Consider the following 71,871-nt stretch of genomic DNA (forward strand, 5'->3'; position numbering starts at 1 on the left):
TCTTTTTTGGAAGTGGTTTTTCCACTTTTCGTATCTCATAAATATAAGGAAATTTTCGTTTTTAAATTAACAGGAACTTTAAATGCTTGTTTTGTCCCTTTATGTCACTCGACTTACTAGCCTGACGTGTGCCCATGACCGGGGCCCATGACATGATTGCCACACCCCTTGCGTTTTGATAATGCCGAAAATTGACATACGCAATTACCTTATTCTCACTAAATTTCGCGAGTACTTAATTTCGCGAAAAATCAAGAGCCATATTTCGCGAGTACTTAATTTCGCGATTTTGAGAGGAAGGTGCAATTGGAGTGTATTAACTTTCGCGATATTTGCCTATTCTTCAATATGAAGCTTCGACCTAGAAACTGTTACAACATAATTAATATGAAGGTCATCGTAAAAACGGCAAACAAAACAATATACACATAAAAAACATAAGGCATTCAACAGTCTAAATCCCTAATAAGTTCATCTACGACTGCAATAGCGAGATTTTGAGGAACTTGGCGGCAGAGAACAGTTCGAACAGTGCGACTGATAGAGTGGGAGATAACTAATGGACAAAATTAAACAAGAAACTCCTAAACATGAAGCTCAGACATGTTAGAATAACTATGATAAAACAAATCGAGTATCATTATATTTTTATATTATCAGTACGATATTAAATTTCGCGATTTTAAACTTCGCGTGTCCTATATTTCGCGGGTATTAAATTTCGCGATTTTTTTAAAATCGCGAAAATCGCGAAATTTAGTACTCGCGAAATTAAGTGAGAATAAGGTATTCAAACGCTGATTAGACTGAATAGCCAAGCTTCTACTGTGTCGAGAATAAATAATGCAAATATTCCCAAAATATTATAACTACATTAAAGCTCAGAATTATGCAATCATTAGTGAAGCAACGATAAAATTCGCTGTAAAAGAAAACCAATAGGTACTGGGAATTTATGGACACAAGATACCGCGTCTCCTTGGTGACGCACAAAACAACTTTTATGTCCGTTTTATGTACAAAGGCGGTATCAGTTGAAGTGCAGAGACAACCCCTTCTCCCACAGGCTACTCCAACTTGAAGTAAAGGGGAGGATTTAGGATTTTTGGCATTGGGGGTCCATTTTTTTTACAGTGTTTTATTGGTAGTTGAATCCCGCCGTGGAGCCTCGATTTAACGAACCTCTCTATAACAAAGTCCTCGATATAACAGACGATATTCTTCGCCCCAGTAATAGTAAAACATATGGAAAAGAACCTCGATATAACGAAACCTCGTTATAGCGAAAATACGTAGGGTTTTGGTTTTGCCAGTCCCTTGGCCCTTCGTTATATGGACTTATATCGAGGTTCCACTGTAACTCGAACCCTCAATAACTCGAACCTCCCGCTAACTCGAACCTTTTTCGATTCCCCTCCAGGTCGTTTTCTTACTAATTTCACCCTCGATAACTCGAACCTTTTTCAATTTCCCTTGAAGGTTTGAGTTATCGGGATTCAACTGTATGCTTATAAACCTTGCACATGTAGATGAAGCGAAAGTATTTGTGTACCTAGGCGCATTTTTGGACAAAGTAGGCGGAACGAGTAAGGGAAGGTCCTGGAGGGGGGGGGGGGGGTGCAAGTGATGGGATCAGACGTCGAAGATGGAACTGGATTGGACACTATAACGAGGAAGGCTTACTTGGGGTGGAGACCAGAGGGGAGAATAAAACAGGTCAACTAAAAACGACGTGGAGAAGAATGATAGAGGACGAAAGGCGAACAGTCAACAAATCGGAATGGATGGAAGGAGAATGTCAAATCCTTATGTGCCTTATGACATCAAGAGATATAGGATCGGGACGGATAGGATAGGGTGGGATGGGATGGGATAGGGGTTATGCTAAGCTTTTTTTTCAACATTTTAAGTTTTATAAAGGGCATTATTAATTGATTAGTAGATTATTAATTGTAATAGTTAATAGTTGTATTAATAAATTATAGATTTAAGTTTTTAAGTTTTTTTTTTTAGTCAGGTGTCCACAATTAGTAGAGGGACTTTTCCCCTCAGCTAAACATTTTAGACACAGTAATAAAGTTATTCATTCATTCATTCATTCATTCATTCATTCATTCATTCATTCATTCATTCATTCATTCATTCATAGGACTTTTTGGTCTACATGCACGTTTAGCCCATCAGACACATCTACTCACACGACTCTGTCATGTTGAGGTCCACTTTCGGCCACATAGACACAATTGTGTATTGAAGGGTTAAGCAGAAAAACCGTGTCGTTCAACCAATTCGACAAATCAATATTAAATAGACCTGTGATAGTAACAAACGTCGTGAACATACTAAGCAAACGAAATTGCGCATTTTTAAAATATGGGATAAAACTTGTTGATCCTGTGCTTGGCCTAGTTTCCTCCGTTGCTATGGGAACACAATTATGATATGTGCCGCGGGATAGAATATGATATTACCATTTTTGTCTCTTCCCAATGTGATCCTCAAGTCAGGAGTAAACATGAATGCTATTTTTGCCCTACACTCCTTGCATTCTGTTCAGTTTTCTCGGAATCACAAAGGGAGTGCGGAGCTAAGTGCGTAGCCTGCGAGCAGGCTCTCTATCGGGAGCAACGTGAATATTGAACTCTTTGAGCGCCAAGGGCGCGATCCCGCGAGTGAAGCGAGCCCGCGACCAAAATTGACGCTTCGCCTACGCACTCGCGGGATCGCGCCTTTGGCGCTCGAAGATTCAATAATAATATATTTACGTTGCCCCCGAATAGAGAGCCTGCTCGCAGGCTACTAAGTGCGGAGCAAGGGTTTTTAAAAGCCGCGCCAAGACTCAAGAGGGATTGGGGCGAGACTCTTGTCTCGCCCCAAGCCCTTTCTCGTTCAGGCGCATTTTTGCGCTGCGTTCTCCTCCCGTTCTACGGGCGATATAAAACCGCGCGCTCGTCGGGTCGGACCCTAAGGGACGGACCATTATTTATTTAGAGGGGGGTATGAAAAATAGTTAAAAAAAAGTTGTTTGCAGGGCCTAGAAAGACAAAATAAATTGTTTGCAAACACGATATGTATAACAAAACAAAGCTGGAATTTCGAAAAAATGTTTGCAAAGGTGCATTAAACTAAAAAAAAATAATAGAGGAAAATTTTTCATACCGCTCCCACCTACAAGAAAATAATGGTCCGTCCCTAAGAGAAAAGACCGACCTCAAGAAGTCTTTGTCAAAGGATATGCAAAATCAAGAGAAATAAGAAATATTGAGAATTTGAGTTGTTTAAAAAATTAGTATTTGAAGTTAAAAAAAATTAGTAGATGGACACCAAAACAGCCTCCTGACTGAAGGGTGCTCTTGCGTGAGGGTCAACTGTCGGGTGGTGTTCCAAAAATATTTTTCTTTTCTTCTACCCCTCTTTAGGGACGGACCATTATTTTCTTGGAGGGGGGGATGAAAAATTTTCCTCTGCAAACTTTTTTTTTAGTTTATGCGCCTCTGCAAACATTTTTTTCGAAATTCTAACTATTTTTTGTTATACATATGGTGCTTGCAAACAATTTATTTTGTCTTTCTAGGCCCTTCAAACAAATATTTTTCATCCCCCCCTCCAAAAAAATAATGGTCCGTCGGCCGTCCCTTAAGCCCCTTAATTTATTCACATACACGTTTAACCCCGCCTTAATTGCATTAGCATTAGATTAAATTACCCTTAAATGGGGTATTATTTTTTGGGTTCAATTTTTGATTTTCCATCCTTAAAGAACCTTTGCGGCTCAATCCTATCCTAAATTACCCACGCCCACAAAACAAAATTGTGGTATTTAGCAGTTTTAAGGCCTGGCTAAACTAAAAATCATTGTTGCGGAAGCATTGTTTCTTGTGTCGATTCCTAGGTGGCTAAATTAGCGGGAAGCAGGGAAAATGTTTTGCTGCCCGAGTGGCTTAACGAGGAAACAATGTTCCGGGAACAAAGTGTCACGCATGCCCATAAACTAGTCAACATTGCTTGCATGGTGGCTAAACTAGGCAACATATGTTTCGGAAGCAAAATCTGTGTCCGGGAAGCAAAAAAATTAATGTTTTTGACCTGAGACAGAATCATATTTGTTTCCGAAAAGTAAAATTTGTGTCTCCTGTGTGGCTAAACTGGGAAGCATTTGTGTCCACAACAATGTTTCCTAGTTTAGCCAGGTCGGCTTACGACAGATTAAAGCAGTGTTTAATTTATCAAGAAAACCAGTCACTATATTTAAATGTCAAAAATTTATTGACTTCTTAAATCTACATAAACAAGATTTCAAGGATAATTTAACAAAGAATAACTTAATAATAATAACAATAATTTTTATACAACTATCACACATCTTGATAAAAACATATCCTGGACATCTCTTTAAATTGGTTATTAAACAATTAAGGTACCTTTAACCTTCAATGAATTAGAAATACTTTTCCTAGGTCTGGAGAATAATACAAAATAATTATCAGGCAAATTTGACTGAGAATTCAAGCTCGAAGGACCCACAGTAGCTGTATTTTTTTTTCATCGTGTAGCAACCGTAACTGTATTCCCTTTGAAGTGCCAAGTAAACAGAAACAAACAAGATTATCTGGTTTTTTTTTACATAACCTATCTGTCGTCAATGCCCAGATAGACAATAATTTGATGTCTTCAGGGAACACTTTTAAGAATGCAGTTTAACAGATTTTGCAGTTCCAGAAAATACTCATATCTACTCCAAGGAAGGTTGGATAAGTATTAAACTAAACTTCTAACTGTAAAGTATGAAGCTAAACTAAGTTTCCAGAGCCAGGGTGGGAAAAGTTGACACCAAAACCTTTTCTGGGAGGGGTATGGATATTTTCTGGAACAACATATTGAAATACATGATGACCGGAGGAAAAGCATCACGGCTTAAAACCATAGAGAATATTACTATTTGTATGAAAATGATATGGGAACCTTTTTTCTACTGATACTAGTACTACAAATAAGTAACATTCACACTACAAAAATATTTGATCCTTGAGAATTTAATTTGTTAAATTAGTACCGGTATATGGTATTTCTAATTTGTCATGTATTGTCGCATTACTTTCTGACGCATGGGACAGGACATGATAATAAGCCTTCACGTACCAAGAGTATAAAGTTCAAAAACAAAACAATAATCGCAAATCCAAAATTTCATTTTGCAACTTGGTGAAAAATAAATAGCTTTCATTCGCATGGCTACACAGTTGGATTTAATCCAGACTCAACAAACACATTAATAAACTTTAAATCTTGGGAGGGAAAAAGCAAGGGGAGTTTCACTTCTTGTGCTCTGCGAGCAATTTATCATACACCATCCTTCCGCCAGGTTTCATGTGTTGTGTGACACACTGTGTGACAGAATGCAGTCATGTAACTACCAAGTGGTAGGCACAGAAACAGTGGGGAGGGGAGGCTAATAAGTGCAAAGCATGAGGAAAGGGGTGGGGTGTGAAAAACCAGAAACATCCCCCCCTCCTTGCTTCTGCTTTCTGTACCTTCCACACAAGTTTTCCTTAATGCACAAGCATGTTGCTCACCCCTAAAGTCCTAGGTAATAGTTAGGCAGATATATTTTTGTAATTGAGCATCACTCTAAAACTAGCTAAATTAGATTGGTACAAAACTATTGTGAACAAGATCTGGAAACAATATGATGTGTACATAAAAAATCAGTATAGGGGTTTTTTGTATTTGAAGTCGAGAAACAACCTTAACATGCATGTCTGTAGAAAGCAGATGCATTAAAACAAGGAAATTCTTTATTAAGCAGTTTCCAGCCAAAAGTTCACAGATGGTTCCAGGGTACTAATCAAAACATGTTCAGCCAATAAAGGTCATTGCTCATTGCAACATTGAGGCAAATAAAATCAAAAGGACACAGATTGAGCTTTCTTGGATAAATAGTCTCCAAAATAAAATAGTACCTCGCAGAAATTACTTTTGAAAACTAAATTCCCACTAACCATGTAATCTTCAATTTCCAATGCTTTACACAGGCTTTTTTCTCTGCTTCTTAGTTTTGTTAAACTGACTATTAAATATTTTCAGGTTGCTTTCTGGTGTGATAAACATTTCCTAGTCCTTTAATCCTAACAACTCATCCAAAGGTTCCTCATCATTTTCGAAGTAACAAATTAAACTCCAGAAAATTGCAGGTTCAATCAATAGCGTTAATAGATTGCCGACAATCCCATGCCACAAAAAGTACAAAATCAAGTTTAAGGACAAGGCAAAAATTTTCGATAGGTATAAACTTATTCTCTCCCATACATGACTTTCATGAATAATGAGACAATGATTTCCTAAAAATGGCCAAATATTATGATTTCGTAAGTGTCAATTAAGAGGGGGACTCTGAGGGGTGCTAAATATGGAATTATTGCAAAAGTGTTTAGCAAACACCACAATACTGAGTAAAACTTCAGAAAATACTGCAATGTTATGGCAAGCCTGCAAAGCTGCTAGTTTTGTTATCATGAAGGCAAAAAGAGAGGTAAACAACAAGCAGTGGGACTGTAAGAACAATGGCATGAATTTTAACTGGTCAAACTACTTACAATCATTATTTTATTACAATGTTACAAGTTAACTCGTGTGACAGAATTATGCTATTTAAGCTTATTTCCGAAACCACCAGAAACCTGAAAAGAATTATTGAAGAAAATGGTCGGAAAACTAAAGAAAGAAAAACTGTACTGAATGTTGTTGCCTGAAACGCTAAGAAAATAATTATATCCCACAGGTTTGGAGAATACTGCAACAATACCACAAATCAGGATTAAAAATAACTGAAATACTGCATGAAAAACTGGCCAATACCGCAAACCCCAATTACCCCCCTCAATAGAGAAAATAATGAAGAAACTGGTCAATATTTTGGTGTCTTGTTGCACTACCAAATTACCAGCATACCTATTGTATGTCTGGTGTAACCTATTAATTTTTCGTTTAGAGTTAGATTTCCTAGGTTAACTGTGAAGGGAAGGAAATACCTTTTGCAATTTTTGCACACAAATTGTTTAGCAATGACACAGCAGCCTTACAAGTGTTATGTGGCAAGGTCATAAAATAAATACCAAATGAATAATTTAACTTATTATTTATGACTTACATTATAAATTTCTACAAAACTGTCAACACAAAAATACCAAGTGCACAAGTGTCCCAACAACAAAATTAATTAAAATACAAAAAATATTAGGACCTTGTACAAATCTACAATGAAATGAGCTTTCAATTTATTAACAAAGTCAAATTCAATTTTAGGCTTTCAAATAATGATATCTAATCTAAATAAGCCATTTATGGAAAAAAGCAGAACAAAACTTATAAATATGACTTGGCATTATCTTTCAATTTTACTCTCTCTCTCTGACCATAATTTAATGTTCAGTCTACATACAGTTTATTAAATACCTTTAAATCTCATTTCTGTATCATTAAATTTTCACCAATCAAACATATTGGTGTCATTCTACAGAGGCGGCAATAAGGCCTCTAACTCATCTGCAGAGCGGTACAGGAATGCCGCAGATTCTCTGTAACCTGCTATCAGCTGTCGGATGGCTTGAATCTCCGTGGCACTAATCTGACACTGGGTAAGCACTTTGGGCTTGGGAAGTGTAGGGCCACCATTTTCTGAAAACATAACATATTATATATTTATATATATTTTATAAAGCGAACATTATGGACATAACATATTATGTTAGTAAAAGCATGGGAGACACCTCAGCATAATGGTACCATATTTACTTGAACAAGCGCCGGCCCCGAATAAGCGCCGCATTTCGGAAAAATAAGTTAATAAGCGCCGCCCCTGAATAAGCGCCGCAGTCCGGATGAAGCAAACTACATGTACCAGTGTTAAGACACTAACACCTCAGTGGTAAGGTTGGAAAAGCCTTTAGCCAAGTGGCCCACACTTGCTGGAGATTATCCCGGTTTCTGTAACATAAAGTGGTTAGGAGTATTTCTACTCCCCCTTGGATGGGATGCTAGTCCATAGCAGGGTTACACCCAGCAGTAAATTTGGGTGGAGAAATTAGGCACGATGAAAGCAAAGTGTCTTGCCCGAGAACACAACACAGCGACCCCAGCCAGGGCTCAAACCCATTTGATCCGGAGTCCAGCACCCTGACCATTAGGCCACCACGCTCCCAAACATCTCAGTACATCTTCTTAACCTTTGTACACTCACCTGTTGGCCTGTCAATACTTCTTGTGTGTGCAGTGCTATTATGTGGTATGTGAGATGACGCAGGGGATGACGTGGCAGAAGGCAGAGCACCTGTACTTCCTGGCATGTCACTGTCAGCACCGCCGTGTATTGCATTCTCTGCCTCATTAGCACAAGCTGATGCTAATATGTTCTGCAAGGTAAAGGATAAAAAACAAAGTATAATTTGTAATTTCAGAAAATGAACTGTAGTACAATGCTACACAATGCTTTACCACAAAAATTTTACATTGGCACATCACAAGATATAGTATCATGGTAAAATTCCAGGTTTGACAATAAAATTATTAGTTTTCTTTGATTTGAGACTTTCAAAGACAATTTGAAAGTGATAGTTTTTTTTACTATGGTGCCTTTTTATACTTGATAACAGGTTCCAATAGGCTTCTTTCAATATATTAAAATTCAACTTGGTAGCGAGGCACAGAGGACACAAACAAAAGAAATTTTAAAAGCAAGTTTATTCATTTCTTTTGTTTGCATCCTCTAGGCCTCGCTACCAAGCTGAATTTTAATATACCGAAAGAAGCCTATTGGCCTTAAAAAGGCTTTTGAATATATTGAACTCCTACCCACAGCCGCCCTGAAATTTTATGCAATGGCACTCCCCCCCCCCCCCCCTCCCAACTGTACTCAAAGAATCCCTTCACAGATACCATATATATTCGATTAAGCACCCTGGGCGCTTATTAAATTTGTGGACCTTGAGAGTGGGCGCTTATTGGAGGCTGGGCATTTATCAAATTTTCACCATTTTTAGCAAGTAGTACACTTATTTTGCAAGAAAATAACATATAATAACAAAACATGAAGATGTACCAAAACTGAATTTTAACTGTTCATTGAAAGTTTCCATAAAATACTAAGAAAACCCGGTCTTCGGGGTAGTCTCTTGGTAGTACTAAGCCAATTTCAATCTCAATTTCAAATATAATCAATACTCCTGTTGTGCACTGTTGTGGGGGTGGGCGCTTTTCAAGGCTGGGCGCTTATTAACTTTATAATAAGACAATAAGACTTTTCCTACCAACAGGATGGGAGCTTATTCGAGGTTGGGCGCTTAATCGAATAAATACGGTAATCAGCTACAGTGGAAATGATTGGTCTGTCTTGAAATGCATAGGAAGCCAAACCCCAAGAGAAGGCAGAGAATTTCGCCCCTTGAAATTCCATGTTGACACCTTGCTTTAAAACTTATTTGTGGTAAAGGAACAAAACAACATACAAATGACAATGCAGCAAACTTACATTCACTTCAGCCATCTGAGCTGCTGACATGTTGGGATTGGAGCTCTAAAGGAACAACCAAGAAATAAAAGTACATGAAGCACAGTGACTCGATTGGATGTAACTTGGGGGAGGGGAGGTACCCTGGAGATTTTTGGGTGGGGATGTGCCACTGGGACTCTGAAACCTTTGCCCCATTCTAGACCATGGATAGCAGCATTTTGCAACCCTGTCCTAGACTAGCTTCCAAAAATCCAACTCAAGGCTGGCACTGAATGAAATGTAAGGTGACCAGTATAGAGAATTGAGACTTGAAGGGTTAACAAATGATTTTAAAAGTGATTGGATTTAAAAGAAGCAAGTGTATCCATGGTCAAACAAAATAAATAAAAAAATTATGTTCATTATGAATTCAAAGTGTTCCCCCTTTCTCCTCCCCTTACATTCTTCTTTTTCTGTTTCAAAAAAAAATTCTTCCCTGACAAGTACACATACTCCTAAACCACAAAAAAAAAAAAAAATATATATATATATATACTGCACTAATGAGGCCCAGAAGGCCGAAACAGTACTGTCTGCAGTTATTGCATTCGACGAAGGAGAACGCTGCCTAATTCCGTTTTTATTTGAGTTTTTTGGGCTATCTTTGTATGGTCATCAATTTGGCCGCCCCAGAAATTTTTTCAGGGGCGAATGACGTCATCTCCATGCCATGTGCCATGTGCTTTCAATATGGCGTCCATTTTGGATTCGCACAAACCTGTTTTGCTCGAAACGTATCCGAAGTTAAAATAATACCGAAAATGACATGGAAAGCATAACAGAGTTTTATCCAGAGAAGTATAGTTTTATTCCGCCACCGAACGTCGTTAAAATAGTGGCCGTTCGTGAAAAATTATATGAGTTTCTTCGCAGATCTTCGCAGCGACGCGACGGGAAATGGTAAGTTTATTTTTGTTTCTCGCAAAAACGCAACAACAGCGATGAAAGAATAACAGGCTCAGAGCTGGCAATCCTTGTACTTTCGAATGTGCTTTCGTGCGTGCTTTCTTCGTTCTTTCCTTCGCATATTTCGAATATTTTTCGCAGTTTTCTCCAACGTAGGCGTGAAGTTGTACCCGCGGGAGTTGTATCAATATTATTCAGAGCATCAGTGGCAAATCTTTCTTGGAAACAGACGCTGCGATTCGCCCCCGGTGATAACACCGAGTTGTGATGTGTCAACTCAGCTGCTTACCTCAACCGATTCAACTTCTCCTTGTGTACAGACTTGTGAGACTCTATAATATACCAATATATTCCCTTCGGCCACTATTAAAGCATTGACAAGCTGAATGCAGACTGTTCGAAGTTGTTGAGCCATTTTATATTTAAACTCTATTGTATTTTATGATTGTAAGGAAACAAAAAGTTGTTACTAATGGACTGGTATCCGAAAATGTTTGGAATGTCTACATTTCAGTTCAGTAGCCTTTTGTTACTGTTAGTATATATTACAAATATTAAACTATACGAACATTTTCCAGGGTAATATACATTGTACTTTATTTGGATTCATTAAAGACCTTTAGCGACTTCGCTTGGCACAAATATCAGAAGGCTTTAAATTCTTCTCTTATGGTTTAGAAAGATGGGTTGGTACAAGCAGATCAGTTTTCATCAGCTTGGCAATGTCACCTTTTCTGCATGGACTTTTCATTGTAGTTTGCACATGACAAAGAGACCTCAAATATTAAGAAAATATGAAAATATAATATTCTACTTCCCACCCCTTGCCTCCAGCTTTCCCTGCCCCCCTCCCCTATCACCCCACGCTACCGAACGCACTCCCCTAATTGCCAATTACTACTAGTATATATATACATGTATATTGCTGAACAATTTCCAGTTTTTATTGACCAAGCAGTGACAACACAAGAGCGGCAACATGTTGCCATGGATATAGACCAGAAGTTTATCGAGCACCCGAGCCTCCCTAGCAGCAATGGCAGGTTTGAAGTATGTACAAGTAACAGCACTTGTTCTGTCAGCCTGACAGCTGTTTTTCTGCCATATATGTACTGGAAGAAGGGATGATCAGAAAACTATTTAAAGGGAAACTCCACTCTTATGACAAGTTGACATTTAAGTGTTTGAAATAATGCCTAAATTCAAATTTTACAGGATAAGGAAGAAATAACATTTACCGTATTTTCTCGGTTATAAGGCGCACAGTTTTTTCAAGGAAAATCTGTTTTATCTTGGGAAGTGTTTGCCAAAATTGGGGTGCGTCTTATAGCCGAGTATTTTCGCCCAGCAAAATCTCATGGCCACCATTTTTTCGGAACTTACAGTTAAAATAAGAAAAAGGAAAACTCTTAGTGTTGGTCATTGACTTTTATAACACCTCTAGTACAAGAGTACAGCAAGTTTCAACGTGAAGTTTATTATCCGGTTTTGACGAGTTGACAAGTTTTGATAACAACTGTTTATGTCAGCATTTTGTTGAAACAGACAAAGAAAATCAAGCATACTGATATTAAACAAACCTTTTTTATCGTGGAAAGTTGTTAAATGGCTTTAGAAGACAAGAAAAACACCAAAAAAAGCCTGAGACTCGTTGAAAACCACTCGATAAACAAAGTGCGAAGCGATACGAAGGGCTTGAGAACTTAGTAACCAAGCTACAAACGCAGTGGTCACTGGTAACTACACATCTGCCAGGTTACTAAGCAGCCAAGATCGAAGCATGAACGATGGAAAGATGTTTACTTCGAGTGAATTTACGTCTTCCTTGGCAAGAAATCTTACCTCTTTACTTGAAAATTGTGCCAAGGTGTTTGAGCAACATTCAAACATTCAAATTATGTAAGGAAAGCTTTCCTTAAATTGATGAATTCATCTTTTTAACTCCCCAACTCATGGTGCGTCTTATAACCGAGTGTTTTCAGAAAATTTTCAGTTGAGAAACTTAGCATGACAAAGTTGCCAAGTTTGGGGTGCGTCTTATAACCGAGTGCGCCTTATAACCGAGAAATTGTAATAAAAAAGGGGGAAAATATGGCTTTTAAATTTCCGGTGTGCGTCGCCATTTTGGATTTTATGACATGTAATGGTTGCTCAGTTGTTTCAAATGACCCTCTGCTTCCAAACAACAGCGGCAACCATTACATGTCATAAAATCCAAAATGGTGGCACGCAGGAATTTAAAAGTGAAAATCTTTTGTTGCTACTACATGGTTTTTTTCATGACTATTAAATTTTATTTTTTCCTTGTCTCATAAAATTTGGAATTTAAACATTATTCCAAATAATTCAACATCAACTTGTTGAAAGAGTGGCGTTTCCTTTAAAATTTTGCACTTTTCACCTACCATCTGATCTGCTGCACGCTTGAGAGGTTCCTTTAGTTTCTTCAGTCGCCGACATGACTTCAGGTAGGTTCTTATTCGTTTCCTTGCTCTGTCTCTGAACTCTGGGAACTGTCTATTACATGACTGGATTATGGCTAAGATTTTCTCTTTGGGTTGCTTGGAGATTGGGACAAGTCTGTCAAGGTTTTCATCCACAAACAATCTTACGAACATCTGCAAGGCACATAGAAAAATTAAATGAGCAATTGTTTTCCAACAAAGATGTAAACTTTGCTGTTACAATGATTCTACTTAGAGCCAGGGGTGCTACCGGTAATTCTAATTTGGGACCTTAAGAGGTAAGGGGACACCAGGGCTGTAAATAACAGTCGGTCATCGGACATTGGCCGATCAAAATTTGCTCATGTCCGACTAAATCCCAAGTGTGGTTGGACATAATGTCCGGACAGTTTTTTGATCATAAATCATTTTATGGCAACGATGAATAAAAATCTGTTCATCCAGAATTTCGTTTTGTCTCAGTGACCACAATGGTGGCTTAGTAGGACATGTGTCCTTTCAAGTGAAAATTTATTTTTGCAGCCCTGGGACACTTACAGATGGGGTCAAGCAACAAAATGCTTTTTAACCCCTTGCCTACCAAGGACGTATATACCGTAGTTATTCGGTTATAAGGCGCACGGTTTTTTCGAGAAAAATCTGTTTTTCTGTGGGAAGTTCATGCCAAAATTGGGGTGCGTCTTATAGCCGAGTATTTTCGCCCAACAAAATCTTATGACCACCATTTTACCGAAACTTACAGTTAAAACAAGAGAAATGAAACCACTTAATGTTGGTTATTGTCTTTTACAGTATTAAAGATATAAGAAACATTAACTTTAAACGCAAAGTTTATTATCGCGTATATAAAACGAGTTTCAGTAACACCTGTATATGCCAGCATTTTGTTGAAATTAGACAAAGAAAATCAAGCATACTCATTTGAAACAAACCTTTCTAAGCGTGGAAAGTGGAAAATGACTTTAGAAGACAAGGAAAACACCAAAAAAGCTTGAGAATCTTTCAAAACCACTCGATAAACAAAGCACGAAGCGATACGAAGCGTGCTTGAGAGCTTGGTAACCAAGCAACAAACTCAGTGGTCACTGGAAACTACACATCTGCCAGGTTACTAAGCAGCTAAGTTCGAAGCATGAACGATGGAAAGATGTTTTGCTCAAGTGGATTTACGTCTTTTTTAGCAGGAAATGTTAGCTTTTTACTGGACGATTGTGCCAAGGAGTATGAACAACATTCAAACATTCAAATTTTGTAAGAAAAAACTGTCCTTAAATTGATCACTACATCTTTTCAACTCTCCAACTCATGGTGCGTCTTATAACCGAGTGTTTTTGGAGAATTTTCAGTTTGTAAACTTAGCATAACAATGTTGCCAAGTTTGGGGTGCGTCTTATAACCGAGTGCGCCTTATAACCGAATAACTACGGTATATGTTGCAGTTAATTTTTGATCTCAGTTAATTTTAAATTTTACCTAGATAATTTTTTTCTAACTAGTTAATTTTTTATACAAGGTAAATAATAGGATTAGGGTATGGGTTGCAGTCATATATTTTTAAAAAATAGTGGTTCATCCAACATTTCCTACGTGGCAAAGTGGTAAGGGGTTGGACAGCAAATCCAGAGGACAAGAGTTCAAATCCAGTGCAGGTTAGTAAAAAGAAAAAAAAAATAGACGATAGTACTTAGAGGAGGGGGATAATATTAATAGCAGATAGTAAGGGGGGTGTTAGTAAAGATGGGGGGTGGGGTAATGAGACATCAAGGGAGGGGAGGTGTATTACTTTTTCTACTGATTAACCTAGAATATAAAAAAACTAGTTAGAAAAAAATACTAACTAGTTAAAAAAAAATTAACTGAGATCAAAAATTAACTGCAACATATACGTCCCCTCTGTTGTCACGCAACGACCGAGGACGTATATATACGTCCTCAACCAAAGGGCATCACTGAAAGCCTGGTTGTTCGCAATGCCTTGAATAAGTCATCCCCAGTTGTTGAGAAAAGTCTGGCACTACTTTTGAAACGCCGCTGACCCAATAAAATTGCTTTTTGCTCGGAAAGTTTACAAAATGGCGGCTTGTCTGCGTGAAGGCAGAAATGACATAGATAAAGCTTTTGCTGAAATCTTTGCCAATAGCGACTCTGATGTAAGCGATTTAAGTCACATCGAATTTAAGCCAAGTGATTCTGAAGACTCTGAACAAAAAGAAGAAGAAGGTGAAGAAGAAGAAGCCTCGATCGATCAAAGAAATTGAACCTCCAAATGCATATAGTCAAGGAGTTCGCCAGAGAGCTGTACGAGTCAACCGTACAGTTAGAGAATGCGGAAAAGGGAGAGGAGTTCATTTTAAATGCTTACCTGGGTGTACTTTAATATTTTAGCTGAAATGATGCCATTGCTTAGCCAAATTTAGAATCTCATTGAAAATTCAATATGGCCACTGGTTGCTTAGTGTGTTTGGCTCTGGTAGGCAAGGGGTTAAGGATATTTAACAATTATTCCATGAGTCCGCGTTGGATACGAGACAAGGGCGAATGGAATAATTGTTTTATTAAATTCTTCTCAAGTTCACTGAACTTGAAAATCGAATGGACATTTCATTTTGATGTAAACGAAGTGATAGTATGAGGAGGCGCGAAAATTTCTGGCGCGGTGTTCACTTCTTGAGTTGAATGAAACATACGAGGAAAGCGAGCAAGAGAGTTTTCTTCAGAAGATTTTCCTCAAACAATCCCCTCTAAAGTCGTCTAAATATCATGGAAATTGTGACAACAGTTAAGATTTACGAGAAGATCCGAAGCAAAACCTTTTCTGGAAACTACAAGTCTTGTGCAAGTCGAACGAGGCAAGTGTTTAATTTGTACTTCTTTACGGCTCCACGGCTGTCATCAAGACTGCTATATTATTTGAAGCGAAATTGAGCTCAAAGTGGAACAGGTTTACTAAAGTATGAAAGGACAAAACCAAGATTGAAAGGTAACAAACTTTACTGAAGTACTGAGCCTAGTTTTATGACGTACACTGAATGAAACTGTGTCAGTTTGCCGTTCTTTCGTAAATTATTTGCTGCTTTTATACTTTATTCACTCGCTCTTGCTGTGCGTTCAGTTTAAAAGTATTATTAATTACACTTTTCGCATCTATCCTTTTGTTTTGCGTAGTTTAATTTACTATGGCATTTCTTTGGTTTTTGTAGGCACCGCTAATTATTTCTTGTTCATAAAGCTCGCCAAATTTGCTGTTCAAAACCATTTTGATGGAACTGTCGCTTCCCGCAGAAAAATTTTAGTTTGGCAACAGTAACGCAATCATTTTCCAAATAAGGTCAAACTAAGGTATACGAGCTGACAACCGGGATTGAGTGAACCAATCAGAATGCTAGAAATGCAATATCCGTGGCTGAAAATTTAATAATGTACTTTATTCTTTTGCGACCTGTGTTTTATGCACACAAAAAAAAACAGGTTGCAAAGTGGTTTTAAGAATAGAATAAAACTGATCACTGCTGGAAAGTTTCTTACATTGAAAGCTTTAAGTCTCTCTGGGTTGACATTAGCAGGATCAGCTTTCTCTACATCACCATCACCATCTTCTCCTTCGCCATCATCATCATCATCATCCTTCAATCCCAGCGACGCAGGTGAACTGGCATTTTGCATTGGCTTCATCATTTCACACAGGTTTGGTGGCTCCTGCACAATAATGAAATAAACACAAAAATACGCTTACCGTATTTTCTCAATTAAACGCCCCCGGCGTTTATTTCAAACTTGGCTCCGTGGATCCGGCGTTTATTTGAATGGTGCAGTTTATTTGAGCAAAATGTTTATTAAACAAGGGTTTTTAATCAAATTTGTGACATGAATGTATCTTGTCATCATACCTTAAGCATATTGCACCTCAAATAAATGCCTAAAAGGCTTAATTACCACTCTACCTTGGAGACCCGGCGTCTATTCGGGGCCCGGCGTTTAATCGAGAAAATACGGTACATGCTAGAAAATACAGATTTGTCTCAGAGGTATCAAGAAAAAAAACATTTTTTAGTTTATAATTATAGAGGACTCTGAGACATTCACATTAGTGGGACAATGCTGTGACACTTGGGGAAAGAGGGTGTTTAAAGATTACCTATCCCATGAAATAATAACATTCACAATCCTTTATTTGCGGGTAGAACCACCTCCACCCCACTAAACACACACTTGTCCCAACCTCACTTCTTTGCAGTCAAGTACTGATTGGGGCTTTCACATGGGTCAGGGACAAAAAAAAATTAAAACAACCTTCACAAAGTATGAGCCAGGCATATGTATCACAAAAGCAATGATTGGGCAAGGAAGGCTATGCCCAGAAGCAGATTACGAAGCTAGCAACAACAAAAAAAAAAAAAAGAAAAAGAGGGCAGGCGTTTTCCATTGACCTCTGCTACATGAGGAGTAGCAGGGAATAAGTCAGTAAGTCACAAAGCATGAACCAAGCACATGTACCACAAGAAAGTAATGATTGGCTGCTTTTATTCAAATGCTTATAATGTGGTCAAAGTACACTTTTGGAAAAAAGAGTAAAAAACATAGGCTGTAAAGCTGATTTACGCTCGTCTCATCTTACCCTTATAACTTGATGAGTAGAAGGAACTGTGTTCTCTAGCAGAGCTGGTGACCTAGCATCATAGAGCTCACCATCCTCCTCACTCTTTCCACTGTCGCTACGAGTGTCTTCACTTGTCACACTACGTCCATCAGTTGCTCGTGGACTGTTTGCTCCATGGTTTAGTACTCCAGCGCTGCCTATGGATGCAACTGGGACAACATAGGAAATTGGAATGGCCTCTGCAAAAAATTCACAAATCCACAGCTTGTTAGACAGCTCATACAGAAAATAGACAAATTCTATAATAAAAGCAGAGCAAAGTTCACTTCATACTAGACTATCCAACCTTCCAAGTTTCTTTTTCATTAGTGGCCACTTGGCAACCAACTTCTCAAGTTTGGTTGCCAGTGAAAAATTTTAGTCGCCAAATTAAGCTCACGCTTTCAATCCTTCTTCTCAATTTTGGTCGCTAGTCTGAGGACTTTAGTTCCAAGTCAGTCGCCACCTCCACAATAATTATTATAGTCACCATGGCGACTAAAATAGTCTTAACTTGGAGGGTCGCTATCTTAATTTTAGAGACATTTTATATCATTTTATGTTTAGGCAATGAGCCTTTTTTAGGTCTATTTTGTCACCCTAATTCAAACGTTTATTCTCTGGGACTCACTGCAACAGAATATTCTAACTTTGCACAAAGTAAAAGAAGGGTAAAGGAGCTTTAAAAGTCACTTCTCAGTAGAAAAAAAATTGTCAAAATACACCCACCACTTGGATTCTGTGAGGACATTTTAGTTGCAATCGTCAAATTGTGCCGTGCAAGGAACTTCTCTACCCATCCACTCGAAGCTTTAAATTCAGGACATTCATCACGGACAAGCAATCTGGCTTGCGCCTGGATTGCGTCCCTGGTAACAGGTGTTCCTTTCTCCTGTTGCCTGAGCACCCATTGTAAAAGTTTCTCATCAGTTTCATTAGAGTAGCTCAGACGACGTCCGCCCCCTCCTGGGGAACGTTTCTCTTTTTTTGTTGGCGGACCATGTTTGCACCAGACTTGGACAGTCGAACGTGGTACATTATACTTGCGAGAGGCTTCACGCACTGTGGTTTCCTTAGCATAATTGACAACCTCTTGTTTTTGATCTGTGGAATACGTCTGGTAACCTGGTAACAATCCTTTTGCAGCCAAACTTTCATCACTTTGACACATAGCAGCTGTTGACGAATTAACAGATTAAGACAAAATAAGTACTCTTGATTATGTGTATAGTTACTACATAACACCATATATAATTTACAATTTCAGTCGGTTAAGATAAGTTTGCAGCAGCATGCTAGTTTGTTGAACTGTTTTAAAATTACTTCTTTCATAAATTCAAAAAAAAAAACTTTACAGTGAAGAATAAGGCAATTCCGATATATTAAAAATCTAACTTGGCTCCGCGGCTTGGGGGAATAAAACAAGAGAAATGATTTATTCATCACTGAACCTCGACATGATATCTTTTGTTTTATTCCCCCTAGCCTCGGAGCCAAGTTAGAATTTTACATGTAATATATCGGAAATGGTCTATTCAAATGGCACAAAAGTCACCATCACATGATCTGTTGGTATTTTTTTAATTCAGGGTCAGAAAAAAGGCATTTCAACAGATATCTAAAATCAAGAGTAAATTTGGTAATCAAAAGCACTAACCATCTCTGGGTAAATCATTGCTGTGACCCCCATTGAGTGCCGTGTCCATCATGTCATGTTCGATTACTGGCGAGCCCATTCCATTTCTATTACCATTTTCTTCAAACACATCCTCAGCAATGTCCCTTTTAAACCTCTTTGCACCATATGTAGCGCCCTCTTCATCTGAGTCGTGGCTGGAGAATGATGCTTCTACATCTGATTCCTGTTTGGGAATAACAAACAACTTAATAAACAAAGGTTGTTTTACAAACAAACATCAGGGTTTTGTTATAAAGTAGGGTTTAGGGAATGATGTACAGTGTTGGTTACACTGTGCTCCATTGCTTGGTTATGCCTACAATGTTACATTTTGCCGATGTTCAAGAAAGTCATGATTTATGCCTGGAAAAATTTGGCATGATGGCCAACAGTGGCAAAATCTGGGACATGTTGGTAAAATATTAAGCTAAACATTTTTTTATCTATGTTCCTATTAATCTCAAACTATCCCTGACAACTGGGAACATCTCTATTGTTGCATACAGGTCTGTAAAAAATTTTATTTGTGTCTGGGATGGTCAGGAACCAACAAAATCCCTGCTCGCCTGGCATTTCCTGACATATGTGTATGAAAACATTACATCGACAACAAATGATCGAAATATGAACAGGATGTCAAAAATTTTAGATCCGATTCAGATCTCCCATCAATCATTTCCAAGGTGATCCAATTTTGGTGTAATAGATAAAACTACAGCATGTTAATTTAAATATAAATTGATTTGTTTGATAATGGTGCAGGTTTAAAATTGTGTTTTATAAGGCGAAATTTGGTTCAATGCAATTTATTAATGAATTTGTGGTCAAAGTTTTGCTGGAAATGGCACAAATGTGCTGCTATAAATTTAGTTCTTTATTTTTGGAAAAAATTGTACATTTGGGAAAATATTAGCTGAGATAACAACGGATCCTAAATAAATTTTGTTCTAAAAAAAACTAGCAAAACTTCATCCCTGAAACAAAAAGTTATAATAAACACTATAATCATGGTTAAGAACTGCAACTTACGCTTCTGTTTTTTTTTATTATTATTATTATATTTTGTGTTTCTAAATTCAGTGCAGCCATTTGAAGTGTCTGAGCGTACCACAAATTTAAGTGCATTACATTTTCAATCCAATATTCAAGGCTAAAACTCCATGGTTAAAGCTTTTTAGTCAAAGGAATTCTATGAATTTTCTCCATCTTTTCAGGCCATTGGGTACCAACCCAAAAGTGGATTTCTCATTATTACACCTTCTAAATCAAAAGGTCTATTGAGCTGGATAATCCAATGAAAAACTTTCACTCATTTGAAATAACAATAGAAGGCCGGCCAGATGTTAGGACGACATGGGATATACAATCTTTTAAAGCAGCTAGGCCACGGATTTGATCGAGCGAGACCATCCACTCTACAGTCTACATGCACCCTTTCACACCCAAATTCTTGAACACGCAATATTCTGGGCTATAATCAGTGCTTCCGAGACCAAATACACACGCTAGATTGTCCCGCTACCGCACAAACAAGAGAGAACCATCTGCCTCGACCGACATTAAAATCTACTGTTTATTCGGGGTGTCTGGGAGCCGCTATGCTCCTTCTCCAAACAATTAATATGCTGAAAATCTAATGTGACAACAACTTCCCCCCTCGCACAAGCTTCGCTTACGTGATATAGCCCACAACGGTTCAATATCACGAATCACAGGAAAAGACGAGGAAAGTTGGAGAGATCTTTTCAAATAGGATAGCAGAAATGTCTGCAGCACCGCGATAAGACAGGACTTGGCTAATTACCTCACTTTTGCAATATTTCGGGTATGAATATTTCATGTCGAGGGAGAAAACAGGCCAAATATAACGCTTCCTTCTACGGATCACGCGTAGAAAAATTCTTAACGGCGAAAATTTCCAGCGAGAAGCCTTAATTCCGGGCTAAACTTGCCTTACATCAAAACTGCGTAAAAAGCGGAGGCCATCTGGCCGGCAAATTAGAACGTGGGCCTCTCATTGTTTTCTCTTCGCCGATTCAAAGGACAAGGGGTGTCATCTGCCGAAAAATCGCAAACGCAATCTAACTGGCCCTTCCTGGATGAAACGATCTTCTTGTGCATGAAACACTACAAAACTTATTTTCGTTTTCTGATCCGCAAATAAATCCAGCGAGGTCTGGAGCTAAAAGCTTTCGAACCTCTTGCCTTCAAGGAAGTCGAAGGGACGCTCATTTGTGTTCCCCCTTACCTTCGAACAACAAAGCCGGCGCGGCGATGGTCGATTTCCTTTCGCTTTGATCCGAGCGACAGAATGCTCCGAGAAGACGACAAAACTAGAATTATTTTAACACAAACCTAACAGACGACCTCATTTGCTACGTTACCTTTAGAATATGCTCCGACTTGACCTTCGCAATGGCTGCAAGAGCTTTGGTCGACATCTTCAATGGACTAGACAACGCCACAGAGAGACGAGGGGTACAAACAAGCCTTTAACTTTCGCCGCACCCAAGCGCTTCTAAGCTATTCGTACTATCGAAAGCTCGACAATCCTTGAAATTCTTCTCCCGTCGAAATCGCCTCTGATGGGTTTTGACGGAACCCGTCTACAATCGTATGGTGAAACGCCAAAATCGCCGAAGCTAAACCAGGAGGCACCGGGAAATAATGGGCCAGAATTTTGACTCAAATTTTTGGCCTTTGTTGTCAGGCTCAGCAGCTGATAGCGTAAGCTGATCACGTGGGACAACCAAAGCATGGCGGTCTGCACGCGTGCTCTCAAAGGTTACCGCTGACTACCAAACACGAGGTTTCCTTTTACTTTTGTTTTTTGAGCGGCTAAAAAATAACAAAATGTACCGGAAAACTCCATATCGCTTAGATTTTTCGTGTTTGAGCTACAAAAATTTGGAATATTTTTTAAAACAATGCAAACCACTTTTTTTCTTTGTTTTGCATTTATATGTACATATCCTCGCGTCCAGAAAAATAGATATGACAGTGAAGTCTTCGAAACGACTGAAAACCCAATGCCTTAGACAGACGAAAATTCTTACCGGGATCAGGAAAAAAAAACCCACTTCTTTCATATATAAAGTATTATTTTAATACATAGCCTCTTACAAAAACCTGAAAAAAACTAAAATTTTTACCGAGGCAAAACTACGGCCCTGAAACCAGAATTCCCGCTAGGCAAAATATTCGATAATTTGTTGCATGTCTAAAAGAATTCACCATGTTCACGTATCCGCTGTGTTAAATGTGATTATAATTATTTATTCTTTTACTTTTATTGTCGAGCTAAATTTTCAAAATCAACATTGTTTAGTTGTCTTCGCTTTAATTTCAGATTAGAGATCACTAACAAAGTTAGCCACCACCTGAAAAGATGTATCGTATACTGTATCAGTCACCAGCAACTTATAGACCTATTCCTAGTTGAATTTTGTTCGATTAGAGTAAATTATTCTCCGCACGCAATATTGACTGACATTGTGTACCTAATATTGATTAATTAATGCCGCCGGGTTTCTTTGAGAAGCTCAGTAGATTCTTAACTTTCACCAGCACGTTCCTAAGAAGCGAGACAATTAGCAATTCTAATATTACGCTGAAATGATCTGAAAACCAATATCTGCCGCGAGCAGGACCCGCGGCGTTAACAAATAGAGAAAAAAGCCTCGGGACCCTGGCCTCGGGGTCATTGAATTCTGGACACGTGACATACCAAGCTACAAAGAGCCTGAGACCTAGGCTCGGAACTAAAAGCTTTCGATCCTCGTGCCGTTCTTGTTTAATCACGCAATGCTACCCGAAATTAGGCCTACACGAGAATGCATATGATAATGCGAGGGCCGTAACTAGCAAGAGGCAAAACGAGGGACTTGCCTCCTCTAGATTTTAACTAAAACTTGAAAATAAAATATGTTTACCGTAATGATTCGATTTAGCGCCGGGGCACTTATTTACTTTTGGCACCTCAAGGGAGGGCGTTTATTCGAGACAGGGTGCTTATTTGAGACAGGGCGCTCATTTAATTCTTTGAGAAACAACCAAATGTTCAAAACAAAACTTTAATAAATATTAAAATAACTAACAATAACAGAAACTGAAACAGTAACAAATTGTTGAAAGTTCAGCAAAAATATACATGTACGGTACGGTGAATGTTCATGAGTTTATCTATTCGACGTCGATGACTTCAGTCGGAGCAGTTATCCACAAAAAAAGGCGCTTATTTGAATAGGGGCGCTTATAAGAACGGGGGCGCTTATTAGAATGGGGGCGCTTATTGGAATAGGGGCGCTTATTAACAAAAACACATTCGAAGGGGGGCGCTTATTCGGAAGGGAGCACTTATTGGAAGGAGGGCGCTAAATCGAATCATTACGGTAGTTAAGGAAAATAATCCCCAGTTGAACAAAGTTTTTTTTTTTTTTTTTCAAGAACTACCTTTATATGAAAAATATTTAAGAAAGAGTTTCAGAGCTCCTAGATTTCCAAATTTTCTGGAAGTATGCCCCCAGAACCTCCTAGCAAGATCTTGCTCGTCTGTGCCAAAGGTCTGGTTACGGCCCTGAATGCGCTTTTCAATCTCCAAAATTGTTTCCTTTACCTTATTCAAAGTTTTTTTAAAATGGTTTTACTTTCCAATGGGTAAAACGCGCGCGATCGTGTCAGGTTCTACCGCGAAAGCAGCGAATCACGGTATGAAAAGCGTACAACTGTTTTCGTTAAACAATAGAGCAACTCAACCATTTCACTGCGGCCGCATTATGCGTCCCAAGGTGCAACTGCGGAGGTGAGGACTGCATGATGATGATGTTACCATTTCACTTCGAACAAAGTGGTATTACCTCCTCAGCCCAACGATAAGTGAACGAACTCAGTCAGAGTCTCATACTAGCCATTTAAATTTAATAATCTGCCTTGTGTACCTTCATGCAGGGGCCAGCCTTCTAGGTTCTACTGACTTCAATGTTTGTTCGTCTAAAACTTAAAGAACGTTAACTTGGAACATACTTGTACCGTTAATCTGAATGGGCTAACTGATAAAATAATCTGTAACAGTTCCGTAAGATTCGAGAAAATACCGTCCATTTCCCCTTGTAGGGAAGCTATGGTTACTCTGTGTTCGTTTCCAGCTCGCAAGAAAATGCCGAGTGAACAGTAAACGCACGCGCGCACCGTAAGTGGTTTGGGTACTGAGCTGGTTTTTTCCTTTTGTTGGGGGCCCGCCAGGTCTCACATGAATGGCTCTCTAGTCTTCAAGAGAACAACCGAACAAACAACAGGAACAATGCCCCTAGACCCAAAGCCAATACCAACTGCTACCCAGGGGGGGGGGGGGTGTTTTTATTTAAAAGGGGGGGGGGGGGGGGGGTTTGTTGGGAAAAAAAAAAAAGGAAAAAAAAAAAAAAAAAAATTCCCCTTTTTTTTTTTTATAATATTTTATTAAATATAAAAAATAAAAAAAAAATTTCAAAAATAAAAAAAAAAAAAAATATAAATATTCTAAAAAAAAAAAAAAAAAAAAAACCCCCCCACATACCCCACCAACAACCCCAACTGCTACATTAGAGGATCGACCAGTAGAATTACAAGCCTACAAGAGCTGCTAGTGTCAAGAATATATGGAAGATCAAGTGATTATGCACGCGCGCACGAAAGATTATCAAGCTTCCCGAACTGGATTCGACGAAGGCGGAACACCTGGGTGCCTTCGACACAAAAAAACCGCAACAGCATTTTATACTTGTTCAAGCGAACTGTCTAATATGTCGAAATGCATGGTGTCCGGAAAATATGAACTTATTTGTGCAGTTGTCAGATAAATGTGCTTCATTTTCGCCAACCTTGTTCTCAGGGTCTCTTGCATTTTCACCTACAATCTGGTCGAACTAAAAACCGAAATACTCCCCCCCCCCCACCCAGAATAAAACGCGCCATTTTTTTATCACTGAACTAGCTAGGGAAAATGGATTTTAATTGTTCATTTAAATTGTCCAAGATTGTAAGTTAAGCTCTGAAGTAGCGAGAACTAAGGGCAGGGATAGCAGGAAGGTTTATAGTGCACGTCCAAAATATTCGTAAGCCTGCACTAAGTCGTCCTGTTTCCAACCAGACGGTTTTGTTCACAAAGAGATGTTTGAATTTATCGAGCCTTTTTCATTTTACCGTTTGAATTGTGATGACATTTAAAGAATTTTTCAGTCAAATTCACAGTATGTAGTTTCGTGCATATTCTAATGTTAATGTCACATCCAACATTTATCAATTTCAGCTTAAATACTCACTAGATCAGATGTAGGAGATTCCCGATCCTGCAAACAAAACCAAGTAGAACTGATTTTCAAAGATTTTCAGAAATTCAACAAACCAAACAGAAATAAAGAAAAACAATACAAAATGAAAGCAACAAAGAAACTTAAAAAAAAAATCAATTGGTTCAACGTAAGAAACGATTCTAAATCTTAATTCGCTGGGTTTCTATGGAAATCATACTTAACTTACCAAGTCAGACACAGGTGACAGCGGTCTGCCATGTTTCAAGAGAATTGAATTAAACCGCTGGATTCTTTGTTTGCAGGTACTGCAGCTCATCAGATAGTACGACACTGCCTCACGGGGGAGGAATGCGTAGGTGTTTGCAACCTAAAACAAGAAACCATCAGCACATAATAATCACGTACCTTACAAACAGAAATGTATCTCTTCCCCGAAGAACTCCAAGTTTTGTACAATTATCCGCACTAGTTGCAGCATTTCTTTTGATTTTAGTTCTGAGAAATTGATGGCAATTAGCACAGTTTCGCCCATTTGATGATTTCCTTTATTCTCGTCACTTTTCAACTTGACAATGTATTGGTATCGTTAGGAGAAACTAGGCTTTGACCAGCCCACAGCTGTCTGCATTCCAGTGCAAAGGTTCAGGGAAACAGAACTTGCAAAATGTGGAAATCGAATCTACAAATTTACGGTTGGTAAATTCTGGGCAATGTAGGTTGAGGACATTTAATACGGATATAACGGAGGGAGATTTTCACAGACTAGGGTTAAGTTCGATAAGTGAGACCATGGTTAGATTGTTTATAATAGAACAGTTTTCAATTGAGTGTCTTAAAACCAAAACCAAAGTAATTACTCTGGCCGCCCCCAATCACAAAGGTCACAGACAATTCAGTGAACCAATCATAACTCGAAGCAAATACATGTAGCCGAGCACGAAGCGCGGGAAAACGTGCGCGAGCGAGTCACGATTTGGTTTTGGTTTTAGTTCTGATTGGTTTTTCATTCTGATTGGCTGAGAAAGTGGCGCGAGATTTTTAAGCCAATCACTAAGCGTAGCAATGCAAACCAAAGCAAACGCAATTTACTTTCGACACTCAAGTGAAAACCGCTCTAAGTGAGACCATGGTTAGATCTGTATTACAATAATGTAAGAAATCAATACCAAGTGTCTCGCATTGTACCGTTGCAATCGACGCACAATATGCACAGTTGAGCCTTATAATCATAATTTTTTCAGGCTTCTTTTCCCCAGTTGCTTAAATTGGTCAAGAAACAAAGCCAAGGACAACTTCTAGCAGCCCAGCATGCATCGAGCATGGTGACGGTTGAGGAGCTCTAACTTGCAAGTTAATTCTCCAAAGTTGTTTTACTAGAGTGCCACAGGAGAAAAGCACTTTTACCATCGGAACATTGTCTACCGAACATTGACTGAGCCCGACGTCTCACACAACCTTACAACCTTATATGGTATCATGCTGACTTTGCATTTTTCCGAGTATTCGAGTTGTATTTTGATTGAAAAGCTAAAACACTTTTAAAACCAGTTGAGTTATAATAAAACAGAGCTTTAAATTAAAGTTCACCTAACCCCGAAACAATACTTTCAAAATTGATTGTACATAGGAAGTTGAATGGATTTTCTCTCCAATGTTGCGTTAGAGAAGGTATTTCCAATATGTTAATGAGATGACGCACCCAGGCAAGCAACCAACATATTGGAAAAAACCTTCATAACTTAAAAGCAACGGTAATAACCATCAACTCAACTCATGTACAATCAATTCTGAAAGATGTTTCGGGGTTAGGTGCACTTTAACGCTCTTCATTTGAGTTGCTAAATAAAATAAACTGATGTTTTCCAGTCGACTTCAAATTTCCACTATCATCGTCCATTTACAAGACAGAAAATGTTTGGCATGCATAAGGCTCCGATAAAAATAATTGTACGCGCGTACCCCCCAAAATGACGCTGGCACCTTGTTTGCACATCCTTTTCCTTTCGTGCTAAACTGCGTTAAATGTTGACACTAACCTTGATGGATACACTGGAGTCCTTGGTGTTCCAGTCCCAACGAATTTCTGATTTCTGAAGTTAATTAACGCCTCAGCCAGGGTGCGGAAAAAGGCTTAACATGTCGGCCAGCGTACGCTGGAGTCTTCCTTAGGTTCACAGTCCCAGCTGATTTCTGATTCAAAGCTACATTACGAGCGCATGTTTTCGCCTTTTTCCCACTGAGAAGACTCGCAAGAGGCGAAGGAAGCCTACAAAGCAGGCGTATTTCGAACGCATTTTGATCGGGCGAGCACCATCTTGGCGAATCTACTCGATCGCGAACTGGAACTACGCGCGCCAACGGAAAACGCCTGCACTGCAGACAAAGGCGAAGGTATACAGTGTTCTCATTATAATGGCAGCAGCGATGGCTTGTAACTTTTCTTTAATTTTTTCCTTTATCATCCTTACAAAGTGTATTTTTAGGCAGAATTTCGGCCGTTTTCTCTGGTAAGGGACGGACCATTATTTTCTTAGAGGGGGGGGGGATGAAAAATTTTCCACTGCAAACTTGTTTTTGTTAGTTTATGCACCTCTGCAGACATTTTTTTTAGAAATTCTTACTATTTTTTGTTATACATATCGTTTTTGCAAACAATTTATTTTGTCTTTCCAGGCCCTGCAAACAATTTTTTTCAATATTTTTCATCCCCCCCCTCTCCAAAAAAATAATGGTCCGTCCCTTACTATCAAACAATCACTGACTCACGAGTAAGTGTCCAGAGAAGAGTTCTGAAACACACGCTAGACAATTAAGTTCTTCCACAAATGTCTATAAGACTATCTTGGCGACTTTTGTCTTAATATACATGTTTTACCGTCCGCCGTGTCGATTGAGTGGAATTTCTGCAAATGCATGTAATGAACTGTTTCAGGCAGAAAAAAGTTGGTTCAGCAGGGTCAATCGTTTTCGAATCGTTTACACTTCACTTTTAGCCGAGCGGGTCAGGTTTCAGGGACGCGTACCAATCACCCATGCCGGACGGACTACCTCTGAGTATATATATATATAATAATAATAATAATAATAATAATAATAATAATAATAATAATAATAATAATAATAATAATAATAATAATAATAACATTTATTTAACCTCGGTTGATGGGGCTCATTATGCTAATGTACCGAGAAAAAAATGGCAAAAAAAGAAAACACAAGGGTAGGTCGGTAGGTCCGAGCACGGGTGAAATTTGGTTCGGCACGGATGAGGCAAAGCCGTTTACACTGCAAAATTCATCCGTGCCGGACAAAATTTTTCGGTACGCGTACCATTTTTACCCGAGCCGCGCCAAATTGTCATCCAGGATAACCTCATTCTGGAGCCATATTAAAATAGTGTATTTCTCGACTCAGACATTAACATCATGTAAATAGTATTTCTGTGCATATTAGTCTTTTATGTGTCCCCTATAAGTAGATGGTTTTTTTTTACTTCGGATCAGGCACCCCAATCCAGACCTTTTGGTTAATTTGTCTGTATTCTCTTTGTACTTACTGGGGGAATTATTAAGAGAGTTTTCAATTGAGTGTCGTAAAACCAAAACCTAAGAATACTCCGGCCAATCACAAAGGACACAGACAAACCAGTGAACCAATCAAAACTCCAAGCAAAACATGTAGCCGGCACGAAGCGGGGAAAACGTGCGCGAGCGAGTCACGATTGGTTTTGTTTTAGTTCTGATTGGCAAGAAAGTGGCGCGAGATTAAGCCAATCAATAAGCGAGCAATGCAAAACCAAAGCAAACGCAATTAACTTTCGACACTCAAGTGAAAACCGCTCTACAAGCAAAACGTTGTGTAGCATGGAAATTATCTTTAAGTAGGAAAATTATCGCGCATTTCGCGATTAAAAAAAATTGCGAAATGCGATAAAGAAACATCGCTAAAAAATTTGCGTTTGTAAAATACTCAAGGCAACACATGTCGACTTTTGCTAATTAACTAGCTGTTAAAAGGTAAACAGTTCTTTAATATACATTAGTGAGTTTATTTTGTCTGAGGTTATCTTCTTATTTATCGCGTCGCTTTTTCCCCTCTGAAATGAAACCTCGTTAGAAAATCCTTTCCCGTGGCAATTTTTTATTCATGTTTCTAAACGTCTGATATCACATTCTTTTATTTAGGCGCCAATCTCGAAAATGAAGTGACTCCATTTATCTCAACAAGTTCTCCCAAATCGATAAAATATAGTATCACAAACTATTGTCCTTATACGAAAACGTGAAATTAAGTTGTCCTAAGCATTTCCTACAATAAAGTAAAAAGTAATAAATAAATAGTATTCTTTTATAGAAACTTATTTTTCCTTTAAAGATCAGATGGTCAAGTAATGAGAAGAACGGAACCACCGCGGTACTGGTCATTGACAAGAAGTGCAAATTCTCCCAACTATAAAAACAGAAAGAAATATAGGCAGGTCATTGAGGAGAATTTGTATGCTAATACAAAGACATACCAGATTACGAATGGAAATGTTAATGTACCGAGGCCTTTTCTCTGATGATGGTTTAAAGCCCTGGTCAAAATGTAACGCAAGTGAACGCAAGTAATCGCATGTTGAACTTGCGTAGACTTGCGTTGGCTGGCCAAACGGACAGGCAATTTAGTCGCAAGTGCACGCAAGTTTGCAAAAGCCATTTAAAATGCTACGAGATGCAATTCAATATTTGAAGTAAACTGCAAAAAATTCGTTGATTTGCGTCGGGTAGCCAAACGGTGAAAAAACTTGCGTTTACTTAAGTGGAATTTGATCTCGACCAAAGTGAACGCAAGTCAACGCAAGTATTCGCAAGTCCTGGCCAAACGGAGAAGCATTTGCCGTTTGGTCAGGGCTTAACATTGTCGTTACGAGTATTTTGGGTAATTTGTGACTTCAATGTTAAATAGAGAGCTATAGAATTTTAAAGAAAGTAATTACGGTATACGCAAATTTTTCCGGCTACCAAAATTCTAATCGATGTTTCCTTTAGCGTTAAAGATGAAATCTCCCGGTCATTTTTATAAAAAGCTCTTTCGAAGCAAAATTAACATTGAAAACAAAATTCACAGTACATTGTCAAAACATCAATGTTAACAAAAACGTCTGTAGTTATAAAGCTGCAACAATGTAACACATGGCGAGAAAGAAGAATCGAAAATAAAATTCGCCATGAAGCTTTCGTTAAAAACATGTGTGAAACAAATTGCTATATTTATTATAGTATTGGCGGTGTTTTTTGTCTTCACGGGTGTCAAATACTTTACCTTTTTTGCTTCAATGTTTTGTAAAGCATGTTTAACATTAGCAAAGAATTAAACTGTGTTTTGATATCGCACGTCTGATAAACAACTGTTCTGAAATCATTTATCGAAAGTTAGGCCCAAGCACCAGAACTCAACTAAATTGTGGTTATGAAACGCTCACCATATGCTAAAAACAACTTCAAAATACAAAAGAGAGTAAAAAAATCTAGTTTGTGCAGTGTGACATTTCTAATGATCTCAATTTGGAAAATCCAAGTTTGCTTGAAGACTACTTTGAAGAAATGTTTACTTTCTTGATATTTTTTTGTGAAATGCTTTGTTCCCCTGAATGTTTGAAAACCTGATTGACGCTTTCTAAGAGTCCCGCCTAATAGTACCAAAAATGCCAAGGTAAGGCGAATTTCAATCAATTTGACAGTGTGACTTCACGCGTTTATTAAAGACATCTGCTAATGTTTTTGATTCCAATTATGAGTCTTTTATTTCAGTGCGTAGAATAATCTTCATTCTAGACAAGTTACTGCTTGAAGCAAAGATAATATTTCACAATCAAGCGACGGGGCGAGCCTGGCGAAACATTAATTCCAATTTAAAATTCCTCGGGTCTTGGCTATCCAATAAAACAGAAGAAAATGTCTGTTTACGGAAGCATTTATCCGTATTGAAATGCGAGATTTAGCCGCGAGATCTCCGTCTGACATTTTGTCGTAGCCCCCAGCCCAAACATTACTACGATAATCGCTTATCTTTTGCCTTTTTAGGTTTTCTACAGTTAAAAATCTATCTGTCCGATAGCACAACTCCTTTATCTTTTATTCAGTTTTTCGTTGGTGTGGTGAGAAATCAAATTGGTTTATCTGGAACAGTTTCATTCAACTCTTGTGTCCTGTTCCTATCTTTGGTCATGGAGGGTCAACGAAAGATAGAAAAGAATATTATAAACATCTCTGGATTTTGTCTAATGCTTTTTAAGGAAGATAAAGGATGAAAAATGGAGATTTTTTCAAAAGCTCTCTTCAAACTAAAGCCGGAATTGTTTTAGACGCGCGGAAATATTTCGAAAATGAATTTTAAGGAAGCTGTCACCTCAAAATGGTATCGATCTTGAGGAACTGAAAATTTAAAAGCACTTTTCAAGAAGAAAAGAGCAATATAAAAATAATTTCCTTACATATGCCCCGGGGCGACAAATGGTCAGTGCGGAATTGTCAACAAGAAATAAATGATAATATCAGCAAAACGTGGCTCCCTAAGGCTTTTTATTTTGTATTATTAATATTTTCGTATGTTGGTCTAAAATAGAAAGTAATATCGTTCCGTTCAAATCACTCGCAGACTTGTATTTGTATTTCTGGTAAGCGATATTGGCGCAGGCTAGAGCTGTACGTTTCTATTCGTTAAATGTGTATTTAAAATCCGAAAAATATAAATTGACGTCATAATTTTCATCTTGATTTTACTTGGCTCGTACTTCTAGAACAAGATTTTTTGACCAGCCGAGCTTCTGCAGGTGCGTGCCGTGCATTTCACTGCAATTTCCCCAGCGCAAGCAGGTTTAAATCATAAACGCACAACACGAAATGCGCAAATGAGTAATAACATCTCTTGAACCACACGCGCACAGTAAACACGATTTCTTCCTACTATATTGAAAATATGAAGATTTTACAATGTAAGCCGCTCAGAAATAAGAAAGCTATCAGTGGTAATTTTTTTGTACGAAGGTAAACTTTTTATGCTCACTAAATTTAACAGTTCTTGTCAGTCGGAGCTCATATATTGACACTTTGATTAAAGATCTGGATGCGTAATTCGCCGAAAAACAAAATCATAATACTTTTAGTTGATGAGGAAAAAAAGAAGAATTGGCTCAATATATTACTCTAATGAAGAAAACTTTAAGAATGCCTTCAGCATTTTTTCTCGAACTAACCGCAAAATACGTTTAACCCACCCAACCCAGACATCGTATAGTTTTTATTTCCATATTCATAACTTGAAAGAGAGCGAGTGAGTTATTGTTTCACAAGAGAAGCTTTTTGGAGATATGTGATACTGAAATGGAAATACATACACACATCAATTTGATGAAAATGCAAAAAAATTTAAACAAAATTCGACACCGAAGTACATAAATGTCGCGTCGCGCAAGGCCAAGTGTGGAATTAATTACTTCAAGAAAATATACTACTTGGGACTCCAAAGACATCGACAAAATCAGGATTAAGGAGAACAGTTGAAATATTTCTAGTTGCTGAACAAATAAAAGTAAAAAAATCGTCCGTTTTTCTGAAGAATGAAGGCAGTTGTCTGCGATCATATTTTTTCAATAAATCGTGCGATACAAGCAGCTGGCTGCATAATTTTGCAAATTATTTTACTTGGGTCAGTTGACTATCAACATAGTACTTTGGCAGAGTGCAGGTTGGACAGGTTTTTATCTGAAAACAATACGTTTTGAATCATCATTTCAAAACTTTTTAGAAATCACAATTAGAATATACTCAAGATCGAGTCAACATGCCGATCCACCTAAGGCGAAAATGGGTTGAAATTTCACTTTGGGTTGAAAGCAAAACCTTTTAGCTACAATTACGCGCTTGATGTGGCGTGGGGCATCAAAATAAGAAATAAAAGATTTAAGCGTAAATGTAATGGAAAAGAAAGAAAACGAAGCTGATTTATTAAATGTAGAAAAAAATTAATATGGTGTGTAATGTGAAATTGAACATGGTAGTAGAGAGCATATCAAAAATGAACTTCCCTGGGTTGCAATAAAATTGTGATCGAACACCCACCGTTTTGATAAACTCCACAAAATATTTCTCCGACTAAGTGAACTTGTTTTGACAGAATCTTCATTTTTCGGCTGCGTCCCATTTTAACACATAAATTTTTTATGTATTTTCTGTTCTTATCGCGTTTGCATGACGTTTACGCTAATCTACAGTACAGCGTATATGCATCCCAAATTTGGATTCGCTCGGTCAAGCAAACCCCATCCTTATTAGCGATTCTTAAAAACCTCAACATAGAAATAAGATAAATAAAGCCTAAGATAATTGTTTTACAATCAATACACTCGCCTTCTGTTCGCTGTAGCATGAAAATAATTTACTAATTTGAATATGGAAAACGGTCTAAGCGAACTATTCGCAAAGTCACGCGAGCTTTACGTCTTTATACAAATGAAAGGCGAGAAATTTCACTCGAGTGAGTGGCAATTTTCGCCGCAAAACAAGGGGATAATTGAATGTGCCGACAGCATCGCGATTTAAGAGGGCTCCTGTGGGTTTCATATATTTTTTGGGACATCCAGACGCTTATTCATTACTGGGACTTTTTAGTATTCTGTTCAAGGGGTCAATACGTCCGTTCGATTAACAAAAATACAGCGTCTTTGATCGGAAATTCACTGTACCCTTAAGGTGCTCTTTTATATCACTCTGATGGAAAAAAACCCTCACTTTTTAAGTCTAATAAAACAGGGTTAAAAGCGCTTTTTGTCGGGCAACTGTGGGAATTATTCCGCTAGCGTGTTCATTCGTGTTGTTGGATCATTTGTGATTCGCATGGATAATTGGACTGATGCCTCATGCAAAACGAACATTTCTAACCGACTCTACATGTGTTATTTTTCGGACAAAATTTACTCACCGAGGGAATATTTCGGCGGTCATTACACCTTATTTACAAATCAGAATAGATTCAGCTTAACGTAAAGCTACAATACCGGTGTATGAATGATCCACTTTTGCTAGTTAATTTTGGTGAATGGCAAGTACAATACATTTTATTCTCCGCACGAAGTAATTGAGCTACTCCTAAAGCTAAACTTACCGCTTTGTAGGTCTTTTTCTGTCCAACATGAACTCCTCTTTCATTAATGTGCACACTGCTTATGATATCGAAAAAATCGTCCGCTACAGCGACCCTCCGATATTCAACAACTTGAGAGCGAGCAGATTGTCCGATCTTGAAGTCAGGCTCGCCGCCGTATGGGTACAGCATTTCCACGCTCTAAATGCACAAGACATCCCACAGAACGCAGTCAGAGATAAAAGCAAACAGAACCACACTTAGTCAAATATTTTGAGTGTGAAACCTTTTGTACGATAATCGGACTTACTCGTGTATGAGGAACTTTCACAGGGACATATAAAACCCCATAGTCTTGGCTGTCCTCAGCATGAGCGATTCGAAATCCTTTCGACTTGACCCAGAAGCGAAATTTTGCATCAGTTTCGATCTGGGGCTCTCCTAGCAAATATCTGCAGATTTTGGTGAACTTTTTTCGTGTGATTGTCTTCGTCCGGCTGTTTTCCCCGTAGTTTAATTCAACCCACCCCTGAAAATTTCGACGGAATGAGGACCTTTCGAACGACATCTTCGAAAGGAATACGCCCGAAGTCAAACCAGAATATTCCGCGAATGAATATTGTCAGTGATGGGTGCGTTTGTTGGCCCATAGAAGCAAATTGCCTGTGACCGTCTGACTCCCTATTGGACGAAATTTGTTGCATTAGAAGGGCTTTGCTGCCGAGCACCCAATCCCAGCACACGACAGCAGATGTCCCGAAATCGAACAATATTGACAGGATCCACGCATAATTTGGGATAATTGAGTGAAGGATGTTGTGCTGTCTTTGTTGACGGGACGAGGTAAATGACAACTAATGAGATAGTATTGTGAATTTCTTGAGGACGCGCTGTTAGGCTTTATAACACCCATTGAAGTGCGCCGCGTATTTTCCACCTTAAGTGTGCTGTCGACTGAATTGTCCGGCGCGAAAGTGGGCAATTAGTTTTACTCGCCCATAGTAGCCAGTCACGACACTTTAGAGCCATGGAAAACACGCAATCATTAAAATCACGAATATATTTGTTTCGGCTGAGTTCGTTTTTAAGATTATTAAGCTTAAAGAAGGGAAGCAAGTCCATTGTTCAAACGCCCGAAGAAAGCGAATTCAGCCGATAGCAGTGAGAAAACCGGATGAAGTCCGGAAACGTAAATGATAAATACCCCATATCCTTTCTCTGCAACCATTTGCGCAGCATAGAATATGCAATTTAGGCCAGTTTACAACTCAAAACATCCCATTTTCATCATAATGCTCTGTATTTGAATTTAGCATTTCAAGTGAAATTTATAGGGCGAAATGTAAATAAGACAGTAGTAGATGTTTGCCAAAACCATTTTGTCTCAATCGATCGGCAAACATTGTAAATGTTATGTGTGGGGAAAAAGGTAATTTAAAAACGACAAGGGAATCATTCGATCGTATATTTCAGATATTTAAAATTCCAAGTCTAATACTATTCGTACACTAAAGTTTGTGTTGAATAACAATTAATTTTAAAAATACTGCGGGGATTCAATTTTCGCCTAGGGCGGCCCGATCGTGTCTTCGACTTAAAGTCTATTTCGCTGCCGATTCATGCCAAGTCGTTTTATTTATCACCAGAGAAAAATGGCGTTCTTTTCAAAATGATCAACACAGCCTCCAGTGAGCATACAAAGGCTTAGAATAATTTGCCGGATTTCGGACGGCAGGTATTGTAGTCAAAACAAGAACATAAGTCACGCGACAGAAAAAATACACACTCGAAGTTTTCGCTAGTACTATCTCCCATTCGTCATGTTTTATTTGATTCGTACCGTTTAGCTTTGAAGATAATTTTACCTTCTCAATCGCTAGCTCGAAAACTTCTAATGATTCTCAAATAATGTCAGTACAGAGCAGCAAAGCAAAAATTGTGTTTGAATAAATATTAACATATTCACTGCCAGCCGATCACTTTTCAGTTGGTCTATTTTCAAACTCTCTTTTACATAAATTTTCTCAGGACTATCCGAGATATCCATTTTTTAAGTGCTGAATTCTCGTTAGCGCTTTTACTGATATACTTCTCGCACATCACGCGGTCTTGGAAGAAGTCGGCCGTGAGGCGATCAAGTAGTTGATTCTCACTATATCTGTCTCTTTTAAAGAGAATCAAAGATATCATCCACTGAAGTGTTTTCTGAATCGTGCTCTGAACTAGCTTGAACTGTATCAATGACAAAAGAATCCACTGAAACTGCGCATTCTGATTGTTGCGGGACGCGAATGAGAGGCGGCTGTATTCGCAGGCTAATTGTTAAGGAAAACCATGTTTCTATAACTTTTTTATCAGCGAGACAGAAGCACTTATAGCTCTGTACTATTTCCTAAAGAAAAAGGAAACAGTTTGACCATATTTTTGAAAACACCGGCGAGAGTCTGTGAATTCAAAATTCCAGTAAGGTTATTGTTTAATGGCGGACGGCATATTTCTTTCTCCAAAACTTTTTTAGACCATGCATGTTTCTGTTCGAACTCAACAGAAACGACAAAAATTGTGCGCTTGCTATCTTTTAAACAGAAACGTTTATGAGACTGGGTGAGATTAAAACAAGGGAAAACCTAAACTATCAGTAAAAGGAACAATCTAACAAAATAAGTGTTTGCCGAGAGAAATTGTACAGCCGGGTTCTTGTATAGGTTGGGTAGTTTTTCTAACAAACACGCAGTCGAGAATGTTTATATCACTTTCCATTTCGATGTCTTCATAAACAAGCCTTTTAAAAGACACTTCCTACAATTTATTAAGTTCTTTTTGTTTTATTTTGTTTGTATAATTTCTTAGCCGTGATTTTCTTACAGGCGCCAGTTGAATTAAAAACACGCCCATTGCAACACGTCGATTTTCTCTAATATAAATAAACACCATTTGTGATGTTTGGAAATGCTCATTTTTCTTTGACAGTAGTGAATACGAAAGGTTTCAACATGCGCCATTTCAACGTTTTCGTAAATTCACTTTTATGTCCACAATTCAATTAAAATATTTATTTCTTGTTAACGTTAGTTGAAATGTGTCAGTCTTAAAGGAAGCATTTCCAACCTATTTCCGACACATTTACTACCCACTCAGAAGCCCAAATATGAGTCAACGACAGTTGTTTGAAATACAATTATCCAGTTGTACAAAAATTGAAAATACCGTATTTAGTTGGGTTTAAAAAAAAAATTCTAGTAGCTGTGGTACTCCGCACAAAATGAGTTAAGAAATCTATTACCATTGTACAACTGTAAGACATAATACCGTAGTTCCCCTGGGATGTAGGGGGGGTGGGGGAGGGGCGGGAGGGCAGAGGGGCGAGACGGGAGTGGAGGGCCAGCACCCATGCGTACGAGAGGGGGGCAACCGGATGGAGGATGAAGGCAAACGGGGGCAAACCGAAATTCTACGGTATCAAGTTCCTGCAAAAGTAGTCTTTGAAACCATTTTTTCACACTCGAGGTAAATCACACCTGACTACCATCTTCACGAGTCTTGTGTCAAATTTAAACTCTGGTGATTGTAAGTTTTATAACCTGAGATAACGAACTCAGATTCATTTGTTGTACTCTGTTTCAGCTCTCAAATGTATAAATATGAAATCAGTGAGGCAATAACCGATTTGAAGACCTGATTCTTGAAACATCATTTGAATCATTTTCCTAGTTGCCTTTATTGCGATTGATCCATATTTGATTTTATTGATTAAATACACCATATTCGATGGTATAGACGGTATAAATACCCGCGGATATTTTGCGAGTTGCGTAGTGTTTTGCGTCTACAGTATAAAGACGGGCACAACTCACAAGACGCGTTACGCGACTACACGAGCTTCATTTCAGTATCCGTATTTCAAGACGCATTTCGAAAAGTAGCTCGTCTAGACGGGTAATTCGTCTTGTGCCCGTCTTACACTAGAGACGCATAACCAGACGAGCAACAAATTTTTGCCGAAGCTCGTCTAGCCCGGGTAACACGTCTCTAGTATAAAACGGCCAATGTGTGTGTAGAGCTGAATATTGATTTCTATGTAGTGCTATTGCTACTCACTGTGAACTCAGTACAGTATAAAGTAACTGATTTCAGGTCACTATAAGTTGTATTTTAACTTCTTATCTGATCTCAACATCAATACTAAAACACGTTTTTGGAGACGTTTGAGGCGCAAAATCGCAAGAACAAATAGCGAGAAGTTTGGCGGGAAATTCAAGTTCTTGTTCATCGAGTCACGTGGCAATGACTTCCCATGATTCCGCTGCGAACTATTGTTCAAATCCAAAATGGCGTCCAACGGGAAGTGGGAAGTAGTTGGTAAAGGAGGAAAGAAAAGGGCTTCTAATGAAGGGAAGAAGAACAAAGTCAAGGCGTCTGATATGCCTAAAGCAGACATAGTTAGTAAGTGAAAAATTTCTGTTTCTTCCAAGGGTTTTAGTTAACAGAAACAACTTTGCGTGCCCTTTCGCCACGTATACACGAAAAAAAATTTTTAACGTTAACGACCAAATTTTAACGGTAATGGGACAAGTTACCGTTTTGTTAAGTGCATTTTCTACTTAATTGAGTGTAGCATGTGTTTTAAGTCTTAATCACTGATCTATTTCTACCGTTTGGTAATAAATAACAAATTTACCACGTATTTCGTGACTAATTGATGTCTGTTTGATTGATTGTCGCTTTGTGAAAGCTTTTAAAGTTATATTCAGTTATCAAGAAGCCAATTAACGCACAAGCCATATTTTATGCGTTCGTTCGGCCTTTTCGATAAACTTACTTTTGGTATACAATGAGAGAATTGGAGCAAAAGCATCGATGACCTTTGACTTTTCTTGTTTGCACAATCATGTGATTAGCTTCCCTCTGCAGTTCCTAGACGGTGTGTGTGTGTGTGTGGGGGGGGGGGGGGGAGGGAGGTGACACTCATATAAAAGATACAATTTACACTACAGGGATGCTCATTATCTTACTGGGGTGTAAATTGTGGATCTTTATCTGGAGTAAAGATTTTAGACAGTTCAGAAAGTCAGTGTTTGGGTAAATTTACCAAGGTTTCACTTAAACTCTTAAAACATTTTATGTCTTATTTCCATGGGCTTGTGAAGTTGGTTCTTGGTGGTGTTCTAGTTTAGCACAGCTCAGTGCATATTGCCTTTGGCTTAAGTAACATTTTAACTGTGTTGTTCCAGATCCTTTGGGAGAATCAAAAACAATTTACCAAGCATTGAAACACCCTAAAGTACCAGTTACTGATGTTGGTAATGGACATGTGAAACATACAACAGATGTCGCCGAGGAGTTGCCGGCAGTGTTACTGCAGACAGAAAGAGTTCCTGAACAGGCTCCTGAAGTAAAGAAACTTACTGCTGGCATCATTGGTGGCAAGAAAAAAGCAGCATCGGCAAAACCTCAGAAGACAGATGAAGACCTACTCCAAGAGGCACTATCAAAGGTGCGTAAAATCTAGGGGGGGGGGAGGGGGGCTGCTGCTGGGACTCTAAAACCCTTACCCTGTACCAGACCATGTTTAGCTCATTTTGCAGCCATATACTAGACAATACACCAAAAATCCCTACCCTATCCCAGACTTGTGTTTTCTTAGAACTGCATCACTTTTATTGTTTTTAATGGAAACCCATCTGTCCACAATGTTGCTGTGATAACTCTATTTACGTTTAGGAAAGCCTCTTTCTCTTCTGAGTTTCTGTTCCTATTTTGGACTTAATTTTTCTTACCACTGATCATTTTCATGGCAAATGATACCCTATTCTATACCAAAACTATCTGATTTCTATACCCTTTCCCAGACTAAACTGCTTGAAAACCATACCCTTCACAGCGTGGCACATTAATGTACAGCTCAAATATGGGATCCCCCCCCCCCCCCCGGACATAAAATGCTCCTCAAAATACCTGTGTGTAAAATCCTGGTTTATTTGAACATAAACAGCTTCATAAGGGGTTTTAGATGGCTTAAACGAAGGGGTAATTAAAAAAGTCATTGTATAGCCTGTATAGGCATAAGCCTGTATAGGACCTCCAGATTACAATATATTTACCTTAAATTAAACTCATGTTTATGAAATTGATGATAAGAATGAGGCAATATCTAAGGGCCTGTTTATATGATTTCGGAATGACTTTTATTCCGGAACGAGTTCATTCCATCCCCATACATTTCTCTGTATCTGTTTACATGATACCGGGACAAAAGTAAAGTCATTCCGGAATGAGTTCATTCCGGTTTTCATTCCGGAATGAAATTATCGTTCTGGAATGGGGGAGCAGGGATGGCGCAGTGGTGAGAGCGCTCGCCTCCCACCAATGTGGCCCGGGTTCGATTCCCGGACCCGGCGTCATATGTGGGTTGAGTTTGTTGTTGGTTCTCGTCCTTGCTCCGAGGGTTTTTCTCCGGGTTCTCCGGTTTTCCTCCCTCCACAAAAATCAACACCTCTAAATTCCAATTCGATCGGGAATCCGAGGGCCACAGGTTTGTCAGTCAAAAGACTGTTATGTGCAACCCTCGTAAAACAAAGTTGATTTATTGATTTTATTTTATTTTATGACATTTCATTCTGGTATCATCATGTAAACACAGAACGAATTTCGTTCCGAGATGAATCCCATCTCATGAAACCGCATACGGAGGCCACAGTTTGAATTTAGAGCGAAAAAACTTAATAGCATTTACTGTTTTGCCCAAAGTAGTAGCTCTATGGTCAAATTGCTCGTTAAATTTGCAGATAGGGCCATTAATGAGCACAAATTAAACATGTTTGCGCTAAACATGCGCCATCTTGTTTTGATCTCGCGCAAAAACCGCGCACATGAAAATGCCTTTGGTTACAGTGGTCGACTCTGTCATGTGAATGCAGAACGAACTTCATTCCGGAACGAGTTTCGTTCCGGAATGAAAGTCATTCTGGAATCATGTAAACAGGCCCTTAGTGTCATCAACTTGAACAGTGTTTTATTTGCATAACCAATGTTTTAAATTATTTTCCTACTTTTATTTAAGCTTGACCTTGATGAGCTGACAGCAATGCTAACAAACCTGGAATCATCCTTTCCTAGCAACCCATCTGTAAGTTTGCCTTTTATACAGTGTAGCCTCTACAATGTAGATACAGTAAAAACCTGCGAGAAAGAACAGGGATCCATATTCGTTTTTTCTCCAAGTCGTCAGCTGCGCTGGGCAAGTATGCAAGATGACATACTTGCCCTGGCAAAATTTTACTTGCCCGTTCAAAAGTGAAGAATGGTGACCGTACAACAAGTAAATGAAAAGTTGACTTTTTTGTTATTATCACATGTATGTAACACTGTGTATACATGAAATCTACAAGACAACGAATCTGTTATAATAAAGTTTGATTCACAAGTATTTGTTAATGAGACTCTTTACTTGTCTACCTTGGCTGCCGGCTTACAAATTTCACAAAACATCACGCCCCCAAGCGGCTTGTGATGTTGACGGAAGCATATGATGGGGGCACAAATGAAAGCCAGGGCCTCGTCGACTGCCACAACGGAAGAAAATAACGCTTTCAAATGCTCTTCTTATTCATATTTGGTTTGTTTTTCTGAAGTGTTAACATTTGCCTTTTCTTCTTTGCTGGCGGTGTCACACCAAGATATCGGCAAATTTTGATCACAACATCAGCTGATGCGATCGCCTCGTGTTTTCGCGGATGCAGCTGCAGTACAAAATATCAGCGGTTGACAGCTTGAAATTTGAGCCTGCAATGATTTCATTGATGGAAAATACCGCATCAGCCAAGATGGCGGCCAAAATTATGATTTTATCGCAACAGAAAGTTGCAAATTATTTTCTGTTTTTGAAAAGTTATGAATGGATGACAAGTGGTCAGAACGCAAGTAACTCATAAGAAAACTTAATATATTTTTTTTTTCATTAAGTCATTTCATCCAGCGGACGAGTTTATGTAATCTTTTGGTCGTCCATACGATTTTTTAGTCGTCTCGGACGACCGGATGACTGTGAATATGGATCCCTGAAAGAATCTAACATTTAAGAACCTTCATGATAAGTGGTGACTTGGATTAAAGTGAAAATAAGTGGAGAAGTGGTAGCAAGTCAAATACAGTCAACTCTCGTTATATATCGGACACGCTCAGGGCGTCGTTTAGTGTCCGTTATAGCGAGAGTCCGTATTAGCGGGAGTCCTTTCCAGTCAAACCTCTTTTGCCGGGGATCTAGATTTTGTCTGTAATAGCGAGTGTCCGCAAAAGCGGGTGTCTGCAAGGCGAGAGTTGACTGTACTCGGAAAAAAGATTTTCTGAGTTCCCCAACGGGAGTCAAACCCATGACCTTCCAGAATACCGGTTGGACGCTCTAACCACTGAGCTATGTGGGACTCATGGTGAGCGAGGTCATATACAGTGGAACCCAGATATAACGATATGCCAAGGGGGCAGTAAAATTATATCGTTATATCGAGGAACCGTTATATCGGGGTTCCGTCCCATACATTTTACTATTGCCGGGACATAACATGTTCATCGTTATATCGGGAATATCGTTATATCGAAGATCGTTATATCGGGGTTCCACTGTACTGGGTTCTTATGTGAACCACTTATCATGTATTCACATTTATCATTTGGACATATTTGAGCCTTGCAGTTAGCAGGACATGTGTCACACATAAGAAACCAGTATATGACCTCGCTCACCATGAGTCCCCCATAGCTCAGTGGTTAGAGCGTCCAACCGGTATTCTGGAAGGTCATGGGTTCGACTCCCATTGGAGAACTCGGAAAATCTTTTTTCCGAGTATTTGACTTGCGACCACTTCTCCACTTATTTTCAATTTAAGAACCTGTTAGGCTAAAATTTGCAAATGAGACACTATTTTTATAAGAACCTATTTAGCCTAAAATTTGGAAACAGGTTCTTAATTTCTTAAGTTGATTAAAAATGTTTGCTTTTGGGAAAATATTGATATGATTATTGCTTCATTTTACACTATGTGGTATGCAAATTTTATACAAGAAAAAGGCCTAATACCTCTAAAATCTCTATAACAACAGTGAATTTTTCTTCAGAAATTAACCTATTAAGAACCTAATTAGCCTAAATTTGTGTTAATAACCCTTTATGTAAGAACCTGTTTAGGCTAACCTGAAAAACAATAGGTTCTTACTCGCAGGTTTTTACTGTACCACACATATAATTTACGTTCTTTGCTTTCTTTAATGCAAAATGAGTTACCTACAGTGTATCTAAGTAGACCCATTCCATTCAAGTTCACTTCAACTGGTCCAAAAAGTCACATCTGTCAGTTGTGATTAGTAAATTTTGATCCATTTTGTTTGTTTAAGTTTTTTAAGGGTTCCTGGCTATCACCATTCATATTATTATGATTAATTATGATTGACCTTCAGAGTTCACATATTGGATTGGCAATATAAGAGAAACTGTATGAGTTAGCAACCAAAATCAGCACTTGGTAGTTCATTTTCACAAGGTTTTAGTAACACAGGGCTTGACTACAAATGAAATGATGGTATCTTTTGTTTTGGGATTTACATGTACAGCAAGAAGCAAAAAGCTTTTTTGGAAAGTTGCAGTGTATGGTATTATTTTGTTTAATGTTCACACAAATCTTTATATGTTTGTTTGTTTTGTTACATTGTAGATTTGGTTGACTGATATTGGTGCACACCTTCAGCTCAAGCTTAAAGGTGTTCCACAAAAAGACCCAGTGTTTGAGGGTAAACCTGCAGGTTTGTACATAGTTGAATGTGGAGCTTGAATTTTACTTACAGGGCTAGCATGAAGGGTTGGGGATTTCTCCTGGCTACTGTGTGTTGTAAGTAATGTTAACCGTTTTAGATGATGCTAATGAACAGTTAATATATGTCAACTGGTTACTTTTCTTAAGATTTGATGATAAAAATCAGGTCTCGGGGTAGACTGTTATGCAGGCATATTTTAGTGAGGGAATTTGATCATATTTTGATGCCCTCATCCAACATGGTGGCGAATCTACTCGATTGTGAGCTAATACTATCGCCCGTCCACAGAAAATACCTGCACTACAGGCTAGTCTTGGGTTCAACTAGTTATTTAGACACTCAGTGATCTCTTACATTGAAAAGTATGTGAAACTGCCATGCGGAAAAAAACTTTCTTCATTTTTATTATTGTAGAGAAGTTCAACTGTATTCTTGTTCTTCTTATTCTTCTCTACAGATTACCCCATGTGCATGATGCCTGCTCCATTGAAGACATTTTTCCTCAACCTGTTGAAGAAATGCACAGAACCAACACTGAAACTTGTCTATCAGCGTTCAGTTGAAAACATGGTGCAGGAATTAAGCAAAGGTATTGCTGTATGTTGGAGGCTTGTGCATGTAAAGATACTTTCAAATGTTTGCACTTGTCTTGCCTGTGATCTAGAAAATTAATATAGATCCGTTCAAAAACTGGAAGAGTAACTATATGTATGTTTAAAGTAAGGTAAAGCTAAATTCTGCACTAGGGCCAAAGTGGCCTGTGTGACTGTGCTTTTCCCAGTTTCCGTTGGATAAAGTGACGAGCTTTAGTGCTGCTCAAATGGGATGCACTGTGAGAGTTAAATGTTTACCCCACTGTTTAGTGTAGTTACTTTCTTTGTAACCTATCTTGTAGGTTCTTCTGCTTATGGTGACCAGATCATGGTTCAATTTATTGTTCAGCGTCAGCCACAAATCACTTTGGAAAACTTAAAGGAGGTGATATGCAATGTATATTGGTTAAGAATTCATCAAACTCTCAACAGTTTATAGAATATAAAAATACACACAGGACTTGAACAAAACTTGAATACCCGTTTGCCCTCTGGACAAGTACCCCTCAAATTTAGCTTGCTCAGGGCAGTTGTATGCTTGTCTTAATTTACTTTTCAGTATGATTTAGTTGGCAGACAAGTTGCCCATTCTGGGCAATTAAAATGAGAAATCACTTGCCTTGCACAATAATCTATTCGTGCAGTTCCAGAAGATATCCATACCCATCCCATGGAAGGTCACTGGAAATTCTGAGGGGGTGGGGGGTTTCAAAAGCTCTAAATTTTTAAAGGAAAGTTTGGAGCGTAACTGGAATTTCCAGAGGGGTGGGAGGATTCAAACCAAACAACCTTCCATGGGAGGGGTATGGATACTTTCTGTAACATCACAATTTGTCCCGGACGACCAGACAACACTTTATTTAGGCCTATCATACATGTAATAATTTACTCTATGTTGCGAAAGGATAATGAAGTGTGGAGTGTTCTTCCAAAGTGTCAGTGAAATCATTTTTGAGACAGTTCAGCACTACAAACTCAGTTTAATTCTGCAAAAATGTATTTGTAGATGCTTACACACATACACTGCTTGGTAAGGATAAATGTATGACAAAATTGATTGAAATAATAACATGCTCACAACCATGTTGATAAATTGTTATGCGCAGGTGCAGGAGATGCTTGTTGCACGAAAGACTCGCACTCGTGAAGCGCTAGCATTGATGTGGTGTGCAGGACAGTTGCCAGAAAAGGATCTTGCTCAGGGTTTAACAGGTAACTTATAATCAAGACATTTCACAGCTTGCAATGCCTTAACAGGGCTTTGTCACAGATATTTGAACAGCAAAAATTTATATAATTTGTGTTGTAGGAAACCTAAAAATAATGGTCCATTTTTATTACAAATTGCTATAACATTAGAGCACTGAAATAATTATAATATTGTTAACAAGCATCTTTGGCTGCCAGTGGTTTGGATGGAAATGGATTGCAACATGGAAATTACAGCACATCTTTAAAAAATCAATATTTAAAGCCATAGCTTGATTTCTATCTGCAAATTAAGGTTATATCCCGGGGGGGGGGGGGGGGGACTCGCATATGAAAGTGACGGGGATGCTCGTCGTCTTGCTTAGGGGTGTAAATTTCGGATTTTGGTCTCGCTTAGGGTGTCCCGGGCAAAACGCCAATATATTTAGCCATAATGGTCTCGTTAAGGGTTACACACGAAGAAATATACAAATTTAAATTCTATTCGTAGTTTTTTGGTATCTTTTAGGAGTCAAGAAAAGCTTGAGCCACACCCAAATTGGTCTCTTTTAGGGGTTCTTTTCAAAATTTCCGACGAGCATCCCCGTTCGTTTTATAAAGGAGAACCCCCCCCCCCCCGGGGGTTATATCTTCCTTTAGATGTTCAAAGGTAATGTTTTTCATGGGTTAAGTTGCCTATCACTAACTTCAGAACAGTTTAGACCAAAAATCTGTGAAATCCCCGTGACGTAGCTCCTTTAACTACCTTCAATGGCACAACAACAGTGCATTCAAAATAGGCTATGAATGTTTATGGATTAGCAAAATTAGTTTGTACACTTGAGGTAAATTTAACAAATTGCTAAATGATTTTCCAAGAAATAATTTCCTATTGATGTGTTGAATTACAGTGTGGATGGAAGTTATGCTGCCTCAGTTAAGTGTAAAACAACTGACAAAGTATTCCATTTCTTACCTTGAAAATCTCCTCAGGTAATTATTATTGTTATAATATAAGCATATATTAAGTACATTAATGATGCACTTATTCTGGATCTGAAGTTTTGATGGTGATGCATGGGGCTTGTGCAAGGGCTCTCTTAGCAGCTGGTCTGCTCCTCGCTGCCCAACAGCAGGGATGGTTCTTTTAGCTTCTTCCTAGATCTTTGCAACCAAGTCACCTTGGTTCTGTCTCTGCTAGCCTGCCTTCCTTGAGACATCTATCTAACTTAATTAACTCTCAGCAGACAGCAGGCAGTCTGCAGTAGGAATGCAATTTTTACGACTGACTTAGTTAACCTGTACACTTAAAAAATTTAAAACATTTAGGTCCTGTAACCTGTCCATTTGAATCTAGCCTGCCTTCCTTGAGGCATCTATCTCACTTAATTAACTCTCAGCAGACAGCAGGTAGTCTGCAGTGGTAACATCATTTTTACGACTGACTAAGTCAAGCTATACACTCTGAAAATTTAAAACATTTAGGTCCTGTAACCTGTCCATTTGAATTTGGCAAGAATAGGAAAGTTAGGAACAACTGGGTACTATCGGTTATAAAACTACACTGCAAAACAGTGAGTTAATTGGCCTGCTCAACATGGCAAAATTTTGATTGGAATTGGGGATTGACAATTTCTATTTCCCACTAATTTGTTCATTGTGTATCGATATCCTGACGTCTGGGAGAAAAATTAAACTGTTTTGCAGCGTTATATTTCTTGCCAACAAAAACAAATTGTTTTGTTTGTTTTTCTCAGCACATGCAAGCCTGTGAGTAACCAAGGGGCACTTGTTGAATCCAAGGAGTTCTTTGCTGTAATGGAGGTGGCATTTTCTCCATCATCTCCCCTCGCTGGCAACCCAAGGTAACAACTAATCAGTGTTCCAAATTAAAAGAAAACAAGGCAGAGATTAATCGTCTTGATAAGCCAGCCACCTGACCTGCAGATTAAATAGTAAACTAAAGATGATTTGCTGAGGCTTGCATATATACTTTATATACATAGAATTATCAATACATGAATAATTCTTATGTGGTCAATGCAGTTCTAAGCAGGTAGCAGCAGTGAAAAATTGTAAGGGTCATTATACATGTATTATACATGTAATACCTGTACATTCTCTGCTTATACTTGTCCTTTTTTTATGAAAAGACTGGTAAAAGATAGATGGTTTGTGTTTTTTATTCGATTCTGGCAGGCCCTGTTGCAGGCTCTAGAGTCTTAGGATTTATGCAATGATTTTGTTTTGTTTCCTTGTGTAGCTTGCAAAGGAAGATGTTGTCACTTTATCCAAAAATAAAGGTACATCAATTTTATGGTAATATGTGTCACTACACTGAGAATGTTAAGTTGTTTGCTATGTAACAAAATCAAACAGACGTTAACGTCGAGGCATAGTGTGCCACGTTTTAAACCATTCCCATATTGCCATGTTCATTTTTTATTTCTAAGTTTTCCCCATTTTTGATCTGGGTGAGTGACAGGTTATCTGATCATTTTGTTTTTTATTTTATTTCAGAGACTGTCACTTGGCTCGGAGTCAAGACCTGTCAGCAGGCTGTATTTCCCTGCTCTCCTCGGCCGTCTGAACAGTGAGCTGCCATTGGAATACCAAACAGAGGTAAACCCATCCATTCTAGTGCGTGTCCTTCCACGTGCCACTAGTTTTTTTGTGTGTTTCTTTAGATTGTGAACGTGTGAATTGATCACAGACAACGTTTTAAGTTATTGTCTCGATTAACCTCGAGGTCTTTACATTCAATATTGAAGCTGCTGCGATTAAAAAGTTGTTCGCTTTCTAGTCTTTCTCATGTTGTTTACACCGATGTCCTGTTCCAAAGTTCTTGAGGACTTCATTGTCACTGTACATGGGGCATGCAAATAGTAAATCCTCGTGAAGTCACTGGAAGAGTCTCCGATTGGCATCATCCAATCAGAACATTGCACGAGCACCTGCGAATTTACCCAACATTTTGACAACTTGTGGGTTTATCTTCATAAGGACACGCTGTCTATCGCCAAAACTGCAGGCTCGAAGACAAGCTGATCCCTTGATTTTAAGTAATTTCAACATTCGTCATTATACTGTGTTGCAGGTTTTGAGCTGCCTCGTAATGTGCTTGCAAAAAGATGAAGATTGTTTTACAAAATGGGAAAGCAGCTATTTAGCGACCTTACAACAGTCGGGGTAAGTTCAAGCCATTTACTATAGAACATTGCGGTTATTTCGCCCCAATTAATCCTTAAATAATTTTGCACCGATTTTCTATATAATCTTGATTGTCGTTTAAATGTATGACAGACGTATTTCAACAAACATGTAATGGGAAAAGAATGAGGCGGAGCGTTCAACGTCCAAAACGAGTTTACTGCTTGATTATCCACTGCTCAATAGATCCTTGTTACTATCTCAGAGGGTTTTGTTTTATTTCAGATTGCTATTAAATCATTTTGTTAACACGTGGGATTCATTAAGTACGGTAAGTTGATCTCTGGGCTACCAAGGACTCGTCTTAAAAGCAGTTGTTCGCAAACAATTGCGTAAAACAAGACCAATTCTTGAACTCGGTTATCGTGAAATGTTATTTTTCTTCAGTGTCTAGAGAGCAGTTATTGCCTCTCTCTTCAGGACCGGCAAATAGTTGATGCTCGCCACTGACAAACTTCGATATTTGCATGCAGTTCAGAACTGTCAAAAAAAGCAAAATCTAAATAATTATTTTTGACTAATCACAACAAACGCGGACAAATCATTGAACCAATTGGAACTCGTTGTTTGTGTAAAACACGCGTCAAGAAGGTCGTGATTGGACTTTTTTTGCTCCTGCATAGTTGAAAAACAGCATGTGCATTACAGTGAAACCCCGCCTTACGGCCACCTCGTTAATACCGCCACCTCGTTATTACGGTCACTTCTTTTTGTCCCGGCGAAACGCCCATACATTTTCTTAAAATAAAACCCCGTTAATGCGGCCACATTCTGAAATCCCAACCTGTATAATCCTTTATAATTTTACCCCGTTAATACGGCCACTCGAACCACATACCCATTTTTCAATCCAGTTATGTTCATTTTTCTATCATATTGTATATGTGCTGATTGAATCTTCATTAGTTTTTAATTGCTGTAAATCTGCAGTCGGAATGTTTATTAAAGAACAGTTGTTTGTTGTTACGTCACTTGAAGTAGACCAGTCATGAAATTTGACCCTACCCCGTTAATACGGCCACCCCGTTAATGCGGCCAAATTTCCATGGCCCGTTGGTGGCCGTATTAACGGGGTTCCACTGTAGTTCAATTTGATTTTGCAATTGTTTACTTTCGACATACGTTGTAAACAACCCATACCGAACTGTAATAAAAGTTAAGTAATGATGGCGTTTCTTTATTTCTGGCCTTTTTTGTAACTAATTAACTCAGCCCTTTTGTTCGAGCAACCGTAAACTAACGCTTCGTCGTAACTGCTTTCTGTACAGGGTCTTAAGAGCAAGCTTTTTCACACTGTTGACGTTTTTCAAAGTAAAAACAACCCACTTATAGAAAACAACAAGACAAAGGTAGGTTCCTTTTATAATAAGTTTACGGCTTATAGTACGTTCAATGAAATAATCGCCTTTGTCACAACTGAATTTGTTAGAACAAGCCGCTGGCGGTCAGAATCCCGTGTTCAACAATCTACTTAGCCCGCGGTGTTTATCAGAGATGTTGCTAAGAAACGTGACGTATTCTCATGGTAACAAGCTTTCGTGAGACGTCTTGGCGTGTTCGTGTTCAGAAATTTGTCGGGTCCGTCGGGTACTTGACATCGTTCGTTTTCGTATTTTTGTTTTCTACGGAATAAAGCAAATCGGTTTTCGTTGCAGCCGTGTTGGGTCGTCAACTAGGGGGTGTTGTCCTGTAATGTCGTTGTGATACCCAGATCTATCCTGATGTACTTTTAATTCTCAAAACTTACATTCAAATAATGTATGGCGATCAGTAAGGAGAAATGATATTCAGTAAACGCTGCAGTGTACAGGAGACGTTATATTTTATTACCTGTTTGTGTTTGTAAAGAATGCACTAAATAATTGATAACTTATCTAAATGGAATATGTTCACTTCACCTCTCTACAGGCCGGGCTGGACAGTTGTGTGAAAGCTTGTCAGGTAAGCGAGATTCCAGAAGCTTATTCACTCACAAAAAAAACCGTCAAGCTAGTGTAAGAATCGTTGTATACCTAGCAATTTGCCTTAATGTGTAAGTTGTGTATTTAGGATCACTTTGGCAGGTTGTTTTATGTTAACGCCTTTTAATAATCATGCCATTTGTCACCCGTTTAATCAAGTACACGTCAATCATAGCGGTTTGACATTCTGTAGCGCTTTGTGATTGGTTAACGAACCAAAGTAGCGTCATGTTCACGTGATAATTTGCTAACTAATCCAATGCAGCAAACAGAGTTAGTTTTGTTGCTCTGGGTTTTCCCTGCGTCTTGCGCTTGTGCCAAGCTTCTTTGTCGAGACTGCTTGGCTAATTTGAAAACAAAAGGCGCGAGCGATATTTTATAACGTGACTGCTCTGTATAAGTTAAGCGGGAAATGGCTGAAGACAGCAAAACGGTAAGTTATTCTATTGTGTAACCTTACCTGAAATGCATGCAGCCTTTCAAAAATTCTCAACTCAATTTAATTCCGTCATTGTATTTTTTTCCTTTACGTCTTTGTTCTTGACGGATTTTCGCCGAAAAAAGTAACGCAAAAGATTTCTGTAGAGTATTCAGTGTAGTTCAGTTTATTATCACTGTCCACAGCGTTTTATACCAGAAGAAACATTGCAGCTCCCACATTCCATACTTTCGGAAAGCATTTATTGCGACCGATTTTACGTAATATGCAGTCCTATTTGTTGTGGCCTCAACTTTTATAAGCCTCAATTTAGAGTATATACAACGGTTACCGGAAAAAAAATTGCACCTTTGTACATTCGTCCCTTACGTATAGCATGATAATTTCTAGACAGATGTTTACTAAAATTTCTGCGCCTCACCCGATAGTGTTTCGTGTAGGTTTTCCCACCTGTTTAATTTTGTTAATAACGTTTCACTTGTAGCACATGAAAGACAATAGATTAGAATAACGAGAAAAAAGAAAGCAACCGGCCTCAAATTTATCCCAGCTTTTGTATGGATTTTCTTTTATTTTACTATTTTTCTTAACTCAAAACTTTACAGCGGGTAGCGTAAAATTTTCATCTTTAAGAATCACTAAGCTTTAACACTTAGCAGGCAAATTAAGTCTGGTTAACACCCTTTGCTGCACGCGGGAGCTAGCTTGTTCCAAATCATCAGTCCAGTTTAGCTTATAATGCAGACCTGTTTCCCTAAGACGTGCTGTAAACCAGCATAATATCGGGCCGTTATTGTTGAGTCTGATTGCCTTTTCTAGCTCGTGGGTGGCTCATTCATGTAATTAATAATTCATGATGTCACCTGTTCCTGAACTTTAATGTCTGACACGTACTTGGTCCCGAAATATGCAGTTATGTTTAAAGACCCTTTGCTGAGAGCTTGAATGTGGTCTACGTGTTTAGACATAACTGTTAACTATAGGGCTAATTTTTGCTTGATCATTTTCTCTGTAATTTTTATTGTAATTTTTCTTACCCTCCCCCCCCCCCCCTCCTCTCCTAATCATGGTCGCTTGGTCCCAAATCTTAGTGCAGTTATATTTTAAGGCCCGTTGAAAAATTACTGAATAAGGGAGACGGCGAGAAATCTCATTTGGTTTTAGCGACCTCACATTCAAAAGCGTGTAAACTATAGGTTTGTCTTAACATGTTATACGGTCCAAATTGCAAACCCTCCACCTAGAATCTTTCTGCAGACTGCAAACAGTCGATCTATTTTTCTCTGTTCGATCGTCGTGAAGCCAAACGACTTTACCGACTAAATTAAATTAGATGTAGAATCTAGAAAGTAAAGTTAACTCTCTAGGCGTCAACTGTGTTCCTTTGTATTTTCAGGCAGTAAAGGAGAAGAAAGCTTGCAGATCCTCCTCCTTCTTCTCCTTTGGAAAACTCCTCAAGCTAGTTTTGTTGTTGTTAGTAGCGGCGGTTGCTATTGATATTTACAAGCACAAAGGTTATAAAGGTAAGCCGTTTTATTATTTAGTGGCACCAATTAAAATATCAAGTGCTAAAGATTTGACACTGAAGTGAATAAAGGTACTTACGTAGTTATTGTGGTTCTTCGGTTCGTACCGTCGCTTGCATGCCCCCCCCCCCCCCCCTTGACGCTTTTGATTACGTCTTTGCTAGATGTCCCCCCTGTAGTATTTTTTTGGAATTTAAAACCTGTATTCTTTTTTCTTTTAAAAGATAGCAAAACAGCACAGATTGCAAAGGAATATGGAATAGAAAAGGCAGCAGTGTCAGGATATGGACAAGTAAAGGATGGATTTGGTGTTGCAAACAGGTAGCTGTACGCTTTAATTATTTTTTCACCAAATGGTGTTGCCAATTATTTGTCTTCAGTTTTCCCTACTTATAAACTTCTCCAGAAAGCTCATACCTCACCTATGCTACTGTTGAGTGTCATTTTTCGCTTCGCCGAGCATTTTACAGCTAGTTTAATCAAGTTAAGGTACTCTGAACGCATTTAAAAATAACTTTGTTTAACTGTGAATGTATTGTACAGTGCCGTTCTAATTGAGGGCACTAAACAATCAAATACCGGTATTCTAAATGGCACAGAAACTTGTTAAGAATCCCAACTGGTAGGCGCCTGACCAGATGGCTATTAACAAAGCCTGGAGGATTTGCATTCGAACACAAATCAGATCCATCCAGTGGCAGGTAGGAGGCCTTGGACCTCGGGATTACCAGAACAGCGCCCTGACCAGTCATACAGACAACGCCGCCTCCCAGTTCCCAAATATAATCGATATCTTAGCTCCTACAATTTCATTGTAGGAAAATAAAATTACCATCTTTATTATTTACTACACAATTTCGTTATATTTTTAAGCAAACAGGTCACAAGAACTCACATAGTGATCACTAAAGAGAACTTGCATTGATGTTCAAACAAATTCTCCCAACTAGTATTATAAGAAATATATGGAAACCGTTAAGGGGAATTTGCATGTTGACAACGGGGTTAAAAATGTTTCTTCACAGCTGGGTCCAAACGAACTATCCAACGTACTACAGCAAGTTTAGAGAACACGCCGATCCAGCAGCTGCGTTTGTCTGGGAAAAGCTCACCATTGTTGGAGCGTTCATAGCAGAAACAACCAAACCAGCCAGAGATTATCTTAACGTCAAAATACCACAGATTTTAGAAAAGGTGAGAACTTTCACTACACCACTGATTGTGTAGTCCTTTCTCCCTCTCGAGTTGCCTTGTGGCTTGGTACATACGTTATATTTTTTGTCTTGGAAATTTCAATAGCTAAAAAAACATTTGATATATACATCGGGAAAAATGAAGTAGCTTTTAATGCTCAGTGTACGGGTCATGGAATTTTAGAATTCCATGACTTTCCAGGCCTGGAAAGTCATGGAATATAAGTTTGGGTCATGGAAAGTCATGGAAAATGGTATTGATTGTACAAAATAAATTAGGCAGGTAATTTTTTGTGAGGAAAAGGGTAAAAACGTACCCGGAATCAAGATAAGAAAAGCTTCCAAAGCGAAACAAACTGTGTAACCTTCATTTTTGAAGCTATTAAGTTCACGAAGAGGGTAATCTTTCTAAGACTTAAGGAAATATTTTTAAACACCATCTTAATTCCAAAATCGTTGTATTTTCCTTGAAGATTGAAGCCGAAGGCCCAGTGTATCTTGGCATAGTTCGTGACTATCTAAAGCACGCGTGGAACACATGTTGGCCTGTGGTTCATAAATACCTGGTAATAATTTGGGATTTCCTGTCGGAACACGTCCCAGTCCTCCTCGCCAAGGCGCAGGAGCTTTTAACAAACCTTGCGTACAAGATTTACGAACTCGCCCCAGACTTCTTCTCGTCGGTGGCGTCCTGGTTTGCGAAGCTTGGTGAAAAGATTGTGGAGAAGCTGCCTGATGTGTTGGCTGTCATTCAAGAGTACGCTATCATAGCTGTCAATTTGGCTGTCAATCTTATTCACAGTGCAGTGGAGTGGGTTCAGAATATGGCTGGAAGGTACGTGGAATCCCTGTGGCTCGATTGATTTTACTGATTGTTTATATAGAGCTGTTTTCTTATTACAAGACTATCGTGAATTCAAAATCAAAGTAATTACATCTGGACAAGCAAAGCCAAATATTGCAATAAACCAATAGCAGCTAGCAGTAAAAACATGCTATTGGTGACAAACGAGTGTAGGTTGCGCCGATTCAAACACGACGCAATTACTTCTAAGACCTAAATTTATTTCCTACCCCATCTGAAAGGTCCCTAGTCAGCCACGCCTTTGTTTTTGTTTGTATACGAGAGTTTTGGTGGTAAATTTTACGCGGAGCGTGTCTTAACGAAAGAGATCACTGCTAAAGTATAAGGTAATTAAACAGACTTCTACTAACAACTTTGCGCAGTCTAATAAGATTTCGCTTCGCCATACAGTTTTCATAATTTCGATGGCATCGAAAATGGCGGAGGCTAACTAGGGTCCTTTAACTAAAGCATAAATTCGACAGTCCATTTTCCAGAAAATAAGAAGTGTAAGCAAAAATCGAAATCATTTTTCTTTGCAGTCATCAGTTTTCTCGTTCGCATTTCGCAGCCTGAAAAGCCAAGAAATGTCGAGCAACGCTAATGACTGAGGCCTCCATCATACAACAGCAGACTTTTGTTTTGAATTGTTGGCTATTTGTATGGGTAATCAAATGGTGACGAGTGAAATTAAGAAATAATTTCACGCGCGTTTTGTCAAACTTCTAATAATTTCCCGAGCCTTTAGGCGAGGGAAATTATAAGAAGTTTGACAAAATGCAAGTGAAAATTATTTCCTAATTTCACGAGTATACCATTTGATTACATTTTAATATCATAGGTGACAAATTACGCTTGCAATCGTAGGTTTTTGACTGGTATATTGCATCGCAAATTAACTCCGAGCTTTAAAAACTTAGTTGACCTAAGTCTTGAAGTCGTTTTGAAATATAAAATATCATCAAAAGTTTTATTGCATAGCCAAGGCTAGCTGGCTAAGATGAAATTCAAGCGAAAATGTACAAAGTTTAAGCTTTAAAACACCTTTTATCCCGGACGCCATCTTGCCGCTAACTACGTTGCCATGGCAATTTTATAATTTCACATGTGAAATTATAAATTAACGTTAAAATTTCGCGCCAAAATTAAGGAGTAATTTGTCACCTATGATATTAGTCCCTTGCACACACTTAACGTTACATAATTCTTTACATGACAGTCAAGGACGGTAATTATCTCATAATTTTCAGTAACAAATCACTTATTTCATTCTTTACTTAGTGCTGAAGTCCAAGATACAGTTCATCAAAAATCAACAGTGGCCGGATCATCAAAACCAGTTCCGCAATAAAACCAGGAACTCGCCGCCATCATGGAAAGACATGACGGCTTTTAATATTTCACCCCGCCGTCTTCTCTTGCTGACCACCCTTGCGTGAATTTTGCAGCCGTGAAATCCTTGGCCAGCTTTTGTTTATAGGTCAAAGGATTCATCATTCTATATGATTCATCTTACAAGATACTGAGTTCTCTATAATAAACTACACCCAATTTCTTGCATGTGTCTGTGGTGTCATTTTGTAACTGGGTAACTACAGTGAAGGTTGAAGGCGCGGTGGCCTAATGGTTAGCGCGCTCGGCTCCGAGTCGAACGGCCCGGGTTTGAGACCTGGCCGGGGCGCTGCGTTGTGTTCTTGGGCAAGACCCTTTACTCTCACAGTGCCTCTCTCTACCCAGGTGTATAAATGGGTACCGGCGAACTTACTGCTGGGGGGGGGGGGGGGGGTAACCCTGCGATGGACTAGCATCCCATCCAGGGGGGAGTAGCAATATTCCTAGTCCCGTAACAGAAACCGGGATAAGCTCCGGCTGCATGGGCCACTTAGGCTCGGATACAGACTTTACCTTACCTTTTTAACTACAGTAAAATCTCGAGTTTTTCGAACCTCCCGGTAACTCGAACCAGAGGTCGTTTGGCTTCCAGCAGTGGAACTCGAACCAGAAGTCGTTTGGCTTCCAGCAGTGGAACACTAATTTTCCCCTGATTTCTCGAAGAACTCGATTTTTCGAACCAATTTTCGTTTCCCCTGGAGTTTCAAATAATCGGGATCCCCCTGCAGACTGATCACGTGACGTGAGCCCTATAAGCGTTCACACAACAAAATGAGAATCGACGCGGCTGAAGTAATACCCCAAAAAGAGTCGGTGAAAATAAAATCACTAATAAAACACTAATTAAATGTCGTAAAACCACAGCAGACGTCTTGAACTCGTGAATTTCAATCTTGATATCTATTACAGGGTCGTAACCAGGTATATTTTATGTTTTTCATCGCGATCCCAAATTTTAGCTCTAAATTTTGATTTCGATCCCCAAAATGTGGCAACATTTGATCCCTGATTCCATTCTGATCCCACTGATGGCCGGATCCCAGACTTGTGACCCGGGATCCCGGGTCCAGATCCCGATCCCGAGGCTGTGATCTCTGATCCCATATACCTGGTTACGACCCTGCTATTAGCTCGATGTCGGCTACATCTTGCATTTTCTAATTAACAATTAGACTACGAGCCCGAGTTTTCTATGAGCAAATAGTCACGAGGCGCAGCCGAGTTGACTATCGCCAAGAAACGAGGGGTAGTCTAATTGTTTTAGTAGAAACTCTAAAGGATTTCAGTCCAAAACCTACAATATTTCACGAAGACAAAAATCAAGAAGATTTACCGCTCAAAGAGCTACGCGAGCGCGCGACGTTTTCTACGGCGAATAGAAATCAGTGGGAGAACCAATCAGATTCGCGGATTTCCAATAGAACACAGCCGAGTTTCTACTAACTCTAACTATTCGTCAGTTCCAGCTCAAATCAGCGTTGCCACAGGTCAGGAACTGATCATCAGGGAAAAATAAAACTCTTCAAGGTCAGAAAAAGTCAGGGAATTTTATTTTGAGTCAGAGAAAATTGACATTTTAGAGAAAAGTCAGGGAAAATTGGAACATTGCTGATTTCATACAATTGATGGCTGGAAGAAACATTTTAGGTCAATGTAATCTCGGCGTTATGTTTTTACTTGGAAGTGGGGGCTGGAGGCCGCTACTATATCTGACATCGATCAGTGACATTTTGAATTTATTTCGTCGGGAGAATTTTATTTTTATCAGGAAAAAGTCAGGGATTTTTGAAAGCTTATGTTTGTGGCTGACCAGTAAAATATTTGAGGATGTTAAACTGAGCGGAAGATTTTGAGAGTAGCCTATTATTTCTCTGTCACAGTATCTGTTGTTAGCGAAACTGACAATGAGAACCAACAGTCTGATAGATCTGTGAGTCGCATTGCATTGGAACTGAATGTATTCCCATTTACCATTTGTTGTTTGATTTGCATAATTTTCCGTGATAAAACGATAAAACCACTCGAAAGCGGTACGTTTAACTTTGCTCTTTGACACTGAGTTGAGTACTGCTCTTGAAGTGATGACGAAAGCTAATAAGAATGACCACTTAAGAACACCACTAAATATCGAGGACTTGGCGATGTGTGACGCTGTAGATAAATTAACAAAAAACACGAGGCGAAGCGTGCGCGACGGCCGCGTTGCGGAGGGATCGATCTCGCGAGGCAATACGGCTCCGTGCATAAGTACTGAGTTCTAGAAAACCATACAAACGGTTTTGCGATAAAACGCCAGAAAGAAGTATTGCAACAAGCGATCACACTGTAATCGCCGAGCTGCTTCTTGTGTTTTCCCGGCTTGTTTGCTGCTCTTGTATGAGTTGCCCATTCCCGGCCGGCTCGCCCAGTTATCTGACACAAGGAAAACAAGTACTTGCGATAATTCTCAGCGACTTGTAATTAAGTAAAGTTGATATAGATTTAGTTGATTTCAGAAATGTTTAGACAAAGATCCGAACAAAGATCGGTCAACTTCAATGTGTGAATAATTGACAGATGAGGAAATGACAGGTCACTACTAAAATTCTCCTCGATTCTCCCGCAGGATCGCGAGCGAGGGGAGAAAGACGCGCGTAAAGAATAAGCCACGCGCGCGATAGCTGTTACCAAGTAGCAGCACAGCAGAACTAACAACTTTTGAAACGAGTTACATCACGGATGTCCCATTTGGAAAAACTTTGGTTACAGTTCTAAAGCTTGTCGTTCGTAATCATTCTCAAACTTTGCGATTCTAACCTTTTTTAATCATAACGATTTGAGCCAATTCTGTACACGGAACTGAGCGACTAAATATATTGTAGCTTTAACCAGAAGGTTCTTGTGTACCAAAAGGAGTCCTTTTAAAACTCCGTTATTAATCGAGTGAGAGATAAAAGTAAAGTTGTTTAGAGGGTTGACAATTGGCCTGTGGCTTAGCTTATGGGTGGTTTAGGTTTTAAGGGTAAAACCTATTAATAAAATTAAAGTTGTAGCTTTAAATTTTTGGTTTTATTAACACCTAACCGAAGACTGGTTCTAATTCTCAGAAATAACGGACGTTTACGGTCAAGTGCGCTATTTCGGGTTCAACCAAAACTTCCGTGTTTAAAGATATAAGGGAAATTATGGATATGGCTGGAGTGCTTAGTAACAGATTAAGGAACTTAAAAAGACACTCACAGTTGAGGACTTGTTTATAAGAAAGCTGCGTCATAGGCGGTGCTTGTTGATAAATTTAGCCTGAAACTTCGTCATTCGTAATCCCATTCAATCGTGTTTTTTTTTCCTGGTTTATTATAACCTCTAATGTTTTTCTTCCTTATAGGACCACTTCAAAAATTTAAGAGCCTACGTATAAAAATCTACGAAAAGTGGTCCAGTTTTGTTCAAAGTGACTATGCCAGTGTACTGAAGCTATAAACAAGTGATATTTATGTGATGTCATCAGGACCTTTTTACCTCAACTTGAAAACGTCAGGCTAATTTTTTAAGTTCTGCCCTTGTGGCCTTGAAAACAGCTAAAAAAGTTACAACGGCTCCCATCTTCCTTTAACGAAATTTGCTTTAATTATATCTTCACCTTGATGTTTAGATGCATTTTGTGTACGAGCAAGAGCCTGACATTGCCAGTTATAGCACTTTTTACTAAAAAGCAGAAAAATCACCGCGCCGTGACAGCGTCCATTTAAGGTTATTACAATTTTGTACATTTCCGCAAAAAATGATATAGTACCGAGTAAGACAAAGGCGAAAGATAGCAGAAATTGTCAACTTCGCTTTTTTTTTAGTAAACCGCCATGCTGTAGCTATAGTCAACAAACAGTTTAAAACAATATTCAGTAACTGTGTGAGAGGGAAACTCAAGTGTAACGAGTATTCATTTGTTTTTATTTCAGTTGTTTATAACTTATTCGGTTGCGTAGGGTTCTGCAGTTAATTGACGTCATTTTACGGTAAACGCGTGGGGTGGAATCACTGATTCATCTATTTTTAAGGTGGTGCTTACTGTAAAGTGGGAAACTAGACAGGCTCGGTATCGGCTGGGACTTTTATTTCCTCGTTAGTTTTATTCGCTCTGGTAATTTAAGTGGACATCTTGCGCACGCAAAAACAGCGGAAGTCAATACAAAATATCAGTGACTTTCACGGACAATATTGTATTCAATCTTCCCGTTCCCAGATTTCTTTATTGGAAAAATGAAATGCATGAAAGACATGTTTAATGGTGGTTAAAACACTCCGAAACACTTAGTTGTTGACAAGATCTTGCTGAGACTGGAGGAAAAGTTTGTTTTTTACACGGAATTTAGAGTCTGCAAATTCGCCAGGAACACGTTTAGCGCAGATTTCGTTGCCCGAACTGCAACAATTTTATTTGTCAGGTGATTGGTGTCATTGGTATTACGTAAATTTCTCCAGTCATTAAACATCAACCATGTTTGGTATAATTTTGAAGCTGGCATAAATTAAATGCTGTTCATGCAGGTAATCTATTCAAAGATGACATGGCAAATATTAAATAAACAAAAATTTCACAATCATACCGCAGTTCTGTTGAAATGGAAAGTAAAATTGCTCCACCGTCAAATTGCAGTAGTGCTGTTCTGAGCTAATTAAAATCTATCAGACACCGGTGTATTAAATAATTGAAAGGCAAAGCAGCCAAAAATGTTTTAATAAGATTACGAGTTGTTCAGTTTGGGCCCTCTTAAGAACTCTTCAGTCATAAAATGCTCGTACATAAAAAGATATCGTAGCTTGTTAGTAATCTGTAAAAAATCCTACTCAAACGACTTCACACGCAAATTTCAAAAGTAAAAAATCACAGCATTTTTTTTTCTTTTTCGCTCAGAATGATTCAGTTATTACTGAACTCTCATGGATAATCCGGCATAACTAAGGAAATGCAAATCGCATTTCGTCGTGTTTGTTCGGAGAGTCACGTTCACTTGGACTGTAGTCGGCGGGGAGGGTTTTAAAAAGTTCACAAGGCAGACAATAGTAGCTCATTTGTTTAAAAGCGTTGTTTACAAACTTTTTACCGGAAACTGCGTAAAATTACGAAGTGCCTTTATATTATCCTCGTTCAATACTTGACGCAAGAAACAGTGCTGTGATATGGCAAAATTCAGCGCAGCGCAGAGTACAGCAAATATTCCCTTCACATTTCTTTCATCAGAGTGAACGATAGCTTTAGTGTTGGCTCGGTTCTTACTCGTTGTACACTGGTTTGTGAGTTTTGTGCATGCATTCGAGACTTGGGCAGGAGCGGACAGTCTGTTTGAGGTGTCGGCGCCCACGAAAACTCCGCTGCTATCTCAAAATCATAATACTCGATCTTCAACAAGTCCGGCTGCATCAACCCTGGTTTCGTGAAGGCGTCTGACAAAAAAAAAAACAACATTTCGGCGGCGTAGCAAATTAAATGTCTTGGCTGAAAGACAAGCCAAGCTGAAAATTCAGTTAACGAATTGAGATTTTTGTTTTACTTTATTTCATTATAAATGCAGCCTGCCCCTCCTCCGCTTCCTATGCAGTTAATTGACTGTGTTTAATTTGTGGTTTTGCCGTCTCTTTCGTGCTTTCCGCGTCCTTGCGTGATCGGTTCTTTTCAAAGCATAAGGGTGCGTTTCTTTGGGAAAAATCCAAATCCGGATTCTTGATCCAAAAACGGATTTTGCGTTTCTTTACCTATATCCGAAAATGGATTAATCTTGGATCAATGATCTGATGTATCCACTCGAAGTGTGGATTCTTCAGATCATTGATCCAAGATTAATCCATTTTCGGATATAGGTAATTATAAAGAAACGCAAAATCCGTTTTTGCATCAAAGAATCCGGTTTGGATTTTTCCCAAAGAAACGCACCCTAAGTTTCCCGTAACCGTAAAACGCATTTTATTTTCGTCCAAAAATAAGAAATCTGCTGGATTCAGCATTTGATTTAAAGAGGCGATATAATGAATAAAGTGTAAGCTTATAAAAATGTTTAATGATGTAATGTATATGAAATGAAGCCCTGAATTTTTTTTTTCAGGCTTCTTTATTCCAATTGCTTAAATTGGAAATTCACTGCGACGATCATTTATCACTCTCAAAAATGTTTAAATTAGTTAAATAATTGCCTGTCCGTTCGATGCATAATCGTAAAAAATCATAAGTGATTATTTAAAGATATATAATCGCCACACAATACACACATGACGAGTTTTAAATCTTTCTTTCGTGATATTTTTGCTCTACTAACTATGTTTTGATCGATTGTCGCAAAAGCTCTTCCAATAACCAAAGCCTTCCGACTGCTCAATATAATTTTTATCTCAAGTATGTCGAGCATTTAACAGCGATATTGGCTTGAGAAAAGTCTCGCGTGATCTAGCAATTTGCATCTATAAGTAAAGTTACAAACGCAGTGATAATAACAGGACTACATAAGTCACGCACAACTCCACAGTTTACGCCGTTACCGTCGTAACCAGCTACAAAACAACGTGTAATTATTTGACTGGGTATTCGTCATAACATTTCCGTTTTATTCACAAGAAATCGCGCACGGCGAAAGGTGGTGTGTGAAAAAATCCGTTATTTGACACGTTCATGCATTGTAATGACGGAACTGAGTGCATTGTTGAGAATTACGTGTTTCGTGCCAGATGACGTCAATGGGCTTACCTGCGAAGAATTCAAAGCGTATAAAAAGAGACCACTCTTGTACGAACTTTACAATCCTTGCCTTCCATAGACTTTGAAACACCACTGTGAGATTAACGACTCTGCCCGGCTAGGTACAGTTTGGAACAAGCTACTAAAGAGGTGAAAGCAAAGGTATTTAAAACAATGTTGCTCTTGTTAAGTGTTAAAGTCGCATAATTAAAAACTTTTAGTTAGACACTTATGTGCAATCGTCGCGAAATAAAACTTGGCTCGAGATAGTTTCCGTAACGATTTCAGAAACTTTCAGAAGAGTTGCCACATTTGTTTTACGTTGCCAAACGTGTATAAATTTTCGTGCACCTATTCTCGTAACCGACGGCGGAATAAAATTGCGAGGCAAGATTCACGTAAAATTGCGAAGTTTATCAACACTGACTTTAACTACAAAGTTAATCATAAGCGACCAAGAACTAACAACAACAACAACAACAACGACAAAGAAAGCAGAAAAAGTCACCGTGGTATCTTTATGTAAAACATGCAAAACATCAGTGTAAACAAGCCATGCTGGAAATATGGGCGTTTCACAATCGACGCTGAGTCATATCCGTTACGCTTCACGTATTTTCGCGTGGGCTGCGCTTTCCACGTGCTTGGCACACATACGTGATCAACACGCGCGGTTTTGCGGTTCAATTTATTCTGAAAAAATTTCTCTTCTGAGCTTTGAAACATTTGATATCTATTTACGACGTTCTAAACGTTCACAATCGAACCTGTTTTGCCTTTACAGCGGGAAAAATGATACTCAAGAACGAAACACAAGGGAATACAATTCAAGAAACAACAGCGTTTGCGCATAATATACAGGTAAACAACGGTAGCTAAAGTGATAATATTTGCATGAATATAAAATTTATTAACTGACATACATGTAGCAACTGTTAAGCTTACTGGTTTATAAAATTTAAGTTAAAAGAACCTAACCTTAAAGTCATCTTCAGTTTTTATGACAGGCATTTTGTATGTTTTTTTCTTTTAAGAAAAGAGAGCGATGATGATTCGCGTTCGCGTTCATGTTTAATATTGCGCAAGTTTCATTCATAATAAATGGTAACCGGTTAATTGAAAAATCCAAGTTCAAACAAAGTCTAATGCATCTTAATAAAAAAAACCTTTATGAACCTTTGTTTACTCGGAGTATGTTAAATTTTTTAACAACTCTGAAAAGTCGGCTAAAAAAATGGAAACTGTAAACTTGAATTGCTCGTGCATAACAGAAGCAAGGTTCTCGATACTGCTGATACTGGGAAAGCATTCGAACTATGATGACGAAATCCTTGCAGAAGCGTCGGTAATTTGGACAATAAAGGCTAATGTGTATGGGACTGGGTATAGAACAAGTCAAAAGCGAGTGACGAACAAAACTTTCTCTAGACTCTGAAGATGATTTCAACTCAGGTTGACGCAACATCAATCGCCCATAAGCATTCCTTTTCATGATCATCACGCGACAAAGTATAAATCATTTATCATTATTATTTTTGTTCTTCAGGCTACTCCAAGATCGTGTATAGCGATCAGAATCAGTGTGTTAAGAGCCAGGAACGTTACACAAGGATGGTACGACTGGAGTAAGTGTTAGTTATTAACCAGATCAAAGTTCTTAGACCACAAGTACAGGGAGTTGTACGAACCGGCGAAGGGGAAAAAAGGAAAGGCGTACTGCCGATTATTTCGCCTGCGCACTGTTCGAATGTTGCTCTTTTTGTCTGGGAGGCTGGGGCAAGCTGAAACGTTGCAAAATCTTACATACGTACACCGTAAAACTAGACTCTGATGGGAGGGGGTTTATGTCGGGGGAAGGGAGGGGTTGGCTTGAAACTGGAATATTTTATGTCACCAAATTTATTGGCCCTTGTACGTTTTTTAGCCGTTTTTTCTCGTACACAGAGGTGTTGCATTTTAATTTATCTTTTTTTGTTTGTTTGGTTGCCTCTACAGTCGATACTCCAGATCCATATTTAAGGATGAGAATTCCCACATCACCTGAAGTAGTCAAAAGAACTAAATGCGTGTCAAACAACAAGAACCCTGTGTGGAAGGAAGAGCCATTCGTTTTTCACATTGATCCTGAAGAGAACAACGTTTTAGGTTTGTGAAAAATAGTACTACGACCTTACTAACTGAATTCCCTGGTTGCACCTCCATCTGGAGAGCAAACCCTTGTCTGCTAGTCGCTATTCCAAGCTGACGGGTCAATAAGCGAACGCAGAAAAAAAAAATGATGGACTATTTAATAGTTATTCTGCGAGCTCGTTTCCTATCGCTTTATAGTTTGGGAGGGGCGAAGAACGGAGTCGACCGTCAAAGTCGATAGAAACCGATATAGCCTGAACCTAATAAATTTTCGCGCGTAGTGTTAAGCCGCCGAAAACGAGAGGCAAACATTTTGTTTGCAACTGTAGTCTGCACGATTGACGGCCCATAAAAACATTTTTAGTTTTAGAGGAAAATTTTTAGTTTTGTTACATCCTTTTACCTGTATCGCAAGTTTAGTGAGAATTGTACCTTTTTATGCCTTTTTATGATGTATATGTAACTAAGCGAATTTTGTTCTGCAGAGCTTACCTTATGGGATGAAGATTATGACGCCGATGATCAGATTGGCGAAGCAGTGTGCCTATCCCTGAAAAATATACGTCTCGGCATACCAGAGCACAAGACATTGAAATTTGGAGAGGCAAGTATTTACCGCCTTCGTCTTTTTATCATTTATCGATAGAATATCCTTCATAAAAATCTACAGTTCATGCTATAACACTGTGCTTTACTTTTTATAAACTGATAAAATCACATGAAACGGCGCATTTTTGGGTGAATTGGGATTCCTTTTTAATTCTAATTTATTCATCTTTTAGCATTCCGAAGTCGACATCATCTTAGAAGCGTCTGGAGTGTAAGTATTATACATTTATGATTTAAAATTTGATTTATTACCTTGATATACTTCGTTTTCCTTCATGGTTCAAAACGCTCGTTTCACGAATATGATATTTTTTTCAGTGCTGAACAGTATTCAGACCTGCGTTACAGCTCAGACTTGTGTGACGAGGAGAAAGAATTCAGAGAAAAGAGGAAAGCTATCGTGTTTGAAGCTATGAACAAAATGTTAGGAGATCAGGGACCACAAAATATGGATGAGGTAGAGTACGTTTGTTCATATGAGCCTTAACCGTGATATACATGCTATGTCTCCTTACAAAACCAATACATTTCCTTACAGACATGTTAGGAGAATGAAGAGATTCATCAGCTAAGCGATACATTTTGTGTTGATAAACCACAAAATTCTCAACACATTAGAAACAATCTGTGTGTTATGACTTTGGGAAGTAACTTTATATGCAATACTGATAACTGGACGCCGATACGTAAAAATGTACTGACGTTGTGTTCGACTGTCGTCTCCAGGTTCCCACGATAGCCGTCCTTGGATCAGGGGGAGGTTACCGAGCCACGACGGGCTTTAGCGCCGCGTGTCGCGCTCTGGAAGAGATGGACTTGTTAAGCTGTGTTACTTATCTAACCGGTTTATCCGGTTCTGCGTGGTAAGTAAAAAAGTTTCATCCAGCAGAACAGTCATGGCTGTCTTTACTTTGTGTTAGATACCATCGCGTAATCGCTTCGCAGAAAATATCGTTGATCCGTTTTGTGCATTGTCTTTAGGGGCCTGTCATTGCTGTATTCTCAAACTACGGGCGAAAATGTCGACCCCAGGGAGACACAGAAGAATATCAGGGAACAGCTACAGTGGGGGCCCATGTGGTTACTTACCCCCAGGAGAGTGATGCAGTACGTTAAAGAGATCACCGAGAAGTTTAAGAAAGGACAGCCTGTGAGTTTGACAGATTTCTATGGCCACTGTGTTGGAGAGAGTCTGCTGGGTCCGGTAAGTTCAAACTAAGAAGTTTCGCTTACAATTATCAATGCGTGAACTCGGAGGATGGGGCCAAAAAAAAAATGATCACCAAAAGGAACTGTCTTGATGTGCAAACAAATTCTCCAAAGTGGTACTATAAGAGAATAATGTGCAAGAGTAATGGGAATGTGTATGTTAGACTTGTAAGACTGCGTGCAGTAGCTCTAGCTCTTTTGCTATAAAATCCGTGGGACGAATGCGAAAACAGTAAGCGCTAAATTCGACATTCATGTCGATTCAACATGATTTTTTTTGTTGGTTTAGGTCAGGATTTGTTAAAGACTGTGTCAGTTAAATTCGCTTTACTTTCGTAGGCAGCTCAACAGCTCAATAAGCATGTATTTAATAGTCAGGAATAATATTTGTTGTTTTTTTTTTTCAACAGAAAAAAAACTCAGTTAAGTTGAGTCATCAACAAGAGAAGGTCCAAAATGGCGCAGTTCCCATGCCGATATACACCGCTATTAACTCTAGACGAGACATATCAGCACAGTCATTTGCAGGTGAGATATCATGGCATGAAATACGGCATTTGCTGACCTAAGCCGCACTTATCGTATAAATTCTAATTTGTACTTTTTTGTGCTTCAGAATGGGTGGAGTTCACTCCTTATGAGATCGGAATGGATAAATATGGCACATTCATGAGAACAGAACTGTTTGGAAGCAAGTTCTTTTGCGGAAAACTAATTGAGAAGTTCCCGGAATCTCCGCTGTACTACCTACAAGGTATGTCAGGTTATCCTATCAACTGTCAAACCATTCAACGGAAAACAGTTATGACCAATTTGCAGTCTACGAGGGATCCCAAGAAGCTACAATAGAGAGCAGGAAAAATGAAATGGCCGTGCAAAAAATTGGAGGAACGTGGGAACAAAGAGATCCTATTTTCCCTCGCACCCAACTCCAGCTTTTGCGCGGCCATTTCGATTATCTCTGAAAATAAGTAGAGACTGTGCACCTGCCCTTTTGTTAATTGACCATGTATTTTTTGTTGATAGTTGAGTTACGCTTATATACTTCGCCACTGCAGGCTCTCGGTTACATAATGCAATTCGTGACTTACAATTTCTGTGTTTACTTAACTTAACATTTTAATGTTTTCTTGTGTTTAGGAATTTGGGGAAGTTTTTACGCCATTCTTCTTAATCGAGTCTTGAAAGAAGAAAAACAGATAAATACAGAACAAGACAACGAGCAAAAACTCTTAGGTAAGAAAAGCAACTTCTTAGATACTCGTACACTTTCCCGTAATCCGCCTGTGGGTTGCGTCTTTGAGGAAAGCGTCGTTGATTTGGATCTGGTAGAACAAAACAAGAGGCTTACCCCTGTAACTCCTACTGCATGACAAGGGTGGGTTGAGTGAAGTCTCCCCCCTAGCTACCACCAACTACGATCTGCTCTTGAACAATTCAAAACGACAGCCATACTATTAACCAGGATTAAGTCAGTACGTCTAACGCTGTTTCTGTGAACTGTTTTTACCAAGAGCGCAGCCTCGTCCCCAGTCGCCCTCGGCGAGTTTGGATGTGACGTCACCCGCGCGCCATGCTTGAACCTTTTATCCAGCTAAACGTAACAGTTGTAGTTAAGTGCTCTAACGTGACGTTTTTCTTTTCTTTTCCCTAAAAGAAAAACAGTTCTTCTCAGAAAACAACAACGATGACGATTCTGATGATGACGAAGAGGAAGTTGAGAAAGCGGCAGGGCCTCGGAATAAGAAAAACATTGAAAGCGACCTTATGTCCAAACTACAAAATGATGTTAAAGCGGACGAAGAAACTCACAAGTTGGATAACCAAGCGACGAAAAACCAGAAAACAGAGAAGAAAGAGTTTAGGAGAAGAGTCATAGATTACGTACTTGAAAAGCTACCAGGCCTCAAAACTCGGTCAAGAAGAGCCGGGCTTGTTCACAACTTTCTGCGAGGCCTGGGACTCACTGGACCGCAAGGTAATTATGTCAAATCATTCAAAGATTTGTTAAGGTTTATCTTGTAAAAAGAATTCTTCACTTCATGTTCATATAGATTCGACAGCACAACTGAACAAATAAAAAATGGCTTGTGCGGACTCGTCTTAAGTCAGAAACCCTCTGTTAAACTGGCTGTAGGCAAGGCTTCATGTTATTTTGGACTCCACGAAACGTTGCTCAAAGTAACTCTACTAGGCAACGCATAAAACATTTCGTTGCTGCGTTGCAGTAATTGTTTTGCAAAGGTAGAACTTGATTCTAATTCGTACAATGCTTGCTGCAATGGAGTGGGGAGGGGAGGGACATGCAATTTGCACAGCCAAAATGAGCATAACAGCGGTGCGTTTTATTCAGTAGCTTTAATGTCTCACTGACAAACGTGCGATTATATTTTAGGCTACACAGACGGCGCAGGAACGATGTGTCCTTTCGAAAGGGAAAACACTTGTATACAGAAAAAACGGATGGAGCTTATTGATGCTGGATTGATGTTCAACTCTCCTTACCCACCTCTCCTAAGGGAAAAGAGGTCCGTTGATCTGATCCTGTCATTTGACTTCAGTGCCAGAGAGTCGGACGAGGAAAGACCTTTTAAGGTAATTATCACATCTTGAATTAATTGGTAATTAGGAGTCATGGTGGATTAATGGTTAGCGCGTTGTACTCCGGATCGAGCGGTCCCAGTTCGAGTCCGGCCTTGTTGGAGTCATTGTAGTATGTTATTAGACAAGACACTCAACTCAGTAACAGCGCATTCCCACTCTCTCATTCCCGATCTAGAAATTGAAATTACAGGTGTATTTCGTATCAGTAGTGCAGTAGCTCTCGTAAGCATGTAATCTTTCTGGTCCTCTAGTGTAGCAGTTGCTATTGTGTTTGGTTCTAGAGGCGTTGTTCCTGTTGTTTGTTCTATTGTTCTCTCGAAGGGTAGCGAGCCATTCATGTAAGGCAACCCGACTCTTTTGACTAAATTCAAGCTACCATTTTTTCCTCAGAACATTAAATTAGCTGAGGACTGGGCCAAACGAAACGGTCTTCTATTCCCGCCAATCGACGCGGACGAGCAGTTTGACCGAGAGGGCTGGAAAGAGTGTTATGTATTCAAGGATCCTACAAACCCCAAGTGTCCCATAGTGCTTCACTTTGTTCTTGTCAACAAGACTTACAGAGATTTCGTACGGCCAGGTGAGAGAGAGAGTCTAATCTTTTATGACTGACTGATTCATTTTTAAGGGAATTTTGGAAGAATTTTGTTTTAAATCAGTGTTTCCCTAAGATGTTGCCAGAAAACGCAAACGCTGTGAACTGGAATATAAAATGTATAGAATGTGTAGATGTTACAGGTTAAAAAAATACTCTAATCTTCACATTTTTTACGACCATTATAAGTAAGTTCTCATTGGATTTCTGTGTTCTTAGTTACACCCAGTCACGGTTCGCATTTTTCATCACCGAGAATTCGTCAGACAGGAAGCGTTTCTCAGATTACTGTGAAGTTCATGTCATGTTATTACGCCTTGTTTTACAGGAATCCCTCGAATTACGAAAGAAGAAAAGAAAGCTGGCGATTTCCCAGTCTTTGACGATCCGGATAAACGTTTCAGTACGTTCAACTTGAAATACTCTCATGACATCTTCGACAGGCTTAGTGGGTTGGTTGAATTCAACACGGCGCTAAATGGACAGCTTATAAAAGACACGATGGCAGAATGCGTACAGAGGAGGAGAACACTAAATCACTAAAAACAACTTCATCTTCTTGGTTCCCGGATGTAAGAGAGGTCCCGGATGAACTTATGATAAGAGATGACGTACTCAATAACACGAACATCGTATGAAACTGAACATTGCAGAGAAAAACTATTACTTTAAGATCCTTTAACAATTAGGCTCCGAGTTCAAGTTTTCTACAAGCGAATCGCCCACGATGCGCAGCCGATGGTCTAAATGTTTTGGTACAAACCTGCCATATTCAACCACATAAAATTGTATTTATGTAATTTTGTTTAACAGAATCTAACTAGGATTTGGAGTATTAAGGAGTAATATAATATTTAAGTATTAAGGATTAGACCTAACCCAGCCAGTTTTATATTAATATGTACAATAAAACAGATTTAATATATTTATTGTTAAGAAAACTTAACACCCCAAATGAAATATTATATGCATTGTAAATTTTGTAGTCTATTATTTATTTTAGCTAACTTTCTAGTTATATACACAATGTTACCATGTGAAATATATCCTGTCGTATTATTGTTCAAATAAGTATCTATTTTTAAAATAAATCATTTAAGCAAATTTGACCAACTGAGTGAATTCAACTTCGGTAGCTTGCCTAGAACGTCGGTTTTAGATCGATCCTACTGAGACGATTTCTAGAAGCAATGCCGCGAGGGAAGTGGACTGGAAAGAATGTAATGTAAGTG

The 71,871-nt window shown here is 38.8% G+C and overlaps 3 protein-coding genes across 6 annotated transcripts; 2 read left to right on the top strand and 1 right to left on the bottom strand.

Moving 5' to 3' along the window:
- Positions 1-5,777: 5,777 nt before the first annotated feature.
- LOC144646572 (nucleolar protein 4-like) lies at positions 5,778-35,248 on the bottom strand. 4 transcript variants are annotated; one of them, XM_078506205.1, is made up of 12 exons: positions 34,950-35,247; positions 34,661-34,840; positions 25,743-25,883; positions 25,526-25,552; positions 19,209-19,413; positions 18,281-18,727; positions 17,531-17,751; positions 16,441-16,611; positions 12,856-13,068; positions 9,524-9,568; positions 8,237-8,408; positions 5,778-7,674 (listed from the first exon to the last, which is right to left on the bottom strand). In XM_078506205.1, exons 1-12 carry the CDS (start codon positions 35,205-35,207, stop codon positions 7,511-7,513), a joined length of 2,244 nt encoding a protein of 747 aa, XP_078362331.1. In that variant the 5' UTR covers positions 35,208-35,247; the 3' UTR covers positions 5,778-7,510. The 4 variants fall into 4 exon arrangements, with proteins under 4 accessions (XP_078362331.1, XP_078362332.1, XP_078362333.1 ...); XM_078506206.1 differs by lacking the exon at positions 9,524-9,568 and having other exon boundaries at positions 34,950-35,248; XM_078506207.1 differs by lacking the exon at positions 34,950-35,247 and having other exon boundaries at positions 25,526-25,574; positions 34,661-34,799.
- Positions 35,249-36,621: 1,373 nt separating this feature from the next.
- Positions 36,622-56,957, top strand: LOC144646571 (transmembrane protein 214-B-like). The gene is made up of 21 exons (XM_078506204.1): positions 36,622-37,949; positions 38,104-39,082; positions 39,871-40,133; positions 41,700-41,765; positions 44,344-44,431; positions 44,901-45,032; positions 45,339-45,421; positions 46,143-46,248; positions 47,136-47,217; positions 47,982-48,089; positions 48,488-48,527; positions 48,745-48,846; positions 49,322-49,413; positions 49,660-49,705; positions 50,703-50,783; positions 51,343-51,375; positions 53,231-53,357; positions 53,585-53,681; positions 54,386-54,554; positions 55,027-55,388; positions 56,679-56,957. Exons 2-21 carry the CDS (start codon positions 38,968-38,970, stop codon positions 56,746-56,748), a joined length of 2,262 nt encoding a protein of 753 aa, XP_078362330.1. The 5' UTR covers positions 36,622-37,949; positions 38,104-38,967; the 3' UTR covers positions 56,749-56,957.
- A 6,176-nt stretch (positions 56,958-63,133) lies between these two features.
- Positions 63,134-71,687, top strand: LOC144646573 (cytosolic phospholipase A2-like). The gene is made up of 16 exons (XM_078506209.1): positions 63,134-63,654; positions 64,277-64,353; positions 65,039-65,117; positions 65,488-65,637; positions 66,108-66,226; positions 66,405-66,442; positions 66,550-66,688; positions 66,958-67,094; positions 67,213-67,435; positions 67,851-67,968; positions 68,057-68,194; positions 68,581-68,676; positions 69,098-69,418; positions 69,836-70,035; positions 70,435-70,624; positions 70,968-71,687. Exons 2-16 carry the CDS (start codon positions 64,285-64,287, stop codon positions 71,180-71,182), a joined length of 2,232 nt encoding a protein of 743 aa, XP_078362335.1. The 5' UTR covers positions 63,134-63,654; positions 64,277-64,284; the 3' UTR covers positions 71,183-71,687.
- Positions 71,688-71,871: the final 184 nt, after the last annotated feature.

Source organism: Oculina patagonica, chromosome 3 (genome assembly GCF_052425735.1).
Source record: "Oculina patagonica isolate OP01 chromosome 3, crgOcupat, whole genome shotgun sequence".
Taxonomy (NCBI): Eukaryota; Metazoa; Cnidaria; class Anthozoa; order Scleractinia; family Oculinidae; genus Oculina; species Oculina patagonica.

Excerpts from the sequence above, each read along its gene's own strand:
- LOC144646572 (XM_078506205.1), bottom strand. The coding sequence starts at position 35,207 with ATGTCGTTCGAAAGGTCCTCATTCCGTCGAAATTTTCAGGGGTGGGTT. Across the intron at positions 18,728-19,208 it reads CAATGATTTACCCAGAGATG|CTGCTATGTGTCAAAGTGAT; the intron begins GTTAGTGCTTTT and ends ATTCGTCAACAG. Across the intron at positions 17,752-18,280 it reads GTCCTCACAGAATCCAAGTG|AGGCCATTCCAATTTCCTAT; the intron begins GTGGGTGTATTT and ends AATTTTTTGCAG.
- LOC144646571 (XM_078506204.1), top strand. The coding sequence starts at position 38,968 with ATGGCGTCCAACGGGAAGTGGGAAGTAGTTGGTAAAGGAGGAAAGAAA. Across the intron at positions 44,432-44,900 it reads GTTTGAGGGTAAACCTGCAG|ATTACCCCATGTGCATGATG; the intron begins GTTTGTACATAG and ends TCTTCTCTACAG. Across the intron at positions 49,414-49,659 it reads GCGACCTTACAACAGTCGGG|ATTGCTATTAAATCATTTTG; the intron begins GTAAGTTCAAGC and ends GTTTTATTTCAG.
- LOC144646573 (XM_078506209.1), top strand. The coding sequence starts at position 64,285 with ATGATACTCAAGAACGAAACACAAGGGAATACAATTCAAGAAACAACA. Across the intron at positions 67,095-67,212 it reads GGTTTATCCGGTTCTGCGTG|GGGCCTGTCATTGCTGTATT; the intron begins GTAAGTAAAAAA and ends CATTGTCTTTAG. Across the intron at positions 67,969-68,056 it reads ATCAGCACAGTCATTTGCAG|AATGGGTGGAGTTCACTCCT; the intron begins GTGAGATATCAT and ends TTTGTGCTTCAG.